Source organism: Fukomys damarensis, unplaced genomic scaffold (genome assembly GCF_012274545.1).
Source record: "Fukomys damarensis isolate Sample0158 unplaced genomic scaffold, DMR_v1.0_HiC HiC_scaffold_20, whole genome shotgun sequence".
Classification (NCBI taxonomy): domain Eukaryota; kingdom Metazoa; phylum Chordata; class Mammalia; order Rodentia; family Bathyergidae; genus Fukomys; species Fukomys damarensis.
The window spans coordinates 32557762-32629850 of NW_022900932.1; positions in this window are offsets into that span (position 1 = coordinate 32557762).

The window sequence follows — 72089 nt, forward strand, 5'->3', positions numbered from 1 at the left end:
TATTTTTTACTTTATTTCTCACTTTTCAAAGTATTAATTCTCAATCCCAAAACTTGATTTAATATCACTTCCCAAATTGGCACCTCCCCATATCCTATTATACTGAACGTGCCATTTATTGTGAAACATTAAGTGAAATATTCCTTAGGACTACTATCTGACATAGGCCTGAAGGATGCTTTTCCGTTTTATGTTTTTCTGTTAAATATTTATTAGTGCATGTTTTCAGTATATGATGGTTACATTCCTTGTCGGGAGGTGGTGCATGTACAGACCGCATCTTGGTTCTTTTTCAAACACTGCCCATCTCTTCTTCCTCTTCACCATCTCTTAATCCCTTTCCCATTTGAAAAAGAAATCTATCTCCCTATTTCTTATCATCTTCTATTTTGCTTTTTATTTATGTTTGATTTTCTCCTATAAGAGAAGAGGTGTGATATTTAAGCTTGCGTGTGTAACAGAGGTGAGGCAGAAGAGCAGAGAGACTCATTCCAGACCTTTTGCAAATAAGGAGGGTGTAAGACCAAGAGCCTTACCAACTGCTCCGAGGATCACCCGGAAAGGAGCACACCAGACAAGGTGGAAATGAAACAGACCTTTATTAGTCTGGCCAGACGGCACTCCCGGAGCCGAGTAGCTCAGAGAGGTGCTAGCTCAGGGGCTGAGATCTTCTTATAAGGGGATACAGGGGAGTTAATATTCAAAGCTGGCAGTCAGGTGGCAAAGGTCAGCTGATTCACACTGGTGGCCAGCTGTCACGTATTCAGCAGCCACACGTTGATGGTCAACAGATGCCTACAAGATGTTCTAAGTTCTTAAAGGTATTTCGGGTTTAAACAGTTTTCCCTGTTGAAGATAAGGGGAGGGTGAAACAACAGTCTCCGGGCCATTAGCTGGCCAACATGGAGTCTCTATAGCTCAGTCACGTCTCACAGTGGGTGGTTTATTCACTTGTGCCTGAGCACACAAGCAGGCTGAGTCTGGGAAAGGAAACTCAGCTGGGAGCAAGGCAAGAGCAAAAGTTTTAAAGGGCAGCGGAGCAGTTTGCTGCCTTGAGGAGTTTGAGGGTGGAGAGAGTGAGGTCTCACTCCACAGGATGTGTGATGGTTGTAGACATAATTTGTTGTTCTTTTCTTTGCTCTTTGTTCTTTTCTGTGGTTTCCTGCCATGCCTGCTGGTAATGGCTTCACTTGTGGATGTGACAGTCTTCTCCTTTTGTTACAAAGAAAAGGGGGAGAATAAGGGAGGTAGGTGCCATTTTTCCTGGTTGTATCATGAAGACGTGTAGAAAACTTAGATATCTTAAACAGGAGAGAGTTTTTTTGTTTTGTTTTTTTTTTTTGTACCAAGGATCGAACTCCAGTCTTGGCACTTGTGAGGCAGGTGCTGGAACCACTGAGCTAAATCTCCAGCCCTATTCCTTGTTTTGTTTTGGGTATCAGGGGTTAAACTTGGGACCTTGTGCTTGCAAGGCATGTGGTGCCTCCACTGAGCTAACTGCCTAGCCCCTGGGAGAGAGATCTAGGGGGATGGGATGGTATAGGCAGGTGGTCAGAACTGGCGTTCCTCACACTGACGGATTGGTGACAACCCAATTTCAATTTTGTTTGAATTGTGAAAAGACCCTTAAAAGGCATGGCCCAAAGAGGAAGAGAGTGTAAAAAGAGACAAGAGGTCTAGTTAATGGAGGGAACCATGATGCTTAACCTCAAATATTAATCTAAAATTCAGACAGACATTATCTAATTCCTGAAGCCTTTTTTATTTAGCCTTTTTGCAGCATCTTGTGCTCTTCCTGACTGGTTTGTATAAAGCAATACTTTCCTCCTAGGAAGACGTATAAGCCATTTTGGCTGGGAAAGAACCTAAGTCTCCACAGTTTTGGAGGGTTACTGCTGCCAAGGAGTCTATCTGGATTTGTAAGATAAGAATAGAGTCAGTTTTGTTTGTTTTTTTAATGCTCTCAGAAAGATCTGCTGAGAGGGGATGATAGTAGGTTATGGAGGTGATAGATCTCTATGTTGTCAGGTTGGGTATTTAATGGCAACAGGCAGGCTAGTGGAAGGAGGAAAGAGGAATAGATGGAGGGAGATTTCCCATGCAGAGCAGAGAGGTAGTGAGAATGGCAACAAGCTCGACAGTGGCTACCTCCAGCTAGGACTTAGAGCCATAATGGAGCATGGGTGAAAGGCCAAGACAGACATCTAGGTGCTTGGCCAGACACCAGGAAGACAGTTCTTCCCCAGGGAGACTCTCTACCTCGGCAGGCAAGGGGACAGAATGAGGAGGAGAACCGAGAAACACTGGATGTTTAGTCCCTTCTCTCTCAAGGAATAAGAGGAGAAAACGAAGGAAGTGAAACAATTTGAAATCCTCGGTAGAGAAGTCACACAGAGTGCCCTGAAAAAGGAGATCTATCTATGTAAGGAAGGAAGGACTCGGATTGGAGGCCCAAGGATGAAACCAAGTAAAATCAAAGCAGACTGAATGAAGGACTTCCTCCGGGTGAAGTGGCAGGTGAGGCAAGGGCAACACTTTTAAGTGTCCTCTGGAATCTTTGGCAACCTGAGCAAAGTGGGAGAAATTATTTGTGATTTTCACAAGGAGGGGTCAGGCGAGTTATCAGTAACATGCAGCTCTACTCAAGAGTGATATACCTACTGGAGAGGGTCTCATAGATGGACAGCAGTCAGGATGACAGAGTTGACCACGAAGCGTCTTGTTTACTTAGGCTGTATGGACTGGGGTTTAAATCTAACCAGGACCAATTTGTTAGTGAGGCTATCTCTATAAGGCTGGGTGTCTGCAGAAGGCAACAGAAGGCTAGCAGCATGTCAGTTCTCTTTTGGGGCTTTATGTAGAACGGGGAGCTAGTCTCTGATGGGGCCAGCCTCTGGGCTGTGGTTTGACCTGAGCAGAAAGGTGAAGCCAAATGAAAGCTGAAACAGACTGTATCTCACAGATTTCTGGGAGTGGCTTGGATGTGAAGGAGCATGATCAGGACCAGGAAACTCAATCTTTATGGAGCTGGAGAGTGAATTTAGTGAGGTGGGCGTTGAGGAGGCTGTTAACTCTTTTTACCCTTTTGGATGATTGAGACTGGTAGTGAGTATGACAATTTTATTGTACTAATGAAAGCTGGGCCATTGTCTGATGGAATGGAGGTAAGAAGGCCAAACTTGGGGATAGTATTGGCTAGGAGGGAGTTGACAATGACTGAGGCATTTCCTGAGCCCAGGGGAAAGGCCTCCATCCAAGAAGTGAAGGTGTTGACTCAAACCAGAGGTTATCTTAGCTCTTGCACTAATGGCATGTGGTAAAATCAATTTGCCAGGCCTGAGTTGGGGAAAAAACCTCATGCCTAATGTGTTGGGAAAGGAGAGGCCTCAGGAAGCCCTATGATGTGATGGACTGGAAAACAGAGCATTAATTGGTGTTGGTTTTCAGGAGAGTCTTCCAGGAGTGAAAGCAAATGAAAGGCTTAAGTAGTCAGATTGTGAAAGCATAAGAGTATGGTGTGGATCTGCAATGCAAGAAGGAGAAGCTTTTCTTGACTTAGGAACCATTTTTCCTTGTTGGTGATATTCTGATATTATTGGCACTCAGAAAAGGAATAGACCAATGTTATGCTGAAAAGGGCAAAATATTGACTTCTAGGCATTTCTAGTAAAAATGCAGAGTTGATGAAGGTTGGGGGCATAAATAAAGTGTGAGAGGTGGGATTAGGACATGAATCCTTGAAGCTTGTGGGAAGAGTAAAGGGTGAGTTGGGTGTATCTAATGATTTTGAATGTTTTTAAGTGTACCAGGGCTGCAGTATCAGCCACCTGTAGGCGTGGCAGAAAGCCTGTGACATTGAGGTTAAACTGCTTGGACAAAAACTTGATCAGAAGAGCCTGGGATCTTGCGTCAGCTCTCCTACTGCATATCTCTTATACTCTACTGCAGGCTGAAGGGTTGATTGAGGTCTGGGAGGGCCAAAGTGTATGCTGTTTTTAGGGCCTCTTTTAAGGTCTAAAAGGATAAGTGAGAGAAGTTCTTGTGATCTAAGGGCTCAGCAGGGTCTCCGTTTACAAATTTGAAGAGGACTTTACCGAGGAGGAGAGCAAAGTTGAGGACCCAGAGGTGGAAATATCCTAATATGCTGAGAAAGGGAGAGGAGTTGCTATTTGGTGACAGGAAGTAGAATCAGGAAAATTAAGCGGACACGATCTGAAAGTAGGGTTCCGGTATGTTTATTGAGAATGATGTCTACAATGGTGCAGAAGGGATTTGGGGCTTAGAAGGGGAGACACGATATCCCTTGAAGTCTAGTTGCTATAAAAATGAGAGAGTGTCTTTATGAGATGACTCATAGGAGGGGCTGCAGAGGAAGAGTTCATCTAAATACTGCATGAGGTGAGGCGGGAGGGATACAAGGATAGCAATTCGCAAGGGCCTATAATGGCCTTACCTATCGGGTATGACAGTGTGGTATGTTTGACTTATTCTACCAAACCACTTACCAGTATAATTATATAAGGGAAGGATAACAAATGCTTGCATTTTTCACTAGTTTTTATAAGATGATATAATAGAAAATATTAAAATGACAATTTTATCAAATTTATTCACTAATTTTTTTGTGTATAGTATATCTTAAAGCATTCAACACACAGTGCAACATTACAAAATGGACAGTAGCATTTAGGCTATTTCTGAATTCTATTTGCATTATTGTCTTCTTTAAACACCACAGTTTACACTCTCATGTTGGTTTTTTCTTTTTTCTCTGTGAGTGGGTACTGTAATATCAATAAAATATCTACATAATAAAGGTAATGTTGCAGTCATTGATGTTGGACTTCCTGGTTGACATTACACTACCCAGTGTTTTGTTTTTTTAATTATTATTATTTGGTCTATTATACCTAATCTAAATTGTAAATGACATTTGAACCCTCTTGTTTTGAGTAAATAATAAATGAGTTCCACATTGGTCTAAAAAGTGCATAAATATTTTCTAATAATATTTTTCTCACTCTTTGATTACAGGGTAGCTTGATAGATGTTGGTCAACTCTGTCAACACCACCCACAGAATAATTATAGTCATTGACCACTACTGGAATTTTGGTTTTCTTTCTTTGAAGTTCTATCAGTTCTTTATTAGGAATAGTTGATAGCAAAGAGAAGCCTTTTATGTCTGTCCATTTCATAACACAGACTTTTCTTCTCTGATATGCTAACATTTCTTCCTTTTTCGGTTTTTTCTTTTGCACATATTTTGGTATTTCTTTCCTATTCAATTTCAATGTCCCAAATACTTCCATTTTGTATGGTAAAAGAATATCACTGAGTTCTGGAGAAGTATAAAAATTACATCTAATGTACTTATGATAAGGTGTTTATAGATTGTAGCACAAAATTATACATTATTTTTCAAAAATTAGAAAATAATCAAAACTTATTAGATTTCATTAGAAACAAAGAACAAGGGAAAATACAAATTTCCAATTAAGATGTATGCAAAAAGAAGTTGATATAAGATAAACAGATGGATCAATGTATCTCTTGAAAACAATACTCAACTGGTTTAAGTGATACCTGCTCGAGCAATGCTCACGTTAGTACATAAACGGTGAGCTCAGCATAAACTCTGAAGCGGGTAATATTATAGTTTCAGGTTGCATCCATTGCGCTGAGAATGCCTAAAGTTTATCTTTCTTTACGGCAGGAGAATGCTATATCATGTGTAAATTTCCTTTATCCTCTCATCTTGACATATAGAATGCTTAAAGATTTAACTCTTATTAAATATACTGCTGTAATCATGGATATGCACGTATCATTGTAATATGATGTCTTTAACTCATTCAGCAAAATACCTAGAGGATTGGCTGGATCAAATGGAATTTCTAGTGTTAGTTCTTAAAGATTCATCATTAAGATTTGAGAAATATATTTAATTTTGTGTGTGTGTGTGTGTGTGTGACTAATCACTCGTTACAATTAGTGAAATAAATAATGATGTCCTCCTATCAAGCAAGTTCTTGAAATTTGGTAGATGATAAATGATTGTTGAATAGACTAAATAAATAAAAAAGGAAATTAATTGATAATCCAAGGTAGTATTTTCTTCTATAAGACTTTCTTAGTCTGATGTGTTTAAAGGCCTTTGCAAAATTAGATAGGAAATCTCCAGGGATTTGCTATGTGTTCAGAATATTAATTCTTAATAACTCCTTCAAAATCAACTAACAATAAATCTATCTTACACTTTCAAATACTTAATATGAGGAAAGAGAAGGGAAGTGGAATAAAAGTAACAGAGAGGGCATGCACCATAGCGGACCTACTTTTTCTAAGAGCATTCACTTATTTTGACTAGGATCATGTAAAAACTTCACGAGTTAAATTGTAAATAGTAGAACAACTGGAGATAAATTAAGTCTCTCTATGCTAAGGATTGATTCACCCCAAAGAAGAAATGATAATAGCTAGTAGAAATTACATACTAGCAATGTAAAAATTTTTATGATGGTTGCTAACATAATAGAGGCAAAGAACTTCGGTAAATGAAGACTATGCAAACATGTTTCATTTCTTCTTAATTCATTTTTAAAATTTCCAATCTCAATTTATCTAGAGATCTTAAAATTTCATGATTGATTGCCCTCATATATGCATATAGAATTTTGATTTATATCATTTGCTAACCCAGATAATTATATTGAAATATTATAGCAGTGTTATTCATAATCAGCAAAATCAGGAAACAGCTACACTATGCTTATCAATGGGTAAATGAATAGTAAGCTTTGGTATATCTATACTCTGGGATATCATTGAGTAATGATGTGAAAATTTGTGACTAAATCTCCAAAATACAGGAAGGAATCATAAATGTATTTAGAGAAGTAAGAGTAGCCAGGGTGATTCAAATTTATATAACATTCTGAAAAAATGCAAAACTAGAAACAATAAAAGCATAAGTGGCTGCTACAGTTTTGAGGAGTGAGAATTGACACACGAAACAGGGAAATTATAGTGTGGATAAATTTTCAGCATTAATTTATGATGATTGATACACAACATCAAACATATATTTGTTGAATCCTATACTATGTATAGAATGAAATTATAATTTAAAATGTACAAAAAACCCAAGCATACTTTGGAGTTTAGAAGATCACATAAAGGAAGACAGATTCGACACGGGTATTTCAATATATCAGCAATATATAAAGAACCTTCTGGAAGACAGGTGCTTATGGGATAGGTACTGAATTAAGTATCTTTGTAAATATGCGAAGTCTATAGAACAAAGTCATAGGAAGGAACACAGTCCACAAAACTGTTTTTGTTGAAGGTGTGCTTCCACAACCATGGTGCCTTTATATATGTATATTGAAATTTAATAGCTGATTAAATGATCAAGGATGTATTGCTGGAGCCAAGTTTGTCAGCGTTATAGTTTAAACTTGCAGACTGTCCATGTAGTATGAAATAGAGTTGAAGAAATAAATATTCACCCATATGCAGCTTGATATACATACAAATGTATAACTACACAAATATGCATAGATGTATTTCTATACACGTGGTATTATCAAATAATCCCATCACTTCCAGTCTCACATTAATTTCTGTCACAATAATCTTCTTCCATTGGGGCTTTACTTTTCCCTTCTTCGCTATACTGAAAAACGAGACATTGCTAATTGCCGTATACTTAGTAAGAGAAGATGGTACACTTTTTGGGGGGTGGTTTTTTGAGACAATATTTCAATGCAGCTGAGAATGGCCTTGAACTACGATCAGGCTGGTGTTGAACTCACAGCCATCCTCCTGCCTCAGTGTAAATTGAGAGGTACGCGTCACCATGCCCAGAAAGATGACATACTTAATATATGCATTGAAGGATGATGGTGTGGTAATAGTTTCCTAAAACATTTTAAATGTGTATTATATTATATATACATAATGCATTCAATATTCATCTTTCTGAATAAAAATTAAGAAATTCCATGTATTCTAATATATAATACCAAATATAAATGCATAATTGTATTTAAATTGTATCACTGTTGATTTTATTCTTTGTAATAAATTAAACTGTATGGCAAACTTATATATTAGTGGGGGAAGATTATGCAATGCAAAATAGTACAGTCACTTTGGAAGGCAATGTAGCATCTTCTTTTCTTTTCTTTATTTTTTCTTTTCCTTTTTTTTTTGTATACCAAATGTTGAACCAAGGGGCTTGGCAGTGAGCAAAATCTCTCCCCGATATTTATTTTTTATTTTTATTTTGAGATAGTGTCTCAGCAGGTTGCTGTGCTGTCCAGGCTGGGCTTAAGCTTGTTATCCTCCTACCTCAGGCTCCTAAATATTGAAATTACAGAAGTGCACACCATGTTCTGCTAGCAGATTCCTAAATTGTTAAGCATGATTTATTTTTAAGTGTACCCATAAACCAGAAATTTTACTTCAACATATAAAACAATAGAAACATACATCTACACAAACATTTGTATGCAGTAGGTCATAGCAGCATTACTTGGAGTAGAAATCAACAGAAACACCCTCAGTTTCCATCCACTGGTGAACAGGGGAGGTGTAATTATGTCTGTGCCATGGAATACTATTTGGTGGGGCAGGGAGATAAGGAAGAAGGTATAGAGTATTGATAAAGACCAGCTATGATATGTGTGAAATTTTGAAATATGCTAAATCTAAAGATCCAGAAACAGAAGATCATAGACAGTTTGCTTTTAAGTATATGAATTTTGGAAAAATGAAAATCCACACAGACAGAAAGTAAATTCATAATTGAAGCTCAGGATAGCATGAATGACTGACAGCAAATGGTCAAGAGATTTCTTTGAGGAATAATAGGAACTTCCTAAATTATTTTGTAATCAATTTAGGTAATTGAATTTTTAAACATCATTGAATTTCATATATGCAGTGAGTGCATTGTAAGTTATAACATATTTTTTTAAAAAAAACTGGAGCAAACTAGATACACTACCCTATGGCACCAAATCATTTGGATCTTTGTTTAAGACATGGACAGAAGTCAAATGCCCCTAGTATTGAGAGAGGTGTGGTGTCAAAATTCTATCTGAATTTTCAGCAACATAATTTTGATTGTGATTTATTTCATGAGGAAATTAATAACATTTTTAGAGAATTCACAAACCAGCCAGCTAAACACAGAATAAGACCTAAAACAAAGGGAGGAAGGAAAAAATATACAGGGTTAATTGAGAAAAAATGGAAGTAATCTACAGTACATGAAGAGTCCGGGAAAGAAAACTTGAAGGGAAAAATCAAAAACATAACAATCGGTGCAAAACTGCAGGAGTAACCTGAATTTATTGTCTTAGAAAATGTCTTAACAATACAATTCAAAAGTCCTGTGGTGAAAAACATCAAGAAAGTGCGATCTAGCTATATTACCACCAAAGCAGGAAAACAGATATATAAGCGCATCTTGAAAAAAGTGAAAATAAGAAAATTGATCAGAGGATGAAGTCTTCTCTATGTGATAAATCAGATATGGAGTTTTTCTAATAATTACTAAAAATCAAAATACTTCTATTACTAAAAGCATCTGACCAAATGAGTTCTGTATTTTACAATTTTAGAATAAAAATTGCAGTTTTATAAATAGAAACAAAATAAAAAATGAAAAATAATTGTGAAGCATTAGCCATAATAGCTCAAATTTAATTCTGATTACGATTTAGCTCACAAGCAATTTTATATATGTTTTATAAAGACTGCTGAATTTCACACTACCAAATTATCATTTAAACTGGAAAAATGAAGCAAATTATTTGAAGTGTTTTTCCAATACTTCATGGCTCGTCAGTTTAAAAAATGGAGAACTCTGCCATTGCAGTAATGAAACGTCTCTTCAGGAGGGAACAGCTGAATAATAATTTTTTAAAATCACAATATTTTCATATGTGGTAATGATGTAAACATACAATTCACATGGATGGAAAGAGTATCCTTTATAAATTTATGTTGATATGAAGTTAACATGCTTTCTGTATCTGGGTCACCATTAAATTACATATAATATTTTGGGCCAGTATACAAGATTAGCAATTTGGTGTTCATTTATTATTGTGAATGTACTCATATTTAAATTTCCCACAAAGTACTGACTCTTCAGTATTGATTTTTCCTTTTTGCCTCCATACTGTGGCTAATCTAAAGACAACCAGTGACTTCCTGCTTCCATTTTACCTGGTACCTGTGACATCTTGTATCCATTTTTTTCTTCTGTTCTGTAAAAGCAAAACAGAAAACTTACAGGAGAAAGAAACCTTATGTAATAAATAAATGTCACCTCATATATAATATGAAATCAAGAGACTGAGGAATAAATATCAAAGAAATTTTATGTTGGCTTACTTTTATGATTAATATATCTTTTACATGGTTAGATTTATTAAAATATAAACACAGTAAATAAAATCTTATTTCATTGGTGCTATTAAAACATGTAAAAATGTCTCATTAAAAATGTCAGAAATAACTCAAATAAGCTTGAGAATGGAAACATGTTGTAATTCCAAATATTGTCCCCATTTCTATTTTTTCGTCTCTTATAACTCTAATCCTTTCATTTACATTCTATTTTATTAGATTCCTCAAGAATCTGCTTTCTCTTTTCTTCTTAAAATTTTATGAAATCAATAACGCTGACCAAGACAAGTACTCATATGTCAAATTATTAGGAAAGCATTCACTTTTCTCCTGTCACATAGCTCTACTGAATGATATTCAATGGACCTATGTATCTCCTGAGATTTTAATGTTGATTTTTAAACTTGAATTATATCCCCAGCACTTGGCTGGTTAGTTCTTTGTCTACAAGAATGAGACAAGTAATTCCCAATTAAGCCTTCACACATCGTGATGCTGTTAGAAAATAGAGAAGCTCTGAGTCTGGCACTTCTGGCTCAGAAGTGTTCATCTCACCAGAGACTTTTCTTTGTGCTCAATGTCACACAGCACATCGTTGATAAAGGAGAAATGGTACTCTATGTTAAAAGATATATACAACGATTTTAGACAAAGATAGGAGTCAATTTATTTTTGTTCTCATGCTGCCTACCAACCATCTCCCCCACTATCTTCCTATAAACCAAGGATTTCTTTCATGGCATATAACCTAGACAAATAAAACAACTTTGAAATATGGTAAGATGAAGGTATAAGTCCATAACTAAGATCATATAAAAGGTCATTAAGAGGGCCGGGGATTTAGCACAGCAGTTCGGTGACCTGCCTTGCAAGCGCAAGGACCCGAGTCCAATCCCCGGTACCAAAAAAAAAAAAAAGTCATTAAGTAAGCTTTACATTGAGAACCAAGTTTTAAGTAGTTACTGTTTTGAGTTTCCTTCAATTTGGAAAATAAAAATAAAAGAAATGTTTAAAAATTATTTTATTTCTTATGTTGTGAAGAAATAGTAAACAATTTCTCTTGAAATATTGATTTCATATGACAGCAGAGAAAGCAAACCTAAATATTCACAACAATATGAAATAGTACCAGGAAATATTTTTGCTTCATTTTCTCACTAATAAATCCAAAATGAATTATTATTAAAATAAGAGCTTTACTTTGGGGCCAGGGATTTGGCTCAGGGGTTCCCCTGCCTGCCTCAAAAGCGCAAGGGCCTGAGTTCGATCGCTGGTATCAAATAAATAAATAAATAAACAAACAAACAAATTAATAAATAAATAACTTATACACTGTGTATTCAAATGGAAACCAAGAATCTAACCTCATTTTACAAATTAAAAATTAGGTGAATTGAAATCACGTATCCCACAGTAATTTGACAAAGTAATGTTATATGATTATACAAAGACATATTGGACATTTTGTTTATCTTTTCAAAAGATAGAAAATGCTTGATTCCTGTAAATAAGTATACCTTGCTTTTTAATAATTAATATGCAAGTTGCGGCGTAAAACTGACTCGGTTTTATATGTCATATCAAAACAGTTCATCAGTTGAAGTTAGGAAGAACGAAAGTTAAAAAAAAAACATTGAATTTGATTACCCTAGTTTTGTTCTATTTGTTTCCTTGAGGGAATTATGATACCTGTAATTTGTAACAGTAACAGGTGGAAAAGTTTCAAATATTTGAAGTTTCTGTTACGGAGACTATCATGTATTCACTAACAACTATTTATATACCATATACTCGACACACTATATTTTTTAATGACAATTTTCTGAGTCTCAATCAAAAGTGCAAGAATAGTAATGTATATCTATTTCAAAATAAGTAATTACTATGTGAATTTTCTTTCTCCTCTGTCTTCTTCCCTATCTTCTGGAAAAATGAGAAGCCCCTGAGGACCCGGAGAACAGCAATATCACAGAGGAGAAACAGTCTAAGTTCCTCAGTTATCAAAAGAAAGGCAGCTCATACAGAATACTTGGTATGAACTGTGGCATGGTTGATTAATAAGGAGTTATCACTTTAAACCATTGATATTTCAAGATTTTTTTTTTTTTACTGATTGGGCTTTTAAAAATGATATAGTAGACTGAGAACCATACTGCAAAATATAAAATACTTCATAAAATGCCAGTTACAATCACCTGACAGACAAAATAATGAAGTGGCTCTAAGAAAGTTGTAGGAAAGCATAAGACTGCTTCTTTGTGTTTGACACATTTTACTGGCTTTCACAAAGTGAAACAGAAATGAGCAGAGGCAAGTGGCTGGATTTCAAAAAGGGTTAAAGGGAAGATAGACAAGAAGGATGGCTAGAAGGTTTAACAAGTAGAAAATTGTTTTAACACTCATCTACTCACATTCTCACATTTCTTCTGTTCCACAAATATATAAATATTTCTATTCACACAGTGCCTTTTTCTTTGGCAATGTAAGAACTACATGGGTATATTTATTTTAAGATCACATAACAGATTTCAAGATATTGTATAATAACTCTTTAATTAAAGAGCATTGTCTTATTTTTCCAAGTGTTGCCAAGCGCACATATGTCCAGCATATAATAGGCATGTAAAATAATACACACCAGAGAAAGATAATCACTGAACCACGCTCACGTGCATGAGAATGTAAAACATTGTTCTCATAGAAGTTGACAGTGCGATGGCATGTTCATTAGTGTGATATGTCAATGTGACACGTAAAGACTGCCTAGGAGATTAATATATTTCTGGGTATGTCTGTGGATGATTGTCATGTAGGTTACAAACTGAGTAGGGAAGACCCACCCTGTATGTGGGTGGTTACAACAAGTAGTCTTGAAGCCTGAAAGGAATTAATAAAGACGTAAGAAGTCTCCGCTTTCTTTAAAGGAATCTAATCTTTGCCCCTGACTTCCGACTTAAGCCTCCCATTGCAAGACTTCCTATCTTTGCAGTAGAGCTTCACATTCATGATTCAGCAGTAAGCTTTTAGGCTTTCTGCCTTAGAGTCCCCCACCTTGCCAGTGCACAGGCAGCCATTTTAGGTTCTTCTGTCTCATCTGACAGAGGGTCATTGGATGTTTCCAGTTCAGATCCTGTAAACCAACTTCATCAGTCTCCTATAGAATTATATTTATTTTTTATTTTTTAATTGAATTTATTGGTACATTTTAGGTATACAGTGCAGTTACATTCATTATTGGGATCTTGTATCTCTACATGACAAGTCTTCATTCTCATTTTTTCCCCTTGTCCCTGTCCTCCCTTTTACAAACACTTTACTTCCATTTTTTTCATTTTCTCCTATTTTTTTCTTTTCCCTTCTTACCTTTCCCCTATCCTTCCCACTTTCCCTACACCTTTAGCCCTTTATATTTTTATATTAACTTTGTTCCTCTGGTGAACTCTAACTAAAACAAGTATTGATTACTAAAGGCTGCAGAGAGTAGGCTACCAGAAAATGATGGGAAGTTTGATCAATAGATTCTAAACTACAGTCCGAGAGGAGAAAGAAGTTCAGGCATATTATTAATCAATAGGGGAACTACAGGTACTAATAATTTATTATATATTTCAAGAGGCTACAAAAAGACTTCCATATCTTGCACCATAAAGAAAAGATAACTTTGGGTAATGATATATTTTTAAATCTTATTTAAATATTACACTAGATATATATATATATATATATATATATACACATGTGTAGAAACATAAATGTTTTATGTTTCTATGTATTAGTTGAAGATAAAAGTGAGAGAATAGGGATATAGCTCAGTGTTAGAATTTCGTCTAGCACATTATTTTAAATACATTCCACAGCATTGCAAGAAAAAGAATACTTAAGTATATAACTAAGTTAAACAGGTGAAAAATGAAATCATTAATAAGTTAAGGAGAAAATATACATGCAGCATATTCACAATTAAGGTAAATTTTTAAAAGATATTGCTAGGTTTAGGAAAAGTTAAATTTAATTTTCTATTTTTATGTTACCAGGCACATTCAAATTGCAAGGAGAAAAAAAGAAGTTATGTATGCAGTAAATTGCATGAATGAAAAAGAATCATGTGTTTGTAGAATCATATGGAGTATATGTATTTTCGTATAAGTACAAATCTACTACTGATTAAAATGATTGCACTTCTCCTTTAATCAAAGATGTCCAGGAACATCTGCATATTTAAGCAGAGTTTATTGGCTCTTTCAAATATGGAAGATTGCTCACCATTGAGAAACAAGAGGATCTCAGTAAAACACAGAAAGAAAAAGCTATTTGTTAGGTAATTTTGGAAGGTGTCAAAAGAACAGTATAGTGCTCAACAATGAGTGCCAGAAAGCAAGAGTAAATGTTTGACTGGGTGTCTATGTTCCATGTTGTGGAGAAAATGGGCATATTAAAGCTAGAACTTGTTGCCGCATAAAGATGAAATAGAAATTTTAATATAATACTTTAAAATTCTCAATAAATTCTAGCTTATCAATTACCCAAGTTAAATTTTTCTAAAGAGTATAAATAAGCAGATATTCAAAATAAGACATGGACTTTTCTGCCATACTGTTGCTTCCCCCAAACATTCTAGGTGTTCAGAAAAAAATAAATTTAGTTTTTTAAAAAGCAAGCAAGTCCTCCTTCAATTTTTTTCTCTTCTTTTTTATTTTAGCAGCATAAAATTTCATATTAATCAGTGCAATTTTCTGAATGAAATAACTAGAGGATGTTACAAATAGAAGAAGCACATATTACTAACTTTCCTTGCAACTCAAAATTTTTCTCCAGTTTTTTAAAAAAGCAAATGTGAACTCCTATGCATGAAATTGAAAATTTAAAATACTGAGGGATAATTACTATTAAACCCTAATACATGCAAAGCATAGTTTTCAAATCAATGGTTCATTTTATCACAGGTCATTTTAATGTCAAAATGGCTACACAAAACCTTAGTGACTATTTAAAGAATTAGGCAATTTGTATAAATTGCAAATTATTATGCACTGAAGTTTGATAACTAAAGAAGAAAACTATTAAAATCTAATGAAAATACATCCAGGGGTAGAGTAAATTGTAGTTGAGTAAGATTCTTGTGTGGTCATCTCCCCTTAGACATAGGAAATTGAACAGCTATCCACACATCAAACCAACCTTGCAAGAGCTAACAAAATCAGGTAAGAGACAATGGCATCTGCCTTTAGTACAAAAAATTTAAAAGATTTTTTGAAGAAGGCAACAGGCAGTAGGTTTTCTGAGTCATCCCTCCTCCAACTCGAAGCAGCTCAATGCAGAAATGTCTACCACTTGGAAAAGGAAGACAGAATTAAATCAAGATCCTAGAATTAAAACCCAGTATCAGTCTGGCCTTGGTAAAACCTAGTTCTGGGCAAAGCCTTGGGATCCACTTTGCCAAGCAAATATCTCTAAGTCAGTGAGTTGAATTGAATAGGGTGGGTGAATGACTACTTTCACTACACTTCCTCTAACCTTGGATGGCAAAAAAAGGAGTAAGACTCTATCACCCGTAGACAAGGAAAAAAAAAGCTAGCATGGGGCTCTATTGTGGAGCCCAGTTCCAGGCCTACATGGTAAGACTCAGCACCAAGTAGCAAGTGGAGTCTTCATGCGTAAGCCAGAGCTCACAAACAGAACCTAGAAACCAGGCCAGCATCAAGGAAGGCAGACTCAAGTTTCAGCCTTCAATTTCTTTTGTAGTGATCCTAGGGCACCCCTGTCCTCTTCAAGAGAGTGTGAAGACCCTTCCAGCTATGCAACTCCATACAACCTAGTATAGCATCAGCCTTGGTGGTCAAAGGATTGTCTCCACTACCCATCAACCAGCTTCAGCAGCACAACTATCACCAGGCAAGTCGTCCCAGATGACATTCTAAAAATGCCCTTTCACTAAGCAGAGACCAAACTGATATGAGTCAGACATGTGTTCTGGTCTGCAGTCCAGCTATAGCATGAGTCCTGAGACTGTGAAGGTTCTACTTGTCCCAGGGTCTATTTTCACCTCAACTTCAGTCAAAATAACATGCTGCAAAGTCCCATTTGCTGGGGGTAGTCAGAAAACATACCACTGTCCTAGAATTAGAGTTAGACTGCTGAAATCTAACACTGGACAGATATCAATATCCCTTATCCCAAGACCCAATTGTGGATGGAGCTTTGGACTTGTTGCAACCATGCTGCATCACTCTATTGAACTTTGGTTTTAATCAGCATCATCTATGGTTGATTAGAACAGTGCTGGGATATCAGTCCACCTCATCCATAGGTAGGCCAATGTTACTCTAGAATGTTCTCTCTCTAGCTGATTCTTAAGATGCTAATAAAAAAAATGGTGCCAGGTACTACAACAGCAACAAAACTTTGCTGTTTTCTGGGTATTATTCTTCTCTTTCCTTTTTTGTTTTTGTTTCTTTAATGGAGTGTACTGAATGTCTATAATTTTGTTCAGATGACTGCAGAATCTGGAAAAGGAGTTGCTGCTGTCGATGCATAACATACTGCTATTATTGGTCTTTTTATATAAATATAAATATATATATATATATGTATATATAATTTGAATTTTTGAAAACTTTAACTGTGCTGTTGACTTTGGAAAAAGTTATCCCAATTTACTGTGTTGAGTTGGCATTGTACAGAAATTAACAGCCATATTGGTCTAGAAATGTTAATTTTTTTCCATTTCTATAGGGATAATGCACTGTATTAAATATGTAAGGTCATATCTACATGGGTTTGATTACAGAAACTAATATTCTCTAAATAATGAAAAAAATAATATAATACTACCAGAGCAAGAAGCAATTTAAATATGTTCAAGGACCATTGTCATCTTGAGAATTAAGGATTATTTTAATTTTACATCATTGCCTTTTCTCTTTTACTTTCCTTTTTAGTTTTATTTTAGGATTCCCTATTTTTAATGTTCATATAGAGATTTCTTTAACTGAAATACCGAATAGTCTATCTGGTGTGAAAAACTATAATAGTACACAAGATCCTAATGAGATAATTAATAATGGGAAATAGGAAGTAAAGGGCTACAGGTGTAGGGAAAGTGGAAAGGGTGGGGGAAAGGTAATAAGAGAGAGGAAAAATATGAGAAAATGAAAAAAATTGAAATAAAGTGTTTGTAAATGGGGAAGGGAAGAGGGGGTGAAGGGTGGGCAGCGATAAGGGGAAAAAAATGATAATCAAGACCTATCATGTAAAGGTACAGGATCCCAATAATGAATGTAATTGTATTGTATACCTAGATTGTACCAGTAAACTCAATAAAAATTTTTTAAAAAGAAAAAAATAACACAAAATATGGACTTCAGTCCCAACCTAGTGTTGTGCTGGTCTTGGGAGACTCAAATTTCAGTATTTGACACAGCTTTGTGGTTCTGATAACCTAGGCATGGCATAGGAGCCTGAAGCTTTTCCTTCCAAGGTGATTGTGCAGAGCCCACAGGATCCCACCATACCTGATGACAGGCCAATTACTGTGGTTGAGAAAGCTGGTCCTATTCTAGCCCCAGGAATAAGGCTTGCAGGAAAGGACTCCTCTTTATTGGTATTGTTCTATTTCTTTCTGAGCGTTACAGACCTAGACTTGGATAACCCTCTAGTACTGAAACAGTTTAATACACCAGTAGAAGCTTCCTGAAAAATATGGATTTGAGTGTCATTCAGTGTTGAAGTACTGGAAGTAACTCAGATTCAGAGAAATTAGTCTTCCTAGAATTTCTGGAAAGATAGACATGAAAAAAATTAATATGACTGGAAGAAATAATTAATCCTTCACTATCCTGCTGATGTCATATGTAAACAAGCATCTAGGGATTTCAGATCACTGACGTCAATGGTAAGGTTATAGAAACTGACCATGAAGCACAGAAGAATTCTCAGATAGAAACCTAATAACAACTGCTTTTTAGGAAACACAGTGTGCTTAAAAATACACATAAAAATTTTTCAGTATTCAGAGAAACTTCAAAGAGATGGGAACAATTTGAAAAATCAGAAAAAAATTTCATGGTCTGAAATATACACTCAGCAAAATTAAAAAAAATAATTCGATGCATCAAGAACAATGCAGATCAGACTGAAAAAGAACGAATTTGAAGACAGGCTATCTGAAAATACATAGTTGGAGAAGAAAAAAAAGAAAAAGAAAGAATGAACAGGAATGAAAAACGTATCAAAAGGTGACTTGTGGCCACAGTGTCTGGTCTGCCTCTGTCCCAGAAAACAGATCTGCTCACACGGTGTCCTAAATTGCATGTCTGCTAACTCACAGACCTAGTAAGAAGTGGGCTCCCCAGAAATCCTGCCAAACACCCCACCCCATGGATGACTGGTAAGGAGGTATCTGTAGGCCAGGTTTCCTGAATACAAGTTCCCACAAATTTTACCGGAGCAAGTCTTTAGTTCTCCTTTACATTTCAGAAATTATTTATCTGCATTCAAAATTCTAGGTTGGCAGTTTTGTTTTTTTCTTCTTCACATTTAGAATATTTCTTTCCATTTTCCTCTCTTCATATTTACATCATTTTGACTAAATGATGAATTCGTATCATTACTCCTCTATCAATAACGTGGTTCCCCCGTTCCTCCATCCTTTTTCGAAATGACTTTTGTTTGTTTTGCAATTCTGTAGTTTGATTATGAAATATAAACCTAGGCATGTATAGATATATTTTTTTAAGATTTACAATCTGTTCTTCCAAGATCTGTGATTTCCTAGATTAATGCCTGTCAAATATTAATCTTAGGCCATTAGAACTTAAAAAATATTTTATCTCTTTTTCTCTTTTTATTTTCCTTGCACTGTTTCCATTATGTATGTGTTTTAAGAAGTTCAAGCAGTCGAGGAATATGTCTCAGTACAGGTCTAATGCAAGTAATGGGGCCAGTCATAGAGCTATTAGTTAAGCCTTGAATGTATTGGAAAGCACCATAGTCAAAGGTTAGTAGTGATTTGCTCATTGTTGAGACATTGGATTTCACTTAAAATACATAATTCATAAATTTTTAAGATACTGTCATACTTTTAGGAATTAAAACATTTCATTATGTGTTTTATCATATGATAACTCCAACTAGAATTATATGAAAAATTATGAAATTTATTTGCAATTTCCTGGTTATTTCCCGTCTTTTTTTTTTTTTTTTTTTTTTTTTTTTTTTTTTTTTTTTTGGTATCAGGGATCAAATTCGGGACCTTGTGCTTGCAAAGCAGGTGATGGCACCACTGAGCTAAACCTCCAGTCCTAGAATCAGCATTTTGAGTTGAAATTTTCCTCAAATATTACTCAATTATATTTTTATAATTGTTCCACATTTCACAATGCATTAATGTATTTAATAAAAACCTCAGGTATGTAGGTTTTTCTCACTTTATTCTACAATTTGTTAATCTCAGTGTTTTCTTATCATAGGTGAATCCACATAATTTAGAAACCAGTTCAGCACCACTGTTAGCAACAAGCAAGCACTTAACAATAGAATTTACTTCTCTGAACATCCATTTCATTAAAGGGCCTAAATGAATGCTAATCATCATTACTGTGTTAATTTAATTTCAGAAATCCCTCACCTCCTATTGACCTACTGTATTAACAATCGCAAACTGCTACAAGTTGTTTCAAAGGGATCAGACTTATTAAGAACCAGCTTTTAAAGTACTATAAAGAAATCACTGGGAGACATCCTTCAAAAAAAAAAGAAACAGAAAAACTCTTAGCAGATGTAATAAGGTAAATGATGATATGCGTATCATTGCAACAAAACAAAAATAATTCCGCAGCAATAATTTCATTAGGAAAGCTACTGCTTTTAAATGATTCTCTGTTCTTTCTGTCTCTAAATTTTCTTTTGTTTTCTTTTACAGACTACATATTAAAATAACTTATTTAGGATAATGTCAATAGAAAGCATATAAATTACAGAATCTCATGTGATCACAGGGTAGCATCATTTCATGTACTGTTTCAGTCGCCAGACTAAGCTGAAATAAAATTTCAACATTCACTGATATAGCTTTCATTAGGTCTGTATCTTCTTGATTCATTTAACTTTACAAGTCCCTTTAGTAATTTTATAAAATGTATGCAAATTTTTGGAAAATATATTTTAGAATTAAGTGTTAAAAAAATTTCTAGTGAGAAGAAACAATTATTACTTTATCCTACCTGATTTTCAATTGTACTCTTCATGACTATCTAATTAGTGCTATAAATGTATCTTCTGTATATACTTCTCCCATTGGGGGTGTTCTAGGAATTTTAATTTTCTACCCATGGGCAAATTTGATAGTTTAGAATTCAGTTACATATTTTCCTCAAGCAATATCTTTCTTTATCTTCCACCACAATATTTTTTTCTCTTTCTCTCTCTCTTTTTTTTTTTTTTTTTTTTTGGTACTGGGAATCGAACTCAGGCCCTTGTGCTTGAATTCAGGCCCTTGCGCTTGCAAGACAGGCGGCAGAACCACTAAGCCAAATCCCTAGCGTGCTCTCTCTCTCTCTCTCTCTCGCTCTCTCTCTCTCAATGCTGATGCTCAGGCCTAAGGCTTCACATCTGCCATGCAAGACTGTGTCACTGAGCTACATCTCTCTACATCTCTGAAACTTGGATAAGTAATATACTTACAGCATTTCTTTTGTTCTTATACGTATAAAGCAAGCTTCTTCATTTTTTAAGTTCAAGAGAGAACTGATGCTCTTACGCAATAATTTAACATGGATATTTATCTTTTATAATTTTATTTAAAATTTAATTCCCAACATGGAAAAATCAAAACATTTTTATTGCAGTATGAAATGATATATGCTATTAGATACTTTTACTGGTTTAATTTTGTCAGGCTTAACATTTTAAATACATTCTCCTTTGATATGCTTTTTAATTTTAAGTTTAAGTTTCAAATATGTTTCATATTGTATTTTCTGCACAGACTCTCTTTTTTAGTGTACTTCCCAGGCCATGAACACAATTGCCTTGCATATTCACCTCCCATTTAGATTCATTACTTTCTATACATTTCACAGACCATTCTGGTTTTTCACCCTACAACTACTTTGAGTTATATCCATTATGTGTTATATTTTTTTTCTAAGTGTAATCCTTTGTTCCTCGAGTCCATCATTAAGTAATTTACTTAGAAATATTTTGTGGATAAAAAATTTAATCTATAAGTACCATTTTAAAAGTATAAATTTACCATTACACTTTGTTGTTAGTTTGGCTACTCATAGAAATGTAATTTCAGAGTAATGTTCCTTCAGAAATTGAATAAAAGAAAGATTTCTGGCAGATTCTGTCCTTCAAACAGCAATGTCAAAAGTTGGTAAAGTTGACATAAATGATCAGTTTTCTGGAAATTGCCAAATACATAGTGCTTTTTAAAAAGAACATTCTTCAACATCAGTAAGAACTAGGGTAGTAGGTGGCAAGAGGAAACAGTTTTTACCAGCAAATCACTAAAAAGAACAATAAATACATTCACTCCTATTTCAACATTTTTACTTTCTCATTCTTGTGCTCTATTATTTGGATTCACAACAGAATACTTTGTATAGCCTCGCACCTTTCTAGAATGTTTCCTACAACCCATCATCTGAGCTGGATCTTCTGATAAAGCTTTGAGAGCAGGGCGCAATAAACATTTTTTGGTTTTTTTTTAGTTTTCAGATATAAATATTGAAATCTTGAATGGAAGGAAGAAAAATAATCATAAACATAATATTTGCAGATTCCAACCAACATGAGTCACTACCCCTTCCAGGGTAGAGAGTTCCAAGTAATCAACTTGCCTATAAGTTTTCTTTTATTTCCTCAAGGAAATATGTCTACATCAAAGACTCTAGATTGCACTCTCTTAATTACACAAAAAGCTATCACCATGGCTACTAATGAATTCAGTGATGAAGTGTATTATGAGAGAGACTAGTTTAAATCAGCTGTCCAAATTTTTCTGATTGTTTAAGCATTTATTCATAGGTGAACGCTTTCTGGAGGACATTCATATGCACCATAAGATATCCATGCATTTGGCCTACATTGATAGTTTATCCATATGTTATTTTTCCAATTCTCTTTTGATTAAATTGTCAATCTTTCTATTTCAGAAGCCTAGCCACTGAGTCTGGTAAATAACCTCTACCCATATGTCTATATACTCTTCTAGTCATTTATGTAACCTGTTTACAAACTAATGTTTAGGGTCATTTAGTCTCTTGTGGACCCATCCAGAGTAGTCTTCAGTCTAATACTATGCCTAGCTCTGCCGAATTCATGACATGATCATTTTCAATTCCTCATTTAATCCATCCTTCATGAGGAATTGCTATATAAAATGTTATGATCTTCCTCTTATTTCCACATGTTTCTTTTCACTCCAGCTCTCTGCTGGAAAATGGCTGTTTGATTGTCCTAAATTTTTATCTTCTCTCTGCCTCTCAGCTCTACTGTATTACCGCCTTTAGCATATACTTTAGCTTGCTGCTCCAAAGAAATTGTCCTGAAGCAGAGAGATAAGGTGATTGTGGGTCAACATCATAAATTTAACTTTCTTTTGAATCATAGTGTTCCCCTGCTTCTCATGCAATGCTCAAAAACGATTTCTCCCTGCATCAAATAATGTGTCTAGTTTTGTGGTTGCTTATAGCAACAGGCTTAATCTGGAAAGTTATATTGTCGCGTCCAATACAGATATTCCTTCCATTACTTACTTAGTGGTTTATGCCATCCATTCTTTTTCTGGGCCTCCAATTACAGGCATATTAGTGTATGTGCTACCGTTAAATAAGACATAAAGTCTTCCGTTATTTTTTTCAAAGTATTTTATTCTATGATTTAATTGTGAAAGTTAAAATTCAGCGATGTCTTCAACTATTTTGTCCAACTACTAAAACATACCTGCTCGATTTTCCATTTATTTATAAAATTTCTTGCTTACACATTTTGAAAATTGATTGTTACTGGTTCTAATTCATCACCAAAATTCTCCATCAATTTTCTCACTATATTCAGGTGTACCTTAAATCTATATCTGCAGTGTATAATAATTGTGTTGAGATATATTTTTGTAAATTCCAACATATCTCTCATTCTGTTATTTCTACTGATGATTTTACTTCTTGTTATCAGTCACATTTCCCTTTGCAGATACATATTGGGTAGTTTATTTGCTCTAATATGTGGGAAATCATGCATACTACTGTGATGAAGATATAGATTTTGTTTTCCTCATTTAAAATGAGTTAAATTTTCTTCTGGAATACAGTTCATGAACAAGAGAATCTAGCTGGATTCATTCAACTCATCTGTTTTAGTCTCATGTGGACCCATCCAGAGTAGTCTTCAGTCTAATAGTATATGAATAGCTTAAAATTCTACAATCTATACAGTATTATAACTGGACTCTCAGAAAAGTGGCCAGAATGTTTGTAAGAGTTTATGGTTGCCTAAGTTTATGTAACTTCCGGTTCTGTGCTCTAATAACAATACCTTGGAGCTCATTCCCTACCTCCTTGAGTACTCCTGGCCTGTGTGTGGGCTATTGTATTTCAACAATGCCTTAGGAGGACCTCATACCGATTTCTAAAGTGTACTCTTTAAAAAAATATCTCCTATTTCTAGCCTCTAGTTCAAAAATTTCAGTTGTGTCACCAAATGAGAACTATAATTTCTTGATTTAGTTATACCCAATTTTGGGGTTCTATTTGGGTTCATTCCTTTAAGATGATGTCAACATGAGTCAAGAATCATTTTTTTTTATCCTGTAGAATCATCTTGTGTCTTGCCATTTATCAGTGACTTTTGTCCTACAATGTCTGTTGTTTAATATATGAAAGTAGATTTTCTAGTTTCACAAGAAAATGTGTTTGCTATCAGCTAGTTCACTAGAGAAAAAAGAAGAAAAATCTTTTAACCAGGCAATTTTGTTTGTTCTTCTTCAACTTTCTCCATTTATACCTTTAATAGTTATATAATGCATTTAGATTTTGAATTACATATGTATAACACTGTTTTATATATATATATATATATATGTTCATAAATAAATAATAATCTCGGTTTAATTAGTTTACTTATTAGATAATTGCTATTATATAATTAGAAATAATTTTTTAGAAAAGTAATAGAGTACAATAATATCATCAATAATATTCCAAATTAACTAAGTGAATATAAATAACTAGAAAACTGAATTTATGAAAGTAAAGTCAACTTTGTCTACTTAAAATAATTAGCAACACAGCAATAATCTACAGATGATTCTTACTCAAATTTAATTCCTGAAATTGTTTCTGCTGTCTCAGAGCTATAAATTAAAGCATATTTACTGATTATCTGAAAATCAATGTCATACCATATATTTATGCAAGTTCTGAAGGCATTTCTCATGATTCTTGAGTTGTAAGTGCACAACCATTATATGAAGAGACAAATGAGTGTTTTACCTCCTTTGAATTGAAAAAATTAAACAAAGGTAAATTAATATTTATTTGATATCTTAATTTAAAAGAAAAAATAAGCTGCAAAATTATTCTTTCTACACAATATTTTTTGCATATGTAGCTTCTATGTGATTTGGAGTTTTATTAATAAATTATACATTACTCTCCTATTCCACAACTCATATCTGGTATCTCTAATGATTTGTTTTTTTCTTTTTCATTAGTAATCCTGGATTTACCTTTTGAAAATATCAGTATGTGTGTGTGTGTGCTATAAAACTTGAATGTAAAATCACTCTACCATTGAACTACATCCCCAGACTTCTATATTTATTTACAGTATTTATTTAGTTTCATTTTGTTTTCTCCAAGTTAACCAAGCAAGATTTCAATTTGTGATTGTCCTACTGCAGCCTCCATAAGATCTGGGATTACCTGTGTATACCAGCTTCTTTGAAAATACTGTTTTAGCATATATTTACCTACCTCCTGTTTTTCCAATGAAATAATTGCAAATATCATTTTGGTCTGCATATGTTATCATATTATCTGAGTTTTAAACATATTCTGTTGAAGTAATCTAGATCTTAGCATTCCAGCCATGGCTTCAAAACTTATATCAAATGTTTATTATTTTGGCATCTGTCTTTAAAATGTGAGATCGCTTGTTTGAGTTATTGAAGCCACTGACATGAAAAGAATAATGCATATTTTACAACATTTATTTTACAAAATTAAGTAACATCTAATTTCTTCTGATAGTGTTAATTGTATATGTTAGGTGAAGAAATAAGTACTAGTCAAAATTATAGCATAGAGTAATGAGCAGATACCAAAAAATAAACAGTTCAAAAAGGCAAGTGATTTTTATGTCATTCAAAAAATTTTGCAATTAGTAGGTAAAGGTTCATTAAATATGCCTATTTCTCTTTATGCAACATTTCGGGATCCATCACTTCCTTTATTTATACAAGGAAAACATCCAATTAAATGTTTTAAACTGAAGATAAAAATGATTGTGTTTTTTCCTTTTGATATGTCAAAAATAGTTGGAATCCTTGTGGTATAAACCTACTGTGCATTCTGAAAAGTGAGGACAGGGAGCACTCAATGTTTAAGAGTATTGAAGGGCCAAGTAAGCACTGGAGTATTAAAAAGGACTAGAATCTGGAAAATATAAACAAACTTTTAATCTGCACGTGATATTTTTGAAACTATAAAGTACCCATGAAAAGTTATGAGAATAATGCCTTAAAATGAGAATATTTCAAGAATACTACCATTCAAGCATTTGTTTTCATTATTTAATGATTTTATTGATTCAGCAGTATTGCATTGAATATCCATGGCTTATGTCATTATATAGGAAGTAATATAGGCAGTAGCATATCAAGCATGATAGTATTAATGCAGTTGTGAAAATAAATACATTATAATGAGATAAATATATGAGAGCACATGGATATTTCAGAGGATCAGAGAAGAAATTGTTTTTTGTTTTTGTTTTTTTTGTTTTGTTTTGTTTTGTTTTTGGTACCGGGGATTGAACTTGGGTCCTTGGGCTTGCAAGGCAGGCCACCGGAACACTGAGCTAAATCCCCGGCTCAAGAAATTGTTTTTAAACAAAAAAAATTTCAGGATAAAAATAAGTCAATAAAGATGGAACATTACAGACACATAGAATGCCTTTATAATATTTATAATGTTAAAATGATAAATAACAAAAGGGAGGTGAAAGGTGTTGACATAATCTCAGGGATTCCTAACTATGGAATAGGTTAAAAGAACAACAGCAGCCTAAAAAAGTGTATATTTCATGGAATATACACTTTGAAGGTAAGGATTATAAAGTAAGTTTAGATAAGAAACCCTGTTTTGTAATATTTAATGTGCAGAATGCTAGAATTTGCAGCTGTGTTAAATTTTATTGTCACAGAGAGCATTAAAATTGAAAATTACTAATACATGAGCTATTTCTTGTTAGGATTTTTTGCAGCCCACACTGCTTAATTTGAAGAGCAATTCTGGCCTAGAAAGTTCTGGTGTAAAATTGTACTGTAGTATTCTAGAGTAGGAAAGAGATAGCGAAATATGATGATTGTATCTGAATTCAAACTAACAGTGGAAAAGGAAGAAGGATGTGCAAAACTAAAGACCAGATATTTATTATGATCTAGAATTAATTTGAACATTTTTTTAAAAGACAATAAAGTTACAACCTTAAAGGAATTGGAAAGTTTAGAATAACAGATGGGAGAACATTTTCAAAAATCTTGGTTCAGAGAATTGAAATTTTAATTTTTGGCAAAGAGAAGCTTTAAAGTTATTTATGAAGCACTTCTTAATGTACCTATGTACTTCAGGCATGAACATAACAGTATTCAGGAGTTGTGGTAAAATTTTATGGAGATAATAGTTTAAGCTGTGTGAATATGTGGAGGTACCAACTGCTCTACATGGGTGACATTGCCAGTTTCTGCTGAGATTCTGTAACTAAAATTTCTGGGATGTTTCTGGAATCAAAGTAACCATTTGAGAAGGAGAAGATAATTTTATAAGTGTTATTGTGAGGTATGGATGTCTTCTCCACCATAATAAATCACAGTCTCTATAGTAGAGAGATTATGTTATTTTAGAAAATATATCAGTAAGATGGAAATGATAAAGTGCCACTTGTATGAAGTTTTGAGAATACTGACAAACAAGCGTTATGTGTGTTTTAATCCACGTTCTTTACAGGAGACACTCTCTTCAACAGCTTGCTGATTCACTTGGGTTAATGGCACTCGTTTCAGTGGATCTGATGTACATTCGCAGATAAATACATTCTGGCGTGCTTTGTTATTATTACAGAGAAAGGCAGATACTCCAACCTAATATCTCTTACTCATGTTGTAAAGAAAATGTGTCATAACAGACTATTTTCTATTTGTGGGATCTGACTTTAGTAAAAGTCTTATTTTCTAACATATGAGCTTCAACGAATTGTTTCTGTTGGTCAAGCAAACTTGATGTTGATAACAGACTAGACTCCAAATTTCACTGAACTTGTGTTAAGTGATTAAATACATACATTGGTATATCAGACTTGCACAACTTTGACTATAAAGTTTAAAAATATTATTCTCTGTGTTAAATCATTGTATTATAATTTAGTCATCATAAATCTATTACCAGAATGAGACCCCTTTTGAATATAAACATGAATTGGAGTTTCTCATACTGTAGAAAGAAATTGGGTAACCACTCACTGAAATTCTAGATGAAACATGTAGGATTCTTTCCTCTTACCTCTTTTCCTCACTTATTTGTATTATAGCACCTAGTGGACCAGTTGCAAATCAAGAAGCCACTCAGAAAATAGTAAAAATAGATAAGTACTGTAAGTAATAGTTTAAAAGTTATCACTCACTTCTGTCATTAAAAAGGCAACATGTTGGGATCATTTAAATGATAGATTTATATCTTCTTAAAAATGCATCAGTACTATGAGACAGTCACTTGGCCATCAATACAGTCAATTCAAAAGGAAAATTATTTTTAAATAGCCAGGGAATTTGTCATTCACTTTCATAGGAAAAATTATTTTAAAATAAGTCAAAAAGTTGTTTGACAATGATTCGAACAAGAAACATTTAAAAACAGGTTTTAGTGTAAATAATGCTTTTCTCTGTGGCAAAAGTAAGATATTGAAAAATACACCCTTTTGAAAAGAATTTTTCTACATTCATATACCATGGGGTTTCTATCATAATTTAAAATTTATGAATGGTAAAATTTATTTTTACAACTTTGTAGAACATTTAGAATAGTTTTAAATAACAAAAATGTTTGAGATACTGGAATAGCTCTAAAAATGTTTAGTGATTTCACTGTAAGCATAATAGATATCAAGTGATATGGAATATTAATCATGTAATATCATCAATAATTTAGGATTAACTGTTTTTGATTTATGAAATCTATACTATAAAACAAAGCATTCTTACTTAAAGTAGGTTGAAATATTTGCTATATATCATAGAGCATTATCTTGTAAAAAAGTGTTTACTCTTCTCTCAGCTCACATTAGGCAAAAAGGCCAATGTTGCCATGGAAACTTTAGCTTGACTATTTTTTAATACATAGGATAAAATTTTTTGTTAACCTTCAGCATTTTAAAACCACAGCATATGTCCTAATTCGTTGTTTCAAAATATTGTATATAATCTATTTTGAAATAATATATCTAAAATATATTTGTTTCCTGCCTTTCAGATACAGAATGTAGCAAGTTATAAATACTTGCATATTTGTGATATTTATTGACAGCAAGGTGTTAGATGAAGTAAATATTTGAAAAATTAAAAATTTGTTGCAGTAGAAATCTTTTTATACATACTATGCTGTGAGACATAACATTTGTACACTGTGCAATTCTAAAATTGTTCCACACTGTATTTATTTAAATAAATTATTGATATATTTGCCTTATATTGTTCTCTTTAATAAATTTTAAAAGAACAGTAATAAACTCATGAAAGCAAATTTAAAAGCATATCAGCTACATATGTTGTAATCAAGCCATCTTTGTTTTAAGTATTTATTGTAAGACCTTTAAAATTGGGATAATATGTTTTATATAACATAATAAACTAAAAATTAAAATCATATTGCAAAATATGTATTCTTTTGTGAATCAATTGCCTTTTGTGTCATTGGAAAGTATAACGTTAAAGATCTCTAATGTTAAAGGAATTCCTCAATTCTGTATGTTTACCTTAAACTTCTTTAGTTGAAGTACAATAATAGTAAGACTCAGTGTGGTCTGCATACATTGATTTAATTTATTCACAGTAAAGCATTCTAGCTAAGTTGTTTGCCAAAAGCTACATAACTGGAATTTTCAATAGCAGAATTTTTTGTCTATATATATTTTTGATTCTAGATTCTCACTATTAAACTCTCTCCTACTGCTTTTCTAATTCACTTGTGACTAATGTATTGTTACGATTAAATTAATAAATTAAATTACTGTAGATAAACTCTATGCTATGTGCATTTTTTCTGTATTACAAAGAGATATTTTATTTTGACTCAAATGAAAAAGTCTGGAACGAAATAAAAACTATTTCAAAAATAATTATTTTTCTATAATTATTTACATGCAAAAATTGTTTTTGTACTTAAAACAAAATTAGAGTTTTGTTGCTATTAGGAGATGCACTGTAAGTTATTCAAAGGATCTGCTTGAAAACCTTAGGTTAAACTCATGGAGAAATATCAGAAAATTTAGAGTGACAAAAACAGAAGTTTGAAAATACACTTGTTTTTCACCTTCAGGGAGTATTTTTTTAACAGGTAAGGATATTTTCTTCTCCTTCAAAACACTCAGGGGGCATTAATACATTCTCATGTGTGTGTCTTGACTCAGTATTGACGAAATAAATAATAAATTCAAGAAATGTAGTACCTTATTAGTTTTGAAAATATTATTTTAATTTACAAACTAATCCTGCAAATTTGTTGACAGAATCTGAGAGTAACTGGTTTCATATAAGAAAGCCTTAGTTGTGTAAAAACCAAAGTATTTCTGTTACTCACCAGTTATTTCTATTTCCAGGAAACTATGTAAGTTATTATGTGGTGCTTATCTTTTTTCCTGAGATATTCAAAATGTGGGAGTATTTTCCTTAGTCCATGGAAATTATTATCCTAAAAAAAGTAAAACACCATGTAAATATCTTTAAATTTCCTGTCTAATATTTTAGGAATTACCCTAAAATATTAGTTGCTCTGCAGTTTAGCTGTAGACTATTTACTATTTCATACTATAGAGTTCAAGCTCTTTACTTATTACTTCTGTGCATAAAGATAGGAATTGATAGAGTATGTGCAGACCTGATATTAATTGCTGTCACACATTATATTGTTAAAGAGTAATAATTATTTCAAATTATAAGATATGGAAATTTTCCTTTTCATCACAGAGAGAAAGAATATAGAGGAAATCCTGTGATTTTTATACCCTTTGTGTATTAACATATCCAAGTAGATACTTTAATTAATTTATTTATTTATTTATTTTGGTACTGGGGAGCGAATTCGGGTCCTTGTGCTGGAGAGGCAGGCAGTGGAACCACTGAGCTAAATCCCCGGCCCCATAACTAGGCACTTTAGAAGGCAGTATAAAATGAGTGGATCAGCCTAAGTTTCCATTGTTTCCAAATACTGATTTAAAATACTCAGAATGTACATTTTTTTCTGTTACCTTAGTTATCTGCTGCATTCCACACATCTGTAGATGCTCAGTTTCGTAGTCAGATAATAATAAATTTAAATTTGGAGAGATCTTAAGAAATTTACTTAGCTGTAGATCTACTCTTTATTCCCTAATTATATATGCTAGAAATAAGATGTAAAACATCATACCATAATATAGAAATGCAAGATTCCATCTCCTCAGATTTCAAATTATACAACTAGCACAATGAAAATTCATATGGCATGGAAGCAACTGTTATCAAAAGTTTTTCAGGCTGGGGATTTAGCTCAGCAGTTCCACCTCCTGCCTGGCAAGAGCAAGGACCTGAGTTCCAGCATGGTTCAAAAAAAAAAAAAAAAAAAAAAAAAAGAAGTTTATCTAAACTAATTCTACTTTCTAATTAAATAAAAGATTAAGTGGGAAAATATTTAATAGTAATAATGCTTTATGATAACCCAATACTTCATAATAAAGACCAATGATGTCAGTAATGGCTAACTGTACATTTTTGTAGGACTACATACAATCTGATGAGAAATAATGACAAATTGTACTTGATAACAAAAATATCAAAACCCAAAATTTTTTGCTTCATGTAGAAGTTCATGGCTTTAGTGTGGTGGCCAGAACTACAAAGAAATAGGACTAACACTTTGGCCTGAAAGCCATCCTTGAGAAAAATTAATGATGGTAGACATAGATTTGGGGTTGGATTTTGAGATAAGTAGAGTTTGTCACTTAGGCCAACTTTCTTGCTATTCATCTTCTCTCTATTCAAATCCACCTGTAGCATCTACCAGAAGAATAACAAGTCACAACATAGAGCAAAACACTTTCAGCAAAAGGTCAAACAAGTTACATGTGTTATCTAACACTAGTTTACATCATGAAATTCTCAGTCCTATTTTGGATTGGTTTTGGAAGATTTAACAGTAATGTTGATGGGAATAAATAACTAACACTTCATGTCACCTAGCTGATGAAAAACATGCAATATTACATAGTACTCTTCTTGCTGTGTAAAAAATTTCCCAAAGCCTTAGACACATTACAATATCCAGATAATAAAACAAATAAATTGACATAATAAATTTCATTTACTTTAAAATTACTGTTACAGTCTCAAGAAAAGATAAAAAACCTTTTACAGGAGTCAGGAATTAGAAAAATGAAGAATCTGAAGTTGTTGACAATTTTAAAGAATAAAAGCACTCAGTAGGTGTAGGTTTATATCACCAAAAACAATAGATCATGTCCTTTGTGTATAAGTGATGCATATTAACAAAAGATTTGTGATACAAAACTGAGACAGAAATAAGTATACAATTGTATATTTCTATATTTAGTGAACCAAAAAATTATTAGTTTCTGAAATATATAAAGCTCTGCATGTAAATAGGAATGTAAAAATCAACTTAATTTAAATACAGATGAAAATAATATTTATAGAATAGGAAGCATATACAATATTTTGTATGTAAGACAGGAAACATATTAAATTTTATTACCATTCGAGAAAATGAACTTTTCATTTTACATCAAAATAAAATTTTACTTACATCAGACTGACTCCAAATAGCCAAGTAGTTTAAATTGCTTTCACTATTTTGGAAAATGTTGGTATTATCCTGTTAATCATACTTATAAGCCAGAAATTCTATTTTACATTTTTAGTATATTTTATAGAAACATATGCAATTCAGAGAATGTCTCAGGATGGTCTTTAGGAATGTAATTACAATTATACAAAAATCTAAATATGTTCATCAAAATAACAAAATAATTCATTTTAAAGTATTTGTGGTATGATTCTGCTAGAGCAAATGAGTGATAAATAGTTTAGCCATGAATAATGAAAAAATAGAAAGTAAAAACAAATTCATAGAAATGTGCATTCTATGTATTTTGGCTTACAAACAAAACTAAAGAAAAAGTATACTAATCATGTACACATAGACTCACACACATAGGATCACAAACATAAATAATATAGCTACAGCAAAAATCTCAACAGTGTGTCTCCTGGATTTATTGGCCTTAGAGGTAAAAACTTGGAAGGTGTTATTTTTTTTTTCAGCTTTAATTGAGTTTACTGGTACATTTTAGGGATACAGTACAGTTACATTCATTGTTGGGAATTTGTACCTCTACATGACAGGTCTTGATTCTCATTTTTTCTCCTTGTCCCTGCCCACCCTTCACCCCCTCCTCTCCTCCCCATCTAAAAACACTTTATTTTCATCTTTTCATTATCTCACATTTTTTTCTTTTCCCTATTACCCTTCCCCTACCCATCTCACCTTCTCTACACCTTTAGCTCCTTTCTTCCCATTTCTAAATGTCAGTAATCTTATTAGGATCTTCTGTATTATTGCAGATTATTCACACCAGAGAAACTATTCGATATTTACACATGTGTGCCTTATTTATTTCACTTAGGCATATATCTTCAATATGAATCCATTTTCCTATGAATGAATCTATTTTCTTGTTCTTTATGGCTGAGTAATATTCCCTTTTGTAGAAAAACCACATCTTCTTTATCCAGTTGGAAGGTGTTACTTTTAACCTCAAAAGAAAAAATAAATAATCTGAATATTATATTCAAGGTACAGAAAATAAAAAACAAATTAAACATTGAAGGAAGCCATGAGAGGAAGAAGGAAACAATTTTAGTTTTAGAAAAAAATAGGAAATAAGTGTTTTCAATATTTCTACAAAAATTGTCAAAGCTAGAAGACAGTGAAATAAAATATATAAAGTATAAAAAGTGAAAACTAGAATAATATGTGCAGTGAAATTAATTTATAAACAATAAAAAATAAAAAAAATTTTAGACAAAGTCACAAAATTTATTGTCAGGAGACTGCCTTAGAAGAAATTTTTAAAAATTTTCTTCAGAAAGAGGGAAAAAATATGGATCAAAACTAGAGATCAAAGAGGATATAAGAAAATGGAAAGATCTCCCCTGCTCCTGGGTAGGAAGAATCAACATAGTGAAAATGGCCATACTACCAAAACTGCTATACAGATTCAATGCAATGCCAATTGAAATTCGAACACTATATTTCACAGAACTAGAGAAAATAATGCAAAAATTCATTTGGAACCAGACGAGACCTAGAATAGCAAAAGCCATCCTAGGCAACAGACACATGGTAACAGGTATAACAATTCCCAATTTGAAACTACACTACAAAGCCACTGTGATAAAAACAGCATGGTACTGGCAAAGAAACAGACCTAAGGATCACTGCAACACATTGGAAGACACAAAAACAAATCCAGATGTACTCAGCTACCTCATCTATGAAAAAGGAGTTGACCATCCTCATTGTAGGAAAGATAGCCTCTTTAACAAATGGTGTTGGAAAAACTGGAGCTCAGCTTGCCAAAGATTAAAACTAGACCCTTATCTCTCACCAAGCACTAAATTAAAACCCAAGTGGATTAAAGATCTAAATATTAAAATGGAAACATTAAACTTGTTGGAAGATAAGTTAGGCAGAACTCTTGGAGACATTGGCATAGGAAAAGATTTTATGAATCAATCCTTAGTAGCATGGGAACTAGCACAAAGAATCAACAACAGGGATCTCATCTTACTAAAAAGCTTCTGCACTGAAGAAGAAATCATCAAGAGAACTAAAAGACAACCTACATTGTGGGAAAAATTTTTACCAGCTGTTCCTCAGACAAAGGACTATTATCAAGAATATATAAACAACTCAAAACAATCACCCCCCCAAATATAAAGACCTGATTCAAAAATGGGCATCCGAAATGAACAGACATTTCTCAAAGAAGTAAAAACAGCAAGTAAATTTATGAAAAAATGTTCCACATCACTGGTCATTCAAGAGATGCAGATGAAAACAACACTGAGATTCCACCTCACCCCAAAAGAATGGCTGCTATCAAGAAATCACACAGTAACAAATGTTGGCAGGGCTGTTGGGAGAAAGGTACCCTTCATTGCTGGTGGGAGTGCTGACTGGTGCCACCATTATGGAAATCAATATGGAGATACCTCAAAGAGCTGGGACTAGAGGTTCCATTTGACCCAGGCATCCCTCTGCTGGGCATCTTTCCCAAAGAATTAAAAAAATCATATCACATCAGTTGGAAACTGGATAAAGAAGATGTGTTTTTTCTATAAAATGGAGTATTTTTCAGCCACAAAGAATGAGAAATTAGATTCATTCATAGGGAAAATCAATATGGAGATACCTCAAAGAGCTGGGACTAGAGGTTCCATTTGACCCAGGCATCCCTCTGCTGGGCATCTTTCCCAAAGAATTAAAAAAATCATATCACATCAGTTGGAAACTGGATAAAGAAGATGTGTTTTTTCTATAAAATGGAGTATTTTTCAGCCACAAAGAATGAGAAATTAGATTCATTCATAGGGAAAAGGATGCATATTGAGGATATACTCCTAAGTGAAATAAATAAGTCACACATGTGTAAATACCAAATAGTTTCTCTGGTGTGAATAAACTATAATAGTATATAAAATACTAATGATATAATTGACAATGTGAAATAGGAAGAAAGGGGCTAAAGGTGTAGGGAAAGTGGAAAGGGTAGAGGAAATCTAATAAGGGAAAAGAAAAAAAAGTGGAAAATGAAAAAATGGAAATGAAGTGTTTTGTAAAGGGGGAGGGGAGGAAGAGGTGAAGGGAGGGCGGGGATAAGGGGAAAAATGAGAACCAAGACCTGTCATGTAAAGGTGCAAGATCCCAATGATGAATGTAACTGTACTGTATACCTAAATTTTACCAATAAACTCAATGAGGAAAAAAAAAACACACAAATAATAATGTGTTCAAATTAGTGATTGGAATAATGTATTTGGTGAATAAATGCTATAGATAAGTCAGGTTAATGGTATCAGTTTTTAAGGAATGGGAAAGAGGAATTGGAAATTCATTGTTATAAATTACTTGCACAGTTCATATAACAATATAATAGTCTTATTTTAAACTGAAAAAAATCAGCAGATATATTTAATATGCATATTCAACATGTACAACATCCAATACATATATACTCTATATTTAAAATATGCATATTGAAATTAGCAATTAATATATACCAAACTTATATACACATAAACTTAGCGATCTATGACAAGAAAGCCACTGCAGTTCAATGGAGGAAGGGCAACGGTTTCCACAAATGGTATTGGAACAACAAGACATCCACATGCAGATAAAGAAATTCAGTCACAAATATTGTGCTTGTTACAAAGAATCACTTACAGTGGGTAATTGTGCCAACATATAACATGTTAAACTGTAAAACTTTTAGAAGTTAAGGTCAGAGAAAATTCAGATGATATAAGTTTGCCAATGAGCTTAATATATTACCAAAGCACGCTACATGAAATCAAATGTGATAATTGACTTCATTAAAATTTAAAATTCTCTGTGAAAGACACTGTTAAAAGAATGAAAAGACAAGCCTCAGACAGGGATAACATATTGCAAAATAGTTGTCTGGTGAAGGACTTGTACTCTAAATATAATAAAAGTCCTCATAATTCAACAACAAGCACACAAGCAAGAATATTAAAAAAGTAGGTAAAATATTCAAACACATGCCTCACTGCAGAACATATACAGAAGACTGATAAATTTAAAAGCAATACTCAAGCACTACATGTTCAATAGGAAATTTCCTATTAAAATTACAGAACTATATGTACCTTTTTGGATTGCTTAAATTCAAGCACCGACATCAAATGCTGGTATGTGGAGCACATGAACTCCATTGCTGAGAAGAATGCAGTTTGATAAAGCCACTTTGATAGACAGTTTGCATTTTCTTACACAAGTAAACATACTCTAACATTATGATTTGAAAATAAAGGTAAGGAAATTAATACAAAACATTTAGATAAAAAAACCTGCATACAAATGCATATAGAGGCTTTATTTATTATTGTCAAAATTGGAGCAATCAGGGTGTCTTTAAATAGAGATAGATTAAAACAGAATATAATACTCCTTTGAATATCCTTTGAATATTATTCATTGATTAAAATATAATTAGCTACATTTAGAGAAAAGACAGAGAAATGTGCAGTATAATGCAGTATATATTCTTGAGTGTAAGAAGCTAGCTTTAAAAATTTGCATGGTACATGATCCAGATATTTAATAATTCTTGGAAAAAGTAAAATTGCACAAACAGTATAAAAATTTTGTGGTTGTGAAGCGTAATTTTGGGGAGGAAAGGGCTTGTGGGTGGTTGGAAGTAGAATGAACCCCTGGAGAAGATGGAATAATTATAACAGCTGTATTTTGTATGACATTTTAATTGTAAATATATCACCAAATTTTCAAAATCCACAGGTCTGTGTGACAAAAAGAGAAATCCAAATTGTAAATTTAAGATTTAATCTATACCTTTTAATATTGGTATGAACCGAAAACTACTCTAAATACCCTCTATTGATTTTTTAATGGAATGATTTAAACAAAATTTAGGCTATATTTGAGTTGAAGGGTTACAGGAATATACTAAGGCAAGATACATCAAGCCCTGTGGAATCTTTATTGTTTAGGGATATGGCTAGTAAATCAGTATTTTATTCGTGAATATTTTATACCTACACATATCATGAATTGTACCAAGCTTTAAAAGTGTAAGTAAAATATTAATAAGAAAAATGGTTTTGTAGAGTTAGATTATTAACATTGAAGTGATCTTCCTCTGTCTTATAATTTAGCAAACTCTAATTCTCTTACTAAAATAATAAAAGGAAGCATTCTTGCTTGGTATATGATTTTTCCCCTAAGAAATCATTTTTTTTAAATGTTAGGTGTATATATTAGAATTTCACATCGTGAAGTTTTTTGAGGTTTTTTTTAAAAAAATATTCGAGACAATTTCTTATTTCAATGTAGAAACTACTACACATGCTGTTTACTTTAACATGGGCATCTTTAGTGTGCTATTGAGTAATAAGATGTATAGCTGACAAATTTATAGTTTAAAATCTACATTGTGTTAAGAAATATATTAACCATAACGAATAGATTATCACCAAAATAGCATATTAAAATATATTATATAAAAGCACCTTAGTCTTGGTGGAAATCGAGAGGGTAGACAAACAAAAATGTTATATCAGAACAAATTAACATTAAAAAGTATTAATTGTAAGCCTTAGTTAATTTGTCCTGCTCTAACAAAATAACACAAACTGGGTAATCTATAATAAATGGAAACTTCTCACAGTTCTAGAGGACAGAAAGGCCATACTCAAGGTTTATTGTCCGGTAAGGGCTATTTTCCACCTCCATGATGGTACCTTGCTGCTGCATCCCACTGGGAGAGAAATGTTGAGGCTTTACATGAAGGGTAAATGGAGGAGGATAACTATCCACTTCAGTCTTATTTTTTTAAATAAGGGAATAATCCACTCATGAGAACAGAGCTCTCCTGGCTTAATCATTCCTTAAAGTACTCACCTATTAATACTGTTTCACTGAAAATTAATTTCCAAAATGAATGTTGGAAAAAAATTCAAAACACAGCATCTTATGAAAAGAAAAGTCATTAAAAAAAGAAAATCAAGAACTAAAAGAATCATATCACAGAGAAGTATGTGCACCCATGTTTATAGCGGCACAGTTTGTAATAGCTAAAACTTGGAAACAGCCCATTTGCCCATCAATTGGAAACTGGATAAAGAAGATGTGATTTTTCTATAAAATGGAATACTACTCAGCCATAAAGAATGAGAAATTAGAGTCATTCATAGGAAAATGGATACATATTGAAGATATACTCCTAAGTGAAATAAATAAGTCACACATGTGTAAATACCTAATAGTCTCTCTGGTGTGAAAAATCTGCAATAAAACATAAGATCTTAATAAGATTACTGACATTTAGAAATGGGAAGAAAGGAGCTAAAGGTGTAGAGAAGGTGAGATGGGTAGGGGAAGGGTAATAAGGGAAAAGAAAAAAATGTGAGAGAATGAAAAGATGAAAATAAAGTGTTTATAGATGGGGAGGGGGAAAGCGGGTGAAGGGAGAGCAGGGACAAGGGGAAAAAATGAGAACCAAGACATGTCATGTAGAGGTACAAATTCCCAACAATGGATGTAACTGTACTGTATCCCTAAAGTGTACCAATAAACTCAATTAAAGCTGAAAAAAAACTAAAATAAAATCATGATGGCTTTGAAGGTTTGTTCTTTTGTTTGTTTATCTTTTGCTGGTTGAACATCTATTTTAGGGATCCCACCTCTATTGCTTAGCATTTCTGTTCCTGAGATGGATTACTGTACACTCACAGCTTACATAACTTAAATGAGTTAGGGTTCCTTTTGTTCGTGGTTTCGGGGGATTCAGTCCTTGGTCATGTGGCTCCAAGATAAAAATATAATGAGAGAAATTGTTTAGTTTATGAGAACTTGGAAGAAGAGTGGGAAGATAGCCAGAAAGAAACAGGTGAGACCAGAAATAGGTCCCAAGGTCATGCCTTCATGACCCGTCCCCACACACCTGGAAGTGTCTTTTTTAGTCCACCGGGCCACTCCTGAGCCAATTGAGTTGCTAATCCACCTTAACCATCACACCATTTTGCCACAGGAAGTAATAGAGCCCTCCTTCTTAAATTTCTTCACATATTTCATGCTCATATGTTTGAGATTCTTAGTCTAGTCAGATCTGTGACTAAAGTCTGTGAATAAAATTGGTGAGATGACTACTACTAGGGATAATAAAGTTTTGCTCCAAAATATAGATTTCTTTCATATTTTTACACTCCTCACTCCAATTAAATAAAGATAATGTGATTTTTTTAGGTATTACTCAATGTGGACACAATGCCACTTATAATTATCATAAATGAAATGATCTTTCATTGAATTCTTACAATTCATCCATTCAAGAAACTCTTAAGAACAAACTCTGAGATGTATACTGATATACATATATGTTTATTTAATTTCTAATATTCAGGACAAGCCATTATTAAATCATGTTCTTTTTAAGTGGTGTTTTTTTATCCTGTGAACAAAGTAACAGAGACTGAAGTAATCATTGAAATATCACCATAATATCATAGACTAGGCACACATTAGACAAGCACTTCTCGTGTCTATTTCTTTTATTCATACCCATGCAAAATGAGTTTTCTATTCAATTTCACTTGAGTATTTAAACATACTATGAGTAAGCCATTGTTCCCCAGTCATTGGAATCTGCTAAAAATGAAGAAGATATTAGCACTATGAGAAACACTCTTTAGTAAGGTAATTTTTTTCTCTTTTTTTTTCCTTTTGAAATGAAACATGCTTAGCAAATTAGCTGCCTTCTTTGTATTTTCAGGTGTACTTTATACTTATAACTTTAGAAAGCTTTCCTCTTTTAATAAAGATTTAATGTTTTGGCTTTAGTAAAAATGACTGGAATCTAACAGATGGTTCTGATATAGGGAAAAGGAGGCAGGTATGATCTAGAACTTTAGATCTGCAAATTCCTCTAAAGAAACTGAGCCCCGTTAAAAGTCACGTCTTCCTTTTCTTCTGTGAAGATCGTGTTGTGCCTTAAAAAATAACATGTGTCTGCTTCAGGATTCACCCTTACATCCCTCTGGGGAACCAGATCAAAAATATATCTCAAACTTCACATAAACTAACTGATCAGAAGCTGAGCTTTTAAAAAGAGGAGAGGTAATACAGAACAAAACATTTTAGAATCTGATTAATAGGTATTGTCAGGATCTGTGCTAAACTTTGGGGATAGAGAAAGTATACAGAACACAAAATTGATGAAAGGAAGTTTATTGGGAAAGAATCCTCTTAATGCCTTCTATAACATTTTTGGAGGTGACAAAAGGCCTTATTTTAGATAATGCAGATTTGTAAAGAATGTTGTGATGATGAGGGAAAAGATCATAAGCTTGGAGAACCAGGGATTGTAGTGTAGATATTCAACATAGTAAGGCAATCAAACTCATTGGCCGAATATACTCATCCAGGCTGAGTCGCAAAGCCACTTCACCTAGCAATGAGAATGTGCTGGTAAGAGGCACTGTGATCTCTAAGCACCTAAGCAGGGCCTCCCTTTGCAGGCCAGAGCTAATAGCAGGTGATGATGCTGCTGCACTAAAGGAATTTGTAAATTTAGAGGTGGCACATAAATGTCAAAAGTTATATGGGTAAAATTTGTTTTAACAAACAGTAAGATGATGGGAAATTAAAAAGGCATATCTGCAATAACCTATGGAGATTATTAATAGAATCTTTTTTTTTCTAGAGGAAAGATGCACCACAATAGACAATATGTTTTTAATATACACAACAAGGCAAATTTGCTGTCATTATCAGAAGAACAAGGGAACAGTTTAAAATAAAATTTGCTCTCCATGATCCGTTCTATGATTTGGATAAGATTTGTCTCCCAGTTTTCTGTGCTGGAAGTTTCATTCCCAGCGTGCTGATGTAGAGGTGACAAAAATGTAAGAGTTGAAGTCTAAGGAAGGTAAGACATGCCTAGGTCGTGGGAGCTTTAACTTCATAAATAGATTAATGATGCTTACTGGAAGGAGATCAGATCTCCTAGCAGCGCAAGAATAGGCTGCTATAAGAAAGCAGTGTGGCGTCTCCGTGTCTCTTGCTCCTCACCTCACAATGTACTACCGCTCCTCTGCATGTGCTACATTCACGGTTGCCAGACACCAGGAAAGCCAAGGAGATGCCTTTATCTTGCTCCTTGCTCCTGAATTTCCAGAACTGGATTAAATAAACTCATTTTATAAACTATCCATTTCAGATATTTTGTGTTAGAAACCCCAAAAGCAAATGTGTGTGTGTGTGTGTGTGTGTGTGTGTGTGTGTGTGTGTGTGTGTGTGTGTGTGTGTGTTTGTGTGTGTATATAATGAAATTCAGGCATTAGTGCATTTGAATCATAGGAACAGATACACTCTCTAATCTTTAATACTATACAGACAGCTTTTTTAGGAAAATGATTTACCTACAACTTATGGCAAGCTGTAATAGAAAGAAAAAAATCAGTGTAGACACACAGGGCCTCTGAATCAATTCCATGAAACCAGCATGAAAGATGACACAGTGCTGTAAACGCAGCTGTTATCCTCACTTTCACTTTCCCAAGATATGCATACAATTATCTGTTTTGGGTGTATACATTTCAGTCACTTCAACATTGTTGTGTAGTACGCAACAAGCTCCAAATTTCTTACTGATGCAATCATTTTTTTCAAATACACAAATTTCTGTTTTAGTTGTTGTTAGCATAGTCTAATTACTCGAACTCCCAATGAGGGAATAGCCTAGATTATTCATTTCTTTTGGAACCCACCTCTACTACATCACCAAATAAGATGACTTTTATCTTCCTCCCAAGCCATTCTCTATAGCACAGCAAGGGCAAATCATTTTAAAATATAAATGAGACCTTGCTGCTGTTCAGCCTGAAATGCTTCAAAGACTTTTCATTGCACTTAAAAAAATTCATAGTCCAGGCCTTTGAATTCATGAGCGATCTAATTGTTTCTTCAACCTTAATTAGGACTACTCTGCTCTTCACCAGTTACAGATAATCTTTCACAACTGAGACTGCACATGCTGTTGGCCTTTTACCCCTGATTAGAACAAGTTCCTAGGAAAGATTTTTAATAGCTCTATCTTTTAAAATAACCACCCATCCTATGTTGCAGCGTGCAACCCTGGCTGCGTAGAGCCAAAAGATGAGAAAGATCACTTGGAGATGTAATTTAAATTAATCACTGACAACTCAAAGAGGCTGCCTCTTGGGCATAAGATGTCCTCAGGGAAACAGCGACCAACTGAGACCTCTTCTGTTATTTATTTGAAACTCAAGGACATGAGAACAAAGACATAGAAGAAAAGCAATTACAAAATATTGTGTAGGTGTTTTGGTCAGGGGTACAGAGCCAGAAAAGGATGGCGGCTATGTACCGTATATTAACCTAGTTTAAGCAAATTTAAGGGGCAGGAAACTTAGCAGCGGACGGGAGGAACACAATGACCAAGCAAACATCTACTGAGAATAACCTATTATCGATTCTGCTGACTGTTGTCTTGCGGATCTGCTCTAATCTTTAACCATGCATTCTAGAAGCATGGAAACCATCTTGCCCTAAGAGCCCTTCCCCCAGCATTCATATCAAGCATCCCTCTGGCTAGAGTTTCCCACAATCTTACATTCTCTTATGCATTGAGCTCTTCTTATTTCACTGATGACAAATATGAGAAGGCAGCTCCTGTGTTTGTTTTTCACCTGTAGTACTGTTTTCTTCACCCTGGGATGCCCATTATATAAGGAAACAAAAGTTAGTTTTTCACTATGGAATCCCAAGTGTGTAGCACAGCTTTCAGAACATAGTAAGTGCCCAGTAACTAATTTTGGATGAATCAATTAACCTCAACTGAGACCTACAGACAGTTGTTCTAAATCCCATGAGCAATTAAAACAATGCATTCAAGGCAACAATTGCTTTGCGTGATTATCACACCTTCTCAGAGCAACAGGCCCTTACATAAAACTTCCACTACTCCAATCCCTCCCCCAATTATCAGACTAAACACTGCTCATCTGTAGGTTCCAAACTCAAGGTAGGATAATTTGAAATTTTACTTGGGATTCTAATATTTGAAATCAGAAAATGCTTATGGCATAGAGAATTTAAACCTGTACTTGGAAAGATTGCTATCATGTAGGAAACAAATATGAAAAATAATAAAACCCACACCAATAGAGAAATATATCTGAGATTAGCCAGTTGTTTGAATTTTTTTCTTGCTTATTCCCTCTACTTTTTTATACTTTTAAAATTTCTTAGATTCTTTGCAGTGAAAATTCTATACTCTTTCCCTAATCCTAAAAGAAAAACAAGTTAGCCATACTTTACTAAGCTGAGACTCTACGACATGTTTAACTAAACAAATCCTAAATAACAAAAGATGCATTTATATTTTTCAATGACAGTGCAGGAAATATACAGCAGTAGTTATACTACTCCTTAAGTATTTAAATACAAGTACATGTCCTGCTTATTTTGTGGATAAAGATGTACATTATTCATCTAGTGAGCCAATGGCCAAATTTTACATCATTTTCTGAATGTAATTGCAAGATGACATGTCTTCCTAGTTTAATTTAATTTGTCCTTTAAAATCAAAATTTCAAAGACCTTTGAATTTTCTGTGTCTCCTATGTCTATTATTTCTGATTAACTTCATAAGTTAACCTAGCATTCAATTTTCTCTTAGAATGCGATTTCAATGTACTTTTAGTTAAAATAAGGGCATTTTAAAAGTAAAAGGGAATTTGAACACCACATAATATGTGTATCTCATTATCTAATCTTTAATAGATAGAAGAATAATTTTGATATCTCTAGTGTGGCACTCATTAAAATTACTGTCACCAAGCCGCAGTGCTTCCTGTCGAATGGCAAAGTAATGTACAGTAATATCTGTTTCTAATTCTACACTGTTCTTTACAGCCCTATCATTTCTATTTTATTGCAATTGTTAAGCAGGACAAGAATATGGCATAAGAGCTAGTGTTTTGCTAAGCCATTTCACAGAGCACACTTAGTTCCATAATAATTCATTTTATATGGTCTTAGTATATATTACGAATTCTATTTCCCAGAATAACAATTTTGTTTGTATATACAATGAAATTATGTTTGGGTTTAAATTGTGATGCAACAAGAAATAAAGCATGAAGTCTGATTTGATTAGCAGTCAGATCATTTGCCTATGCATCTTAAGGGAAACGTTATAAAATCGCACGTGTATAATGTGGTGCTGTAATAGAAATAAAAATATGATACATTTTATTTCTAAAACTCTTAAAATTTCAAGATACACACATATATATGAGCATGATATTAAATTATAAAATGATATTTAAAGCTACTTTGTAACTCTATTATTATTAATAATTAATAATTACACATAATAAAATACTATTTAAAAATGAATCCAGTATTAATAATTCCTTCTTATGGTTAATTTAAATATTATTAATATAATTCCAGTAACCTGCTATGATGAGTTATAATAGTAGTGAGGGTATTTCAAGGAAAGTCACTTTCCCCTCACTGAGACAAAATACTAGACTTTCACAACTGAAAGAAAGGGAGAGGTTTACCTTTTCCAGTAAGTACAGTCCATGGTTGATTGGATTCAAGGTAGATATGACCCAGTAGAGGGACATGGAGGATAAAAGCTGCTGAGCCTCTGGCAATCAGGAAGCAGAGAAGCAGGAAAGGAGCCAGAGACAATAATTCATCCAAAAGTTTCCACACATGGATTACACACATGCATTACACACACACACAGCTTGTGTGTGCACATCAGCAGACCACTGTCCTGACAATTGCTCTTCCAAATTCCAAATTTAGCTTTCATCAGTAACAATTTCAATATATAGGCTCTTGTTACACAGGTGTGGATACTTTTGGCTCTTATCCTTGATATTTCTCTAGCTACTCTTCAGTAAGATATACTATGTTTTCTCCTTTTAAGCATTTTCTGCCTTTACAAAATCTCATTTTAAAAAGGAGTGCACGGAAACCCACATTCAGTCATTCAGTAATGTATTTTGAATGCTTCTGGTTTAGTGTATTGTATATTTTCATATGTCATATGTTCATGAAAAACAACAAAACTGTCCTAAAATTATGTATCATTCATGCACTGATTTCTGACACTACTTATTTTAAAACCCTTTTCATTGCACTTTTATAGTTAAGTTACAAAGGGAAATATATTGAGATGAATGGTTTTCATAAAGTACTTTGGAACTGATTCACAGGAAGGTGTGAGAAGATAGTTAGAGACTTACTGAACCATGAAAGTGACCTTTGGAAAGTTGATGAAGGGATGTCAGTGTTGCCAACCTGAAGTTCTGTTTGTTTTTAATTTATCTGTAGAACAAAAGCATAGCTGCCACATTGCATGTCTTACTGTGTTTGAAAACAGAATGTCTCTGAGGCTCTCTTATTGTCAGAACAAGTAATCCAACCTTATACCTGAACTTGAAAATTCATGAGCCAACTCTAATTTCCACTGAATTGTTCTTTTTTTAAAAAATCTGCTTGTCATATTGGTGTTTCACAGAGGCAAAAGGAAATGAAGATGAAAACTTTTGGCAAGAAAATACCCCTTGATGGTAAACAACAACATTGTTTCCAGTTTTAGTCCTATCTTTTTGTAAAAATGCATTTTAATCATTACTCTTGGCCCAGGTCCATCTTTTTGTGGTACTGCAGATTGAACTAAGGATATTTGCACATACTCAGACCATTTTTATTTATTTATTTTTGAGACAGAGTCATGCTAAGCTGCTAAATTGCCCAGGCTGTCTTCAAGTTTGCAATCCTTATAAATTACAAAAATCTGAAATATAAAATATTTAAGTAGAATAATTATACAATATATAATATCATTCTGGTCAACAGTTGAGGACATATGTGATGGTCTCATAATATTCAATTGGAGTTCACCTAGTGACATCATAGATTTTAAAACATTGTGTGGGAGCACAATACTGAAGTGTTTGTGATGATGCCAGTATAAGCAAAACTACTATGCTGCCAGTAATATAAAAGTATAGCATAGTAAATATAAATATGTATATTATAAAATATTTGATAATGAAAATAAATGGTTATGTTATTGGCTATATACTTACTATATTATACTTTTAGCTCTATTTTATCTTTCATTGATGTATTTTAACTGATACATAGTAATTGCACATATTTATGGGATACAGTGTGGCATTTTAGTACATGTATATGATGTACAGTAATCAGATAAGGGAAATCATGATCTCTATCTTCTCAAATTTGTTATTTCTTCATTTTTTAAAAATTTTCAGAACCTCTTTATTTTTTATCTTTATTAAGATTATTGGTGCATTTTAGGTACACAAAACAGTTACATTCATCACTGGGATTTTGCACCTTTGCATGATTTATCTTGGTTCTTATTTTCCCCATTCCTCTCCCCTCCTTTCATCTCCTCCACCCTTCCCTGTTTACAAAGAGATTGTTTCCATGTTTTTCCTTTCACGTATTTCTTATTTTCCCTTTTTCCCTCTCCCCTGCCCCTCCCACTTCCTCTACTCTTTTATGCCTTTTCTTCCTATTATGCAATATCAATTATACATGACATTCAAGACCGACTTTCCTAGATATTTTGAAATATTTAATTAATTATCGATCATAGCTATTCTGCTATAGAAATTTAAAAAATATTTTCTTTATCCATTTGTATACTGGAGCCAAATGTCTATATGCTCTCTATCCTTCCCATCCTTACACTTTCCTGGGTTCTGATAACTACTATTCTACTGTCTTTTTTAAGATTAACATTTTAGTTTTCAAATCTAATGTGAGAACATACAGTATTTGTTTTTCTGTGCCTCACTTATTTCTTTAGCCATAATGTTCTCTATTTCCATCCACATTTCTAAAAATTAAATAGTTTCATTCTTTTTTGTGACTATATACCATTCCACTGTGTACATATAACACATTTTATTTTTTCTTTTTTTTTTTTTGTACCGGGGATTGAACTCGGGTCCTTGTGCTTGCAAGGCAGGCCACCGAAACTCTGAGCTAAATCCCCGGCTCTTTATCTTTTCATATGCCAACAAGACCTACATGGATTCCACATGAGGATGATTTGGAACACTGTTCAATAAATATAAGTTTATCGCTATTTGAGAATAAGTTAGAACAAGCTGGTTGTGCAGCATTGTGTCATTTTACAGCAGCAGTAATCTCACATATTACATAGTTACTGTATTTCTTGATTGATTCCATCCATTGTGCTTAATTCACTCTCACTTTGTGATCACCAGAAGCAATAGGCAATAGGTACACAGGTTATGCACCATACAAAGTAGCTATACCATCTAGGTTTGGGCAAGCATATTCCATAATACTTACACAACAAAGAAATGCTTTATGTAGCATTTCTCAACACTTGCCCCCATTGAGAGATGTCTGACTTAATTTCTCTTCATGCCCACACAAATAAGAAATTTGCAGGATTTGTCATTTGAGACATTTATTTTTATATTATAATTATAGTTAGACAGAATGTTCCAAATATGCTATGTTACATTTTTACTCAGTAATGACTTTATCCTTGGAAAAGTATTAAACATCAAACCAAGAAAAACAGTAAATAACTGTGATATTGACATTGTGGCTGAATGCCACATGTACTACTAGGTAAACATTCAAGACAGCACTGAATTGACCACTGTAAAGAGAAAGTAGGTGAAAATGGAAGAATCTGGGCTACATCTCTATCTCAAGAAGAGAAATAATAGAGCCTTATTGTTTATGTGACTCTGAAAAATGCACTAAAAATCTCAGATGGAGCAGGAACATGAGAAACCACTCATCTCTGGGCCTTAATGATTATACAAGAAACTTCTATTTCTGGTTTGGAGATGATTCTTAGTGTTTTATCTTATAATGTATTCTTACCTATAAAACTAAATCGGCAGAAAATTGATATTTTTTTTAAAAAAAGCTCTTTTATTATTATTCCTTAAATAATTCCAGGAGGCAATGGAAAGTTTTGATAATTATTTCCATAGCTTTTTAATTGCAATTCTGATATGAGTCTCAAAAAGTTCACAAATAAGCTATGTCTAAAGAGTATCCTGCTCATAAAGATGAAATATTTTTAAAGAGAAGTTAATTCTACTTTGCTAAAATACTAAAAGATTAATGTCAGTCATTAAAAGTTTACTTTAGAGATTTTTAGCATACATCCTGGTTAGTGAAATTTAAAATGTCAAGAAACATATGCCAATTTGTAAACAAAACCTTTAATACATTTTAATGCAGTGAATTGCATTTATGCAATAAACTAACAATTAGAGAGTAGGTGAAAAAAAATTAAAATGTTTTTGAAAGACTATTGCTTGATCTGTGTTATCCTGTGATATTTATTCCACATATGATTCATCTTTTCGTGTGTGTGTGTGTGTGTGTGTGTGTGTGTGTGTGACTATGGATTGAACCCAGGGCCTGCACAATGAGTTAAATTCCAAATACCTTTTATTTTTTTGTATTTTGAGGTGGGGATATGGGTAAAGCTACTAAACTATTTAGGCATTGCTTGAACTTGTGGTCCTCTTGCCTCCTGCTGGGATTACAGGGAAGTGCCTGCATACCCAGCCCATTTACCCATGACTTAAAGGAATATTTACTGAAATTTTTATACTGTGAATATTTTACCATAACATTTTTGTATATGCATATGAAGTGTATTAAGCAATTACTCTAGAATATTAATAAAAATGTTATATTTTTATTTAGTATTTTTCAAGTTTTGGTACCAGAATAATGTTCCTTGTGCTTCTGGCAAGAGGTTTTTATAAATTCAATACAGCAGGGAAAGTTCTCCTAATGTTGAGGAAACAATGCTTTACAGAACATGCAATTTTCCTGAAGAGATCAATGCACTAATTAACAAGGAAATAACTAGCTTCTTTTAAACACATTAATTGTATTCTTTGTTTCTATTGCTCAAAATTAGATTACATATTTTATTTTTACCGATTCATGATGTTATCTTCTAGTTTAACTTTAATGATTTTTGAACTCCCCTTGCTTTCTTTTCCATTTATAAAACTTTAATATTCTAACAAGGAACACAATTATCAACATATAATAGTGATTTCTAGAAAATAAACATCTTAGTCGTTATGGAGCATAAACTTACAGGATATGTTTTACTTAAGGAGGAGGAAAAGAGACGAGAGGAAATAATAGAAATCCAGTTCACGATGAATAAATGAGTACAAACTACCATGATTATTCCTGAAAAGTAAAACTCATTAAATAACATAGATATAATAATACGACACCAGTATGTTCACAAGTGACTTTTACAATATCGCATGTAATGAATAAAGATCAAGCTCCTCATGAAGAAAAGATGAACAATGACCCATTCGTCCGCTATTGGACAGCAGCAACTCTGTGAAGCGGTTAGAAGTCGTTCCAGCAGAGGGCGATGGTGCTTCGGAAGCTGTGACCCAAGGGCTCACAGGCTCTTGTAACCTTTTATCTTGCTACTCAAATGCAATGAATCGGACAACAGATTCGAAGGTTCAGTCATTTAGAACTGTTTGTCCAAATGGTGCCACCATACCCAATCAGGTGTTTGAAAATACACTAAAATCTAATGAATGCAAAATTTCAGTTTCTTCGTCCTTGCACCAGCTTCTCTCCAAGCATTCAGTGGCCGCAAGTACATTTTTGTCTTTACAAAGAGAACTGTAGGACAAATGCTGATCACACGAATGACACTCTGACGTTCAAATTCTTCTTGAAACTTGCAAAATTGCTGACATTAAGTAGATTATTTGGTCTTTCTGGCTTTTTGTTGTTCTTTTTTTCTTTTTTTTTTTTTTTTTTTTTTTTTTTTTTTTTTTTTTTTTTTTTTTTTTAAGGGAGAAAAATTTCATTTAAATTTGGGGCATCAACTACCTCATTTGACCAGGCTAAGCAAGGAGTCACATAAGTCACTGAAATGGCAGTGCTCACAGTTTGTAAGAACACTTCAGAAGTGGAAATACAGTAATTCGGGTGAATGAGAGTCACCAGTTTTCTCTTCAGTGTAAGTACTAAATGTGTTTTGCAGATCTTACCATTTCTGTGCTATTAGTTGGCAAAACTTTAATTATAGACAAAGTATTAAGAATAATTCTTATATCAGATAATAGCTGAGTTAGATTCTAGGAGGTTAAATAATATATTTCAAATTTTGACTTTTATACTTTAGACTTAATTTGAGCACAGATATTATTTTTTCCATATTTCAAAAGTTTATTGCTGCTGATTCTCTCTCCTAGATTAGAAGGTTTCTCTTCTTTTTAGAAATTATCTAAATCTTTTCTCTACAATTTTTTCTCATAATTATAAAATTTTGCCTTTGCTCTGTATTTGCTGCCCAAATTGTAGAACTTTAATTGAAATAGAAACTTACTATTGTACTTTTATAAATACAATTATTTGACTAGTGATAATGTTGGGAAATTCAATATGTAATTTGTTCTTGTCATTTCTTCTTCAAAGTATATCTAAACCTCAAATGAAATGAAAAAAACACACGATGAATTTTTTCTTTATTTCTTTAATGAAAATCTATTTTCATTAGTTTAGAATTTCTTCATATATTAAAATATTATGTAAGTTAAATCTACAAAGAAAATAAATTCATGAAAATATACATCTTTAAATATAATACTACTTAAAGTGGTATATTTCTCTAAATCAAGCCAGAACATAAATTATACTGATTTATTTTTAAAATGTCTTACATCAATAAATGTATTACTTTTCATGTGTGTGGATGTATCTTGGAGTGTTTTAAAATTTTCTTTTATAAGTCACATAGATGTTAAAATATGATTTCTCCCTCAAAATTGTAATTCATATACTGGTAATGTTGATTACAGAGTCTGAAATTTTTATTTTCTCATTTTCTTTATTTTGTCTCTCATTTTATTCAACATTGGTAAACATAAAAAAATCTCACACATATGTTTCACACATTTTCTGTATAGGTTTATAACTTCAAGTTCATAATAGATATGCATCATATGGATATGTGTAAGTACAACATATACTAATTTTAATGCATATATTTTTTGAATAATACTTTTAAGTTTATGTGGGCCACCAGTTAAAATTTGTAGAAAGGAAGTTCTGGAATTATATCAAAGTATTTTAGAATAAGGCTGAAAAATTAAGAGCATTTAGGAAACCATAAAAACAAAATTAAAGAGCTCATTTAAAAATCAGAAATAACAAAATAATTTAAAATAAACTCGGGTTAAAAAGGGTGAGCTGTCTTGGGAGTAATAAAAAGTCTCTCCCTGCCTGACCCTACTGAGCTGGGCAGAGTTGGTCTTTCACTGTGCTGAGACTCAAATTGAAACATTATCTTTTTCTGCATCTCAATTTTGCAGCTTCCAATCCGAAAGCAAATTACTGCACCACTCACTGCTCCTGGGTCTTGAGCCTACAGACTCATCTAGGGACTTCATAATAGCCTTTGTCAGTTCCCCACTTGTTGCCTAATGCATCTGCCTGTCAAACTCTAATGAAATTTGCTCCCTCGAACTCTAGATTCGAGTCATGGAAGTAGTGTGATAGGGAAATTAACTCCCAACCTGGTAGATAGGAGATGTGCCCAGTTCACGGCCCTCGAATATCAAAGAATGAATTTTGAGGAACACGGCCGTTAAGAGTAGGAAAAGTTTATTGAGACAAAGCTCTCAAGAAACAGGAGTGGCTGTAACTGAGGCCCTTTGTCAAGGGGTAATTTACACAGCAAAATCATAATGTGGCTCAAACTACAATCAAGCTACAAATTACAAGTTTATGGATGAGCTAGTAGTGCTACAATAGGGAAAGGACTCATGCTGAAGGGGTACAAGAAAAGCACAAAGGTATTCTTGGAAACGGATAGAACCAGATGCTCTGGTAGTCCAGCTGTGCTTCTGATGCCTATCTGGGCTCACTGGACCAGGTGGCAGCAATTCCAGTGTACCCGTGAGGGGCTGGTTGTCTCCAGGGAGGCTCACAGGACTGGCTATTCCATTTTCATCTCCAGGCTTGGGTCTCTCAGATTTTTCTCCAGACACAATTTTGATGTCTTCATCTTTTGTGCTGCATTTATAAGGTCTGATCTCGCTCTGACTCCATCTTAATTGCTATCTAACTTAGCTGTTTATAATAGAGATATGTAAAAGTGCTTCTATTTTTAGTAAAACAATGATATTTTTAATCAATTTTTTTTCAAAGAAAAGACATGTCTTACTTTTTCCTAAGAGCCTACTAGTAGATATTTTGACTCAGTGGTGGTTTTCTTGTTTCAGCCTGATTTCTTAGTAGATATTTTCTTTCATATATGAACACAAATATTCAAGAAGCTGGTTACCTTCTCTTGTAAGCCCCTACAATTATTTTATCTTTTAAGTGAGAAAAATAAATTCATAATCAGGTAAATTCTCAGAGTTGCTCTTTGATTAATATAAATTTATGACTTTATGTGAGTTTATTGGAATGCCTACGTGATTCCATTTCCACAGATATTTATTATAAGTTTTTCAAATTTAAATTTATTGTGACTATGTCTGTCATGGAGTAAACTCAATACAAAAAAACTGCACAAAAATCATATTTCTCTTAATGAATCTCTGAAAATAAAATTATTAGGTCACAAGTATTTATTCATTTAATGTGTGAAGGCTTCATGTTGATACATTAACCAATTGTGCTTCTAAAAATAGTTTCTACACATATATTCCTACATTATATATTTTTAGTTATAGACTACTTTTACAATTATGATTTGTTACTCAACATTTGGCATTATTTTCTACTAGTTTGTGACAATTTACTAAAAATGTGAGTTAAAACAAAATGATTTTTAATATCCTGCAATTCTGAAAGTTAAGATTGGCAGATGTGTTGCAGTGCTGAAGTCTGCTGAGCAACGGGACTTCCTGTCTAGAGGCCCTGGTCTCCGGTGATTCTTTCTCCTGTCCTTGTAGGTAGGGGCAGCCTCTCTTCCACCTTCAGAGCAGATCAAGTCCTTTCCTGCTTCAGGTCGTTCCTGATTCTTATTTTGTTTTTATGTTTTGAAAAATGCTAAGTAGACTGAAATATTTTCTTGGAAGATCAAATCAAACTCTACAAAACAGCTTTACAGTACCATAAGATTTTAAGATTTTTGAGAAGCTGTTTACAAAATAGGAAAAAAAAATTAAAATTTTCCTTTTTATAATTAACATACCTACACTCCTGCCCAAAGTTAAAAAAAAAAAAAAAGGTCTGGACCCAAAAGTGAAGAATACTTGAGAGTTATTATTTATTTCTTTATTCATTTATTCAATAGTACATATTTGATATGTTCTGTTCATGTTACACTAGACAGTGGAGATACAGAAGGTATTCTCACTCAAGCCCTATCTTTACTTATTATACTTACATTTTATCCTATTTCTTCCCTCACAGATACTACTCTGCAAGGGCTACACATGTCAGCAGGTGTGTTAATACAGCACAGTGCAGGAATAACTGTAAGAGAAATTCAGGGAACAATCCAAACATCCAGGAAGGCTGCTAAAGCAGAGAATTCCCCAATACAATGAAAGCTCAGAAAATCCAAGAATGAAGTAGAGAAAGGAATGTTGGTCTATCAGATAAACGGGCAAATGCTAATATGATATAGATTGTCTTAGGAACCCCAAAACAAAAATTTAATATGATTTGAACACAGTACATGTAGGGAGAGAACTTAGAAAAGACATGGGATTGGTAGGTAAAGAAATGATTATGAAGGGTCTGTAATGTTATTGGTTTTAGATTGATATGTGTTATGTTCCTAATAGAACCTGAAAAAAAACAAAAAAAACAAAAATCTCTAGCTCATATTTGAATATTTTTAGATTGTGCTTATGTCTTCTTTAACTTGAAATAGTTCACTTAATTTGAAAAGTACAAAAGTACATACATTGTACATTTTGTGCATATTGATGTTAATATATTTGATGATTTATTATTGTTTTAATAGGCATTTATCTTTTTGTGGCACATAATCATAATATGTTTTGAATTTGTCATGATAGATTAAATTATCAATTACTTGATTTGTACATATATATTTTACTTAATAAATAAAAATAATCACTCATAAAATAATACTGTACAACTTCAACTTTTAAGAAGTGGAAAATGCTTTAAAAGTGGAAAATTCTAATAATTCAGACCAAAGCACTCCTGAGACATTTAAGATTGGAAATGGCTTTTTAAGAGCAGAAAGTGAGGCTTCAAGTTTTAAATATATGACTTTATTTACAAATCAGAGAACAGTAATTGCTGTTTAATACATGTGTGTCTAAATTTGTTTCTGACATCAAAATATAAATCACCAGCTACCTCAGTTTTACCATACACCAATGTAATTACCACAAAATATTTACATTCTCTTTGCTTCATTAATCACATGCAAAACCTATATTTTAGTGCTTTTGAGAGTTTAATTTGCACTTAAATCACAACACTTCAATGTGTCTTACTCGTTTTGAGTTGGAGCTCCTTAAATATTGAAAATGTTGAAATATTGTAGAGTAGCTCACTAAACTAACAAAATTACATTCCCATCTTCAAAGCCCTTCAAAGCCCTTGCATTTGCACAAGTCATTAAGAAATATCCAACTCATTGCTTCACAATACATTTTCCTCTGATGCTGTGAAACTGGTAGATGCAGGAGGATAAGGAAACAGAAGATATGGGAAAATATTTTAAAATAACAAATTAATGAATAAATAAGCATTGCTTTACCAGTGTAGCCAACACATATGTCAAACTATGATACTCAAAACTACTAAAATAAAAACTAGTGCCTGCTGGTAGATCTCATTTTGATTAATTTATCCAACCAATAAAAAATGTTGATTTTTGAAATTCTTACTGGCTGACATGTTTTAGAGCACATATGAAGTATAGCTTTTGAATATGCTTAATAAACAAAATATCATAAAGAACAGTAATAGATTATAACCATTAAATTATCTCCCTATCATCAATCTATCTATGAGAAACAATTATGATCAGAAACAAGTTGAACGTGTAAATGGAGAAGATTGTGTTACTAGAGACAAAGACTCAAAATTACCTAATGGGAGTTAGATCCTTATAAAGCAGACAGGTAATGGTGCCGGGGATTTCATTCAGTGGTTCTGGTGCCTGCCTCATGAGCGCAAGGACCCAAGGTCAACACCCAATAACAAAAAACACAAAACAACAAAGAAAGAGAAGGATCACATAACTTCTGAATATTTTCACTCTAGTTTTATTCTACTTGAGATTTTAGATAGCTTCTTAAAATGATTTATAATTTAATTGCTTTGTAGTAAAAACTACTTCATTTCATGTCCATTTTGAATCATATTGATGTGTTTTACATATTTGCAGATGACATAGTGTGATCAATTTTTCATAAATAATCAAAATACATTCAAATTCTGCATCTGTGGTATTTAGCTTTATGAATATCAATGACCTTATATTGATCTATCATGTTCAGGTCTTCTAAATCTTCACTTATATTTTTTTTTTCTTTTATCAACTAAAATTGGTGAGAAAATTTCAGCTATATTTTTAAAATTGTCAATTTTTTGTTTTATTTATTTTTGGGTTTTTTGTTTTTTTCTCATATGGGAGATCTTTATTAAAGAGCCGAGGAGGCATGGTGGCCCACTTGGTGGAAAGAGAACGAGAGAGAGAGAGAGAGAGAGAGAGAGAGAGACAGAGAGACAGAGAAGGGGCTGGGTTATACACTGGGTGACTGGTGTAGGGGGGTCCGGGATTGCACCGGCTGCATGGGCAGCCACTCAGGGGCCACTCTTGGACATTTATTTTCTATGCAAACAAGCCTTGTTTGTGCGCGGGTCTCATGACTGGTGACCCATGAGGTAGAAAGTGGATACTAAGGTGAAGGAAGTTATTCATTGGAATGGCTGCCACCATTCCACAGCACTTATCTTACATTCCTCCCTTTTCTGGTTGTTATGGCCTCAGGAAAAGAGGCGAAGTATCTCTCTGCTGTAGCTCCTTCCTGCTGAAAAGGGGCAGGTGTGGGATGATGAGAGGCCAAGAGAGGGATTTTTATTTTATCATCTCTTACCCTCGTGGGGGTGACATAGCTGTTGGAGGGCTGTTTGTTAGGAGCTTTGAAGAGGGCAGTGATGGCAAGATCGTGGAGTGTTGGAGGATGATCTATGCGTGCATAGTAGCTTGAGGGGCAGCAAACCATGGAGAGGGGGCCTCCGGGCAGTTGAAATTGTGGAAGGTTCCTTGGTGAAAATGGTCTGTAATCCACTCTATCACTCTATCTGGAGACTCTTCTAAGGGGTAGTGCCAGTGAAGATCTTGTTGTAGCTGGGCAATGAAGAGCTGAAACCGAAGTCGGATCCAGGACATATTTTAATGGAGAGATGAGTGAACGTTTTCCTGTAAAATAAGCTGGTTGACAGTTTGATTAGAAATTTTCTTAATCTCATTTTGAAGGAATTGGAGTAAGCAGGGGACAATCGTGGGCAGAATGAGGATGCAAAGAAGGGTCAAGAATAGATTATTTATTGTGTCCAGTGACATCTGAGATATAATAATAGCATATTATGTCCTGCAGCCCTGGAGTTTTATTTCTGCCTTAAATGAAATATATAAAAATGAGTAAGCTTGAGATACAGAGACCCCTTTACTTAGTAAGTGAAACCAAAAAACTTGTACTGTTTTAGAAATAAATTAACTACCATTTGGCTTGAAGATACAGAAGGAAGACAAATCCCATTGAAAGGTAAATTAATTTTGTTGTACAAATAAGCAAACTTGAATACCAAAGCTAGAACTCACACATCTGTTTTATAATAATTAGAACAGAAAAACAGACAGGGACTTATTAGGGCCAGAAGACACATGCAGGTCAGCAGGCCCAATAAGGGAAGTAGCCATACCATAAACTGTTGGACCCAGGAGTAGTCTTGGGTCATTCCTCATGTAGCCCATTTTTTAAAATTAATAATGCCTGATAGAAATGTGTAGAGGTAGAGATACATGCTATATCTATCACCATGCCAGTGAGGATCACTGCTTTTATCAAGAAGGGAACCAGGAAGGAGGCCACTCTGTTGTTGGCCTTTGACTATGGGAGGATCCTTGGAAACATTTGGTATTTCATATAGATGGTCAAGGCGGGGGCTGAAAAATGCTATGTAACAGAAAATTTTAGATCATTTGAAGCATCGTAATGCCTCCTGGCTGCATTTGAAGTATAGGCCATTTGACAGGCAGGTGGGTGCTCTTCTGAGATAAAGAGGGAGTAAGCAAAGCAAGTGATGCTGTCATTTTGTCCTATGTATGTCAGGTCAGTGGTTTGTGTAGGGAATGAGAGACCCATAGCTAAGGGTCCTGAAACTGGATAAATTGCCAGTATTTGAGACAGATGGGTTAAAATCTAGGGCAATGGGAAATTAAGTGAATGAGTGGGGGTAAACAGATATAAACATCTAACAGTCTGAGACATTGATAGGGAGATAGTAGAGGGTGATATTAAATAGGTGTTGCAGCCTTGGAGGCTGGGCTATCTGGTTTTCCACTTGGAGATCTATCCCTTCGTGGGGAGGTGGAGTGATGGGCCTCAAAAGTCTATCACTAGTGCCTGTTTATTGACTACCTCTTTTGGTTATTCTTTTCTGCTGGGTGTTTAAAACCAAATTAAAGTGAGACCTGTGTTAATCAATATGAACCTCTTGCTATCTGTCAAGGCAGTTAAGTCTTTTTAGGCATCATCTTGGAATCACACATAGAGCCTCTCAGCTCTTCTGTCAGTGTCAGCTGTTAGGATGGGTCATGGCCTTGCTTGACCATGGTACTTTTAGTGAAAGCATGGGAGAATTATTTGGTGACCCTCCTTTAGCACACATTACATTTTCCTCCGGTGTCCAGCAATCTCCCTGTCCAGGAGGTTGGGTGATTTACCAAAGAAGTAGGATGTTGTAGAAAAGGTTCCTTCATACCTTGGATCTTTGATGACCTTGGAGGGCCAGAGCTAAAATATTGGTGATCTTCTTAGCCCAGTTACCTTTTAGTGTTGGTCTCTGCACTTTGGTGGTTGAACACCCAGAAGAGAAGATCAGTGACATCAGTAGTACAGTAGGTGCATAACTATCATAACTTTATCTAGATAGCAAGTACCTTGGAATTTAAAATATAGTTAGAGGGCTATTATTTTATCAATCATGGTTGTTTAAGTAGTTGATTTTCTGTAGAATATAAACAGAAAAAAACTTGTAATGATAATATTTTAGCATGACAGTCATGATGACATCTTGGTTTATATTTTCACAAAAACAAAAACCCAGGAAACTTACTTATTACTTTTGATAGGGTGCCATCTAAGGAAAGTGCATGGGCCTATAAATGTACCTATAACCATAAGCAGGTGGAACAGAAGAGAAGGGCAAATAACTGGATCAAAAGGTTATTGTTATAAACAATATGTTGGAAAACCTGCATGGTCAAACAACATGAATACATTTTGTACACCAGAAAAGTAGCAATAATAATTATTATAATTATATGAAATCTTATGTCCTGTAATATAGCTTGGTATCAAAAGGATCCCTTTTTTAATAACACCTTGGGTTTTTTTTGTACAGAAAATATTATATTTTGATGACCATCATAAACATATTACAATAGCATATTTATAACTCAACCCTTTGACGATAACCAATGTAAACATTTTATAACATATTTAATGAGGCATATCTTCCCATAAAGCTATGAAAATTATTTGGGTTCCCATTAGTGAATAAAGATCAGAATAAATTTTTCTGAGCAGCTGCTTCATTATTTACCAACAGGAGTGTGCCTAAACTTATAAGTTCATATTTAATTATTTTATATTTAATTATTTTATTTTAGTTCATATTTAATTTTTTAACCTATAAAACCAGGTTGTAGAATTCAACAATCTACTTGTATTTGAAGTCATTTTGATCAAAAATGTAATTGAACAAACACTTTTAAACCTTTAGACACAGACAAACATATAAGACAATTTAAACTAGAGTACACTCAGATGGTTTTGGCCAATTGAATTGTAAAATCTCTTTTAGTTAAGACTAGTCAAAACTTTTGCAGGTCAAAATTAACAGAGATCTCTTGTAATTAGGATGAGAAGGAGTAAAAGCACATCATAACAGTAACATAATCTTGTGAAACACATCATTTAAACATCTAGAAACCAAACACCATCAAACATATTCTAAATTGTAGATGAAAGGTACATTTTTGTCAGTTAGCTAGAGGAAGGAATGATAACAAAGTTTTTTCCTCAAGGTGGATGTAGGGTTGGAGGGTGAGGAGAAGACAGGGTGTGGGAAAGGATCATAAAAATATCATGCCAGGTTGGACTGTAGGACTGGGTAATATACTGGAACTCATGAACAAATGAGGCCGAACTAGCTGTGAAAGAACCCAGTCTTTATCGATCTATGAAAGGTCAGACAAAGAAAAGGGAACATGAATCCTGACCACATATTCAGCTCCTGCCACTTCATGAAGGGGCATTTGTGTTGCAGGGGCTATTGGTGATAGAGTAGGATAGTGGAAGGAGTGTAGGGCAGAGAGATGCAAGATGGTGGAGGTGAACGGGGATCACAAGATGGAGGTGGGGAAAGGTCAGAGTCACAAAATGGAGGTTTACAAGATGGTGGCAGAGAGGGGGAACGTGTGGAAGATTAGGGCCACAAAATGGAGGTTTGCAAGATGGCAGTGGAAAAGAGGGAGCACATGGAAGCGGGGAGGAGGAAGGGTAACATGGCGGAGGCCTCTGAAAGCAGTAGGGAGAAGACTCATGTGCTGGATCAAACTCTTCAGAGGTGTAGAAGGAACTCAGGGGTTTAGTAGCAAGCAAAACCTGACGAGGCTGACAAGAAGAACAGAGGGAAGGTTTAGATCTTAGATAGGAGAAGCCCTGAGTGTATGGTATCTCACTCCATTTGCCCATGCACCCACAGAAGTTGTAAAGATCCCAGATAATTGAGAGATCAAAATAGCCATTTATTCTGGTTATCTAATAAATATTGGGGCCAAATTTGAGTAGAAAGCCTAACAACGTGTTTAGGTTTTAGATCAGATCTGAGTCCAAGAGCTGTGAGATTTTTGAGTAGACAGCCCAAGGGAGTGTCTGTCAGAATGGATTGTGCCAATCCCATGGCAGAGAAAGGAGACTTCTGTCACTGCTCACTGAAGAGTCCTAGAGTGAGGAACAGAGAGCCGCAAGAGTAGAGGCACCACTTGGGAGGGTCGTCACCACTCAGGAATGGAACGCCGGGCCACAGTTGGCCAGGGAGACTTGGGACCTGAGCTCAGGAATTTTTAGTCGGAGGCCACAGCTGGCTGGAAACATGCCAAGTCTTGTAGACAGGGAGAGGCCAGTGCCTCAGGGGTCTCTGCCACGGGGGTCAAAATCCAGACCAATAAAACCCTGGAGCAAAGGCTGGTTACTCACCAATCGATGAGGCCGGTGGTGGGTGCAGAGAGGCATCTGGGTGAATGGACATGAGTTGTCTGCCAGGAAGATCAGGGTGGCAAGGCTTGGGGTCCCTGGACCCTCAGCATTAAAGCCAGGAACTGGGTAGCACCTGATCCAAGTCACGGCTCCAATGAAAGTAACTGGTGCCTGCCAAGGACCACTCTGCACACCAACAGAGCTCGTATGAAAGATCTTTATTAAGGAACCGAGGCGGCATGGTGGCCCACTCCTTGGAAAGAGAACAAGAGAGAGAGAAAAAGAGAGAGAGGGAGAGAGAGAGCTATTTTTATTTTATTCATTTATTTATTTCTTGTTTTGGTACTGGGGATCAAACTCAGGACCTTGAACTTGCAAAACAGGCACCACTGAGCTAAATCCCCAGCCCCAAATTTTTTATTTCTGTAAAATTTCCCTTCAGATATTTTGACTTTTGTTATCAGATTCATAATAATTTAGAGTATTTATACACTTTTGATGAATTGGTCCTTGTAGTGTATTAATTTTAGTTATATCAGAAAATATTGTTTTTTTGGTATCAGCTGACTTATGCATTTATGCATGATCCATAGTTAAACTCTTTGGATGACACCGTCATATTCTCTATTTTGCATTTCAGCTATAGTATGCTTAGTTATATCTTTGAGTTTCAGTCTCCTGAGAAATTCTGAAATGTTCACACTTAGGCCCCTTTCTACTAATAATTTGTATATATTAATTACAGTTCTATGCAAGGTCTTGTGTAGGCCAGTGCTTCCAAAAACTGGGTTATTTAGTCACTCTGTATCAATTGACTAGTACTTCTCCTGTCTATATGCTATATTGTCTTATTTTTCATAATATACTTTCCCAAATATGTACTAAGTATGTATAAAAGAACAATAGAAATGTACCAAATGATCCTGGACTGCCAGCTTCCAGAACAATGAGGAATAATGTTTCTGTTCCTGTACATTAGCCACTCTCAGGTATTCTGTCATAGCAGCACAAAATAACTGCTATATTTGGTTTGATTACATTTTTTTAGCTTTCTTTTCTAGACTAGAGATGTTGTATTACTGATATTTCCACTTTTATTAGCTTAGTAAGTGCATCCTAGTTAAACTTTTGAATGTTTTCCTGGATGTTGAAGCACGTTTACTTGTATAATCCTCTACTATCAATCAATGCATGTATGGATCAGTCCCTTGCCAATTCAGAGGACTATAAATCAACTTGTTCTATTACGATACTATTAATTTTCTTTATTTTAATTCAATATATAGTTTAACTGCACAAATATTATCATTACTCTTTTATGTAGCCAAAGTACATGTCATTTTCTGTCTACCTATCTATCTAGCTATCTACTCACCTGCCACTCTATGTCTTTTGTCTTTTCAAACTTCCTCGTTGCCTTCTATCTTTAATTTACTTATTTATTAATTTGGAGGAATATCAATAGCATATTATCTATTAGCCTTTACACTAAAAATCTGTTAAAATAATTTGTATTTTTTTAAAGAATTATTTCACTTGCTATTTACTTGTACCTTTAAAGTGTTTTTTAGATTATTTGTTTTTTCAGCATATTGAAGATAATGTTGTTTTGTCTTCAGACTTCTCTTTATTGTTTTCTAAAAAAGTATTTGCAATCAAACTGTTGCTACTTGGAAAGTTATGTCTTTTTTCTATGTATTTTTATGAGTTTCCATTATCTTTATTTTATTTTATCAGTATTTCTTATTTAACTATGATAAAATTTATTTTATTGACTTTACTACATTTTCAATCTTTTCTCTTTTTGGGCTTAGTAATTTCGTTCTGACCTATCTTAAAGTTCAGTGATCCTTTATTTGTGTTTCATTGGCTATTAACGTCATCTATTATGTTCTTGATATCAGTTATATTTAACTTTTAGAGTTTATATTTGCTTCTGTACAAATATTCGTAATCTTGTTTCTATTTCCTTTATCATATGGAGCACAGTCACTTAAATTTCCATTTTGATAATTGTAATCTCGAGAAAGCTAGTACCACCAGCTTTGACTCTTTATATGTATTTATTCTCATAAGTTTCTTTGTTATTTTATCAGGTTACATTTTTCTTTATAAACCACAATATTTTTAATGAGGTAAACATATTTTATACAAAAATGTAAAAATGACAGGGGCTTTAGAAGATGCTATCTCTCTATATAGAGAAATTATATTTTCCTCAAGCAGGTGTATTGTCACAGATTTGAGTGATTTGCAGCTGTACTTCAGATCTTGTGATAAGCGATATTTTTGTTTCAACCTTTGTTATAAGTTATATTCCCTGGAATTTCAAAATCAAAAAGTATGAAGATACCATGGCCCAATTCCCTGGTAGATCATGATATGCAATTTTGTTTTACCTACATATATGACTGCTCCAAATGTCATCTTCTTAGACTCCAAACTGCTTCTTCAATAATTAATAGATAAAGCCTTGTCTCTGTCCCTTAGTATCATGGGAAGTTGTGATTATTTGTTAGTATTCTTCTATTAGTCATATTTCCCTCAAGTGAAAATCACAGAAATTCAATCTGAACTGGTTTAGCACAAAAAAACTAAATAGACTCTCAAACAACAAATGTGTAATATAAAAATAGAAAGATGAAAAGATGGATGAGTGAATATTATTTATCAGATCATAAAATCAAACTGCAGAATTAGGCCAAGAGTCTCTTGCTCCCCCTCTGCTCCTCTCTTGTTTTCATTCTCACCTCCGGTAAGGATCTCTTACATGGTACAGCAATCTCTGTCTTCAAGTATTCACATTCCCCTAGGATGAAAAGACATTTAAATAGACTTGGATCACACTGCTCTTATTAAAGTGCACAGGGAACATCTCTAATAGTCCTACTATATTTCTGTACTACACATGACCCATTTTCCAGAGGTGACATTTATTGAAGATGATAAGAAGTCTTCTCTCTACATCATGATCAGTGTAAATGAAATGTGCACAGCTTGAAGCAATGGGGGAGAGATGTTCTGGATGTGAAAATCAAACTTATTTTTTCATTATGTACTAGTGGAAGTATTTGAATTTTTTGTTTTTATTTTTCTCAAAAGTAATAGTTTTAAATTTTGTTTATTGTGGTTTTTGTTTGTTTGTTTTTTGTGGGTTTTTTTGTTTTGTTTTGTTTTGTTTTGTTTTTACCAGAGATAGAACTTGGGACCTTGAGGCAGGTGGCAGGACCACTGAGCTAAATCCCAGGCCCTACAAAATTAATAGTTTTAAAAATTACCTTTCTGAACAAAATAATGACTAATTGTTTTCTGCTTCACCATTGATCTGAATTACATTGAAATACTCATCTTATCAATGTGGTACAAGAATGTTATTCTAACCCAAAGAGAATGCTGTTATAGCAACATAATAAATACTACAAAGAGAACAGAATGGTAACATATGACGGACTGCAGGATCCCTTGATGTCTCACCGATTAAGCAAGAGGAATTGATAAGCAAGAAGAATTCGTAATTGGTGGCTCAGTATCATTTAAATAATTTAAGTCGGAAAAAGGATTTTCATCTACCAGAAGATAATTTTGTTCTTTTTGATTCATACATTTTTTAAATAGTGTACTTATTTTTAGGCCTCCATTCCTTCCTTTCCTTCAAACCTTCCTTCTTTCTTTTCTCATTCCCTGTATTTCTCCGTTGACTGGTCTGTTACATAAACTATCAATCTTCTTAAATAATAACATTTCCCTATTCAAGTTCTTTTCTAGAAAATAAAATTGAGTAAAATCTGTGCCAAATTACTAACAAATGTCTTATGGGAGACACTTTATTAACTAGTGCAAGCTTTTTACTTTTAAATTCTTATTTTTTCATTTGACCTCTCTTTCAAGTTTGTTTTATTCATTAGGTTGTGCCTTAAATATATCTATTTTTAGAGAAGGCAATCTGATAGCAATACACTAGATAATTAAATACATAAATAAGCCATTTGGATTTATATAAAGTAATTTGCTTTGGTTTTGTAAAGTAAGCATAGAGGACATATTTAAGCATTTTTTAAAATCTAAATCCTCTGTAAGATATATGGTCATTCGTTTGTTGTAGAAATAAAATCAGTTCCTTCTTTTAACTCCCAAATCCTTTTTATTTGTCCTTTGTTGATATGTAGTTCCCTTCTCACCCAGAGAATGACCCAGAAGTTGGTCACAGTAAAATGATCAAGAGTGTGAGTTCTGATTCAGAAAGATTTGTGTCAGTGTATCACTTACCTATTAATCCGTGACAAATCCACAGACTTTGTCCCTTCACATGTTTTTTCAAATCCCATAGTGTGTAAATTACAAGTTGGAAACAGACCTCACTTGACTAAAATTAAGTAACAAATAGTGTTCAAAACTTCTCGTAGGAAGAGTCTATTTCCTTGCATTTTCTAGATTCTAGAAGCCACTCACATTTCCTTGCCTGTAACTATTTCCTCTGACTTTACAGCCAGCAAAAGTAGGTTGAGTTCTTGTCACAGAATCACTCTATCTTCTCTGCCTCTCTGTTCTTTTAGAGCCCACCCCAATTATCTAGAGTAATTTCCCTATACTGAAGTCAGCTATTTGGGAATCTTAATTCTTGCCAATCTTACTTCCTTTTTGGTCACATTTTCACAAATTGCAAGCATTTAGGCTATAGACATCTTTGGAGGACCATTATTTTACCAAAATAATGATTCAAAGACTTCATCAACATACTGTAACTGCAGCTTTTAGAAGATTTCCATTGGATACCTTTTAAAGGTTCAGTTCCTTTATTTGTAAAATGAGAAAAATCATCCAAATTTGCTGATTTGTTGTTAGAAAAATAATGTGGTAACATATGTAAATGATTTTAGTGCTGAACTTAAATAAGAAATATTAGTTACATTATTTTTAATAAGTACAACTAGAAAATTAGGATGCAAGAAAAATCCTTAAGACGATGCACACTTTAATCTATTCCTCCTGAATTTTTACAACTTGCTGATTAGTTATGACATAGTTAGCATAAAAGTACTTTGGAAATTCTTCAATATGATCAGAAGAACCCTATCATTAAGAACATTTTTATATTTTAGTAGTATTGATGTAGTTGATGATCATAAAAACATTAGTTTGTATAACAATATTTCTACTACTGCTGAAGATCTTTCTATAGAATGCTAATCACTGTCCAGACACTCTCTGTGGAGGTTTCAAGGATACCAGTGCCACAGTGGCATCTGCCATGGAAACAGATGCTATTTACATCTGTTTTTTTATGACAGTTAGTGAAGATGGCAGGAAAAACAATCTGCATTTTTAACACAAGCTGCTCAAATATTCAAGAGCATATTTGGCTTGTCAGAGTACTTTTAAAAAATATTGTAAGAGATGAGATTTATAAGAAATGCATATTTTTAAGCTACAGACATATTTTATCTTAAATTTACCTATGAAGAAGTAGGTAGCATATGGTTCCTAAATAATTGTTTTTAGTGAATACTAACAGAATTTTCAAGAAAAAGATGTTATTTCCTTGGAAAATTTGTACTGGAAGTATTGACTAAATTTATCATGTACAGTGCACTTCAAACATATTGACACTATTACCAAATTCACATAGATTAATATATATTTCCTTCAATTTTGAAGTTTTTTTTCTAACAACCTTATTAACTTAACTCTGATCTTTTGAGAATTTTTTAAGTGGACTCAAAGATATGATTGCTTTTCAAGTATAGTGAGAAAAACCTTAAGTTTTATTTTCTTGAGGAGTCCTTCACAAAGTGTTTTTGTCAGCCTTGGAGCCCAGAAGCCAGACTGCAAAAGAAATTCTAAAATGTTGAATCAGTTTACATATTCTACATGCAAAAATACCTGGTATGGATGAATATTTATTGCTTAGACAAGATAACAATAACAAGATTGAATTTTCACTTATAAAGTAAAAAGACTGTGTGTGTGTGTGTGTGTGTGTGTGTATTTGCTATAGTTAGAAAAGAAGATATTTCCTTTTAATTTGATAGATCTATGTTCATTATTATTGAATTAGGTCTCCTAAGTATGGAAGAATAAGGCAGACTAAGTTTCCTGCAATATTCTATTTCATATGTATATACAGATCAGTCTCTGCTCACATGTTATATTCTCTGTCCTCTTTTGTATATATCTTTTGTTGCACAGTTGCTGTTGCTTCATTGTCCTGAATCCATCAAAATATTTATGTTTCATTGTCATTTTGACTTTGGTGAAAAGCCAGATGTCCAACAGCTCTGCTGAATGAGGTAAGAGAGGACATATCACAAACTTTTTATTTGACAGAAATTGTCATAAACTTTTTGATTTCATGAAGGATATGAAGGCAGCCATGAAAAGACATTCAAGAATTGCTTCAGAAAGTGACAAGAACAATGTAATAATTATGCTCAAAGTCAGGGGAAATATTTTGAGGGGTATTGATTACAAAGTGTTTTACTGTAATTTTTTAAAATTTTTAAATTTTTAAAAATTTACCATATATTCTGGTCTCATCTCAGATGAAGGAAAGTCTTAGTTGTTACATATCAATTTTCAAACTAAATGATCATTGAGACAACAATGTATTATCAAGATTTATGTATATTACACATCAAATTTAAAAATTTAAGTGCGTCAAAGTATACAATCAACAGAGAAAGCAATAATGAGAGAAAATATTTGCAAATCATATATCTGAAAAATGGTTAAAATTCAAAAACTATAAAGAACTATACATTAACAATAAAATTGATTTTAAAAAATGGGCAAATGGCTTAAGTAGATATTCTTTCAAAGGTAATATAAAAGTGACCAACGTGAGTATGAAATATGATTATCAATTCTGATTATCAGAGAAATGTACATCAAAACTACAATTAGATTTTATTTATACTGTTCAAGATATCTGCTATGAAAAAGCAAAAAAAAAAACAAAAACAGAAAATGACAAGTTTTGGTGAGGATGAAGAAAAATGTCAACCCCTGTGCCTTTTCTTCATGGAAATATAAAGTGTTACAGTGGCTGTTTAAAATCTTTTGACAGTTCCTCAAAAATCAAAAATAGATTTTTGTCGCATGTGATAATCTGCTGAGGGTGCAATAGCAAAATATTAAAGACTGGGTGGTATATTATTTCTTTAAAAAATAATGTCAAATCTACAACATGAATAAATCCTGCACACATGTGGAAATGGAAATACAAAGTCATAAAAGATAAAAATTTTATGATTCCATTTATATGAGGTACACAGAGTAATTAAGCTCACAGAGACAGAAAATAAAATAGTGGTTGAAAGAGTTTGGAGATTCAGAAGTGAAAATGGTGACTTATTTAATGACTGTAGAATTTTCATTTTACAAAGATAAAAAAGTTATGGATATCTATTGAACAATATTGACATACTGCACCAAAGAGTATCTTTTAAATTGCTTTAGTGATATATTCTATTATGTAAATAAATATAACATATCCATACAAGGAAATTTCAGCCAAAAAAAGAATCGAAGTACTGATATATGAATGGAAATAAAATACAATGTGTTTGAACTTCAAGAAAGGTGATAAACAAAAGAACCCAGACACAATCATATACTGTATGATATGTACATTCAGAACAGAACAATTTATAGAGGTTAAAAGAAGATTGGTGGTGAATGCAGGGTTTGGGCCACAGGTTTTATCACAATGAAAATGTGTTGGTGTAATGACATTAAGTATGAATTTTTGGAAAAAGGCATGTATATTAATGAACAAAGCAAATATTTGATTACTGAATATATCCCCATTTTTTCGCATGGAATTCATCCATATTTCTCCATGATCTGAGAAGTATTTTTAGTATTTGGCTCCCTAAGCATTGCATTATAATCTGTGTAGTAGTAATACACATATTATGATTTTAAATGAATGGCATATTTCTTTTTCTTCTTTTATTTTATTACAATGAAGTTTAACAGTACAGAAAAAATCACATGACCTTGTTGGGTCAGATTTCTTAGCATATTTCTTAATTCTCCAGAAAAATTTTTCATTTTCTTTGTATTTAATTTACATTTAACTAAAATATTTAAAGATATATACATACGCAAAAACTGTACATATAAGTACATGTAATGTTTTATTTTATTCATTTATTTTATTTTAATTCATTTTATTGGTATATTAAATGTATATAATATAATATAATGATATTCATTGTTGGAAATTTGTACCTTTACATGATCATTCTTGGTTCTTATTTTTTCCCCATTCCCCTGCCCTTACTGTAACCCCCCTCTCTCTCCCTCCCTATCTAGGAGGACTTTGTTTCCATTATTTTTCATTTTCATGTTAATTCCATTCCCTTCTTTCCTTTATCCTACTTCTCCCATTTTCCTTCCTTTGTCCCTTTTCTTCCTATTTCACATTATCTTTTATACTATTTTGTCCTTATTTACATAGAACTTAATGTTTAAAACCCGATAATATTTAAACCTTAAGCATTTATTGCTTTTACATGTTGAAAAATTTCAAATCATTTTTGTAGCTTTTTGAAATGCACAGGAATTGCTCTTATCTATATTTACCTATGGGCTAGGGATTTAGCTCAGCGGTTCTGCAGCCTGCCTTGCAAGCGCAAGGACCTGAGTTCCATCCCCAGTACCAAAAAACTAAATAAAACAAAACAAACAAATAAATATATTTACCAATTATACAGCAGCACACCATGACTTCTTGCTCCTTTATAAATGTAATTCAAAACTCACTGACCAGCACATGCCCATTCCTCCCTTCCCCTACTCGTTATAGCTTCTCCTCACCATCATCATGCTCTCAACCGTTAGACTTTTCTTGTCTTGTCTTGTCTTGTCTTGTCTTGTCTTGTCTTGTCTTTCCTTTTCTTTTCTTTTCTTTTCGATTTAGTGTAAGAGTGAGATCATGTGATATTTTTCTTTTTGTTCCTGGCTTATTTTACTTAGCAGCTTCCTATTCCACCTATTGTTACAAGATTTGAACTAATGACAAGGTTTCATTCTTTTTGATGGCTGGATAGTATGCATTTGCGCTGTGTTTCACTTTGTTTTTTGAACCTATTCTTCACTTGATAGACACTTCTGTCATTTTCCTTCTTGGCCATTGCGAATAGTGCCGCAATGAATATGGGAGTGTAAGTAACTTTTGGACATACTGATTTGCTCTGGATATATATACCCAGTAGGAATTCTGCTGGATCCTATGGTAGTCTACTTTTTAAAAAAATTTTTGAAGTACCTCCATAGAGTTTACCATAAGGACTCAACTAATTTCCATTCCTATCCATTGTGTGAAAGAATTTCCTTTTCTTCATCATCACATCACAAACACTTGCTATCTTTCATCTCTTTTTAAATCCATTCTTACTGTGTTAAGGTATCATCTCATGTCTTTGTTCTTCATTTCCCTAAAGATTTCTGAAGCTGAGCATTTTTTTCATGATCTGTTGGTTATGCATATGTCTTCTTTGAGAAACATCAGTTTAGATCTTTTGCTCATTTTTCAGTCAGAATTTTTTTGCCATTGAATTTTTGATATCCCTTATATATTCTGGATATAAGCCCCTTGTCAGAGTCTTATATGGTTTGAAAATATTTCACCTATTCTGTATGCTGTCTTTTCACTTTGCTTGATTTTTTTCATTTGCTGTGAAGATTTTAGCTTAATAGATAAATGAGATTTATCTATTTTTGCTTTTATTCTCTATGCTTTTGAGTTTAAAAGCATTTTCAAAACATCTTTGTCCATTCCAATATCTTGAAGCATCCCTTCTGTTTTATTTTTGTAGTTTTATAGTTTTAAGTCATACATTTAAGTCTTTAATTAATTTATCTTCATAACTAGTGAGAGATAGAGCTCTAATATCTTTCTCAGCATGTGAATGTCCATTTTTGCCAGAAAATAAAATTGTCTTTTTTTTTCAATGCTGTTCTCAGCACCTTAGTCCACAATAATTTGGTTATGGAATCACGAGTTTGTTTCTAGGGTTCTATCCTATTCCATTTCCCTGTATATTAACAATAACATTTAAATTAATATTTCTAGCTTAATATTATAGGTGAATTTATTAAAGATGCAAGAAAATGATTTGTCTTATGCGTATTTTTATAACAAGATTAAATTTTAATAAATGGAACTCAATACTATGAACTAACCTGCCAAATTAATCATTTAGCATTAATAATGTATCCTTCCTTTAGGTATCACACAGAAGTATTTTCACTCTTTTAGGACAGAAAAATAAATGAAATATTTTCTGTTGTTGAAGCAGTATTACCGTATTGCAAATCTTGTTTCTTTGACTTGTCAAGGAGAGAAAAATCTGCGTTTAGGCGAGGTCAGGCAGGTTTGCCAGTACTGATCACAAGGATCGCAGCCAAAGGAAGCTGTTTTCTGCCTCTATTGAAAAATCCAGTCCTGGCGTGGTGGCGCAGGCCTGTAATCCCAGCACTCCGAAGGCTGAGGCAAGAGGATCTCAGTGAGTTCAAGACCAGCCTCAGCTACATAGTGAGTTTCAGGTCAGTCTCAATTATATAGTGAGGCCCTGTCTCAAAAAAAAGCCCCCCCTCCAAAAGTCCATTTTATGAGCCCTGGGTTGTCAGAGTCCAAGTTCAAATCGTGCTCCTTGGTGCCAGTCCTGTTGTCCGGACTCAGTAGGGGCGACTTAACTAGAACAGAACTACAGGTGAATGAGAGTCAGAATTACACGAACAAAAGGAACCCGGATGTAAAGAAAAGTCAA